Here is a 53,110-nt window from a genome sequence, read left to right as displayed (position 1 = left end):
AACGTCATCGATGCACTTATTGATGAAGCCAGTGACTGACGTGGTGAACTCCTCAATGCCATTGGAAAGAATCCTGGAACATATTCCAGTCTGTGCTAGCAAAACAGTCCTGTAGCTTAGCATCTGCTCCATCTGCTTGTAAGTAGGAATCAGGTCAGATTTGCCAAAAGGAGGGCGAGGGAGTGCTTTGTACACATCTCTGTGTGTGGAGTAAAGGTGGTCTAGAGTTTTTTTCCCCCTCTCGTTGCACATACAGTGCCTTGCGAAAGTATTCGGCCCCCTTGAACTTTGCGACCTTTTGCCACATTTCAGGCTTCAAACATAAAGATATAAAACTGTATTTTTTTGTGAAGAATCAACAACAAGTGGGACACAATCATGAAGTGGAACGACATATATTGGATATTTCAAACTTTTTTAACAAATCAAAAACTGAAAAATTGGGCGTGCAAAATTATTCAGCCCCTTTACTTTCAGTGCAGTAAACTCTCTCCAGAAGTTCAGTGAGGATCTCTGAATGATCCAATGTTGACCTAAATGACTAATGATGATAAATGCAATCCACCTGTGTGTAATCAAGTCTCTGTATAAATGCACCTGCACTGTGATAGTCTCAGAGGTCCGTTAAAAGCGCAGAGAGCATCATGAAGAACAAGGAACACACCAGGCAGGTCCGAGATACTGTTGTGAAGAAGTTTAAAGCCGGATTTGGATACAAAAAGATTTCCCAAGCTTTATACATCCCAAGGAGCACTGTGCAAGCGATAATATTGAAATGGAAGGAGTATCAGACCACTGCAAATCTACCAAGACCTGGCCGTCCCTCTAAACTTTCAGCTCATACAAGGAGAAGACTGATCAGAGATGCAGCCAAGAGGCCCATGATCACTCTGGATGAACTGCAGAGATCTACAGCTGAGGTGGGAGACTCTGTCCATAGGACAACAATCAGTCGTATATTGCACAAATCTGGCCTTTATGGAAGAGTTGCAAGAAGAAAGCCATTTCTTAAAGATATCCACAAAAAGTGTCGGTTAAAGTTTGCCACAAGCCACCTGGGAGACACACCAAACATGTGGAAGAAGGTGCTCTGGTCAGATGAAACCAAAATTTAACTTTTTGGCAACAATGCAAAACGTTATGTTTGGCGTAAAAGCAACACCCTGAACACACCATCCCCACTGTCAAACATGGTGGTGGCAGCATCATGGTTTGGGCCTGCTTTTCTTCAGCAGGGACAGGGAAGATGGTTAAAATTGATGGGACGATGGATGGAGCCAAATACAGGACCATTCTGGAAGAAAACCTGATGGAGTCTGCAAAAGACCTGAGACTGGGACGGAGATTTGTCTTCCAACAAGACAATGATCCAAAACATAAAGCAAAATCTACAATGGAATGGTTCAAAAATAAACATATCCAGGTGTTAGAATGGCCAAGTCAAAGTCCAGACCTGAATCCAATCGAGAATCTGTGGAAAGAACTGAAAACTGCTGTTCACAAATGCTCTCCATTCAACCTCACTGAGCTCGAGCTGTTTTGCAAGGAGGAATGGGAAAAAATGTCAGTCTCTCGATGTGCAAAACTGATAGAGACATACCCCATGCGACTTACAGCTGTAATCGCAGCAAAAGGTGGCGCTACAAAGTATTAACTTAAGGGGGCTGAATAATTTTGCACGCCCAATTTTTCAGTTTTTGATTTGTTAAAAAAGTTTGAAATATCCAATAAATGTCGTTCCACTTCATGATTGTGTCCCACTTGTTGTTGATTCTTCACAAAAAAATACAGTTTTATATCTTTATGTTTGAAGCCTGAAATGTGGCAAAAGGTCGCAAAGTTCAAGGGGGCCGAATACTTTCGCAAGGCACTGTATAACATGCTGGTAGAAATGATGTAAAACGGATTTAAGTTTCCATGCATTAAAGTCCCCGGGCATTAGGAGCGCCGCCTCTAGATGAGCGTTTTCCTGTTTGCGTACGGCCGCATACAGCTCATTGAGTGCAGTCTTCGTGCCAGCATCAGTTTGTGGTGGTAAATGGACAGCTATGAAAAATATAGATGACAACTTTTGGTAAATAGTGTGGTCTAAAGCTTATCTTGAGATACTCTACCTCAGGCGAGCAAAACCTTGAGACTTCCCTAGATTTCGTGCACCCGCTGTTGTTTACAAATATACATAGGCAGTCACCCCTTGTCCTACCAGAGGCCGCTGTTCTATGCTGCCGAAAAAGCTTAAAACCCTTCAGCTATATGTTATTCATGTCGTCGTTCAGCCACGACTTGGTGAAACATACGATTTTACCGTTTTTAATGTCCCGTTGGTAGGATATATGTGCTCGTAGCTCGTCTAATTCATTATCCAATGATTTAGCCAATGTACATAGGACCGATAGTAAAGACAGATTAACCACTTGTCGTCGGATCCTTACAAGGAACCCAGACCTTCGTCCCTGATATCTCCGTCTTTCTCTTGCGAATGACAGGGATGATAGCCTTGTCGGGCGTCTGAAGTAAATCCTTCCCATCTGACTCGTAAAGAAAAGGTATTCCTCCAGTACAGGGCGAGTAATCGCTGTCCTGATATCCAGAAGCTCTTTTCGGTCATAAGACACAGTGAGCAATCCGTGGCTCAGGTTGCTGAGGTCCTTGATGATGTTTGTAGCCTTCCTGTGACACTGGGTAATGTAGTTGTCCTGGAGGGCAGACAGAGTGCCAGCCCGACAGAATGATCGATGGTGTATCTGTAGAAGTTTGTGAGGGTAAGGATCTTTTAACCCTGTCCACTGCCGCCCATCTATGTGGATGGGGGTGTGCTCTCTCTGCTGTCTTCTGTAGTTCACGATCAGCTCCCTTGTTTTGTTGATGCTCAGGGAGAGGATATTTTCCTGGCACCACCCTGGCATTCTCGTTGTTGTTAGAAATCAGGCCTACCACTGTTGTGTCAGCAGCAAACTTGACGACTGAGTTGCAGAAGTGTGTGGCCCCAAAGTCATGGGGGAACAGAAAGTACAGGAGGGGGCCGAGCACACACCCCTGTGTGATCCTCAACACTGGGGCCTGAGTGGCGGAAGGGTTGCTTCCTACCTTCACAACCTGGAGTCGGCCCGTCCGGAAATCCAGGACGCAGTTGCACAGGGTGGGGTTCTGTTGGGGATGTATGCAAATTGTAGTGGGTCTAGGGTGTCGGTTAAGGTGATATGATCCTAAATTAGATGACAGAAGTGAGTGCTACGAGGCAATAACCATTTAGTTCAGTTACCTTTGCTTTCTTGGGTACAGGAACAAGTGGGGACAACAGACTAGGATATGGAGAGATTGAATATGAAGCAGGCAAAGGGGTTTCCCTTTATAATCTGTGACTGTCTGAAGTCCCTGCCACATACGTTGTGTCTAAGCCGTTGAATTGCGACTCCACTTTGTCCCTGTACTGTCGTTTTGCCTCTGATATCCTTATGGAGGACATAGGTGGTCTGCTAGTACACATCCATGTTCCCAGTTACCTTGCAGTGGTTAAATGCAGCAGTTTGCACATTCTGTTTTGCACGAATGCTGCCATCTATCCACGTTTTTAGGTTTGGGTCAATTCTAAACATCACAATGGGAACAACATCCTCTATGCACTTCTTGATGAAGAGTCAGTTGATACTCTTCTCAGAGGCAACACGGAACATTTCCCAGTCCATGTGATCAAAACAATCTTGAAGCATAGATTCCAATTATTCTGATGCACAACCAACTTTCGAAATTCCACCTTGTGTATTCTACTATTCTAATTCTCAACAGTAAGTTGAGACACCGACTGACTTCCTACTATATCAAAATCTCTCTCTCTCTCTACACCACTTGTAAAGTATTCAGACCACTTCACTTGTTACTTTATAGCCTTACTCTAAAGTGTTTAAATCATTTCCCCCCTCAATCAATGGGGTCTGAATACTGTCAGAATGCACTCTCTCTCCCTCTGAGTGAGTGAGTGAGTATATATACACACACGACAGCCCGCTTGGGATATTGCCAAAAGGAACCTCAGACCATGAGAAACAAGATTCTCTGGTCTGATGAAACAAAGATTGAACTATTTGGCCTGAATGACAAGCGTCACGTCTGGAGGAAACCTGGCACCATCCCTACGGTGAAGCATGGTGGTGGCAGCATCATGCTGTGGGGAAGTATTTCAGCGGCAGTGACTGGGAGACTACTCAGGATCGAGGGAAAGGAGTGGAGCAAAGTACAGAGAGATCCTTGATAAAAACCTGCTCCAGAGCACTCAGGACCTCAGACTGGGGCGAAGGTTCACCTTCCAACATGACAACGACCCTAAACACATAGCCACTCCTTTGTTGTCTTGGCTTCGGACAAGTCTCTGAATGTCAGTGGCCCAGAATGGGAGAAACTCTCCCAAATATAGGTGTGTCAAGGTGTTTGAATACTTTCTTCTGAAACTCATCAGTCTATTCTTGTTCTGAGAAATGAAGGCTATTCCATGCAAGAAATTGCCAAGAAACTGAAGATCTCTACTCCCTTCACAGAACATCGCAAACTGGCCCTGACCAGAATGGAAAGAGTGGGAGGCCCCGGTACATTAGAGTGTCTAGTTTGAGAAATAAATGCCTCACAAGTCCTCTCTCAACGTCAACAGTGAAGAGGCGACTCCGGGATGCTGGCCTTCACAATGTAGAAAAAACATATTTTTTAATCTTTAAAAAACTAGGTGTTCTAAAACTTTTGACCGGTAGAGTTTGTGTGTATGCATGTATGCTTGTATAAATACACACACACAAAATATATATATATAAATGCATCATGTAAAGTGTTGGTCCCATGAGCTGAAATAAAAGATCCCAGAAATTGTCCAGCTTATTTCTCTCAAATTTTGTGCACAAATTTCTTTCCATTCCTGTTAAAAAGCATTTCTCCTTTGCCAAGATAATCCATCCACCTGACATGTGGAATATCAAGAAGCTGATTAAACAGCATGATCATTACACAGGTGCACCTTGTGCTAGAGACAAAATACAACTCTAAAATGTGCAGTTTTGTAACAATGCCACATGTCTCAAGTTGAGGGAGCGTGCAATTAGCATGCTGACTGCAGGAATGTCCAACAGAACTGTTGCCAGAGAATTTAATGTTAATTTCTATACCATAAGCCACCTCCAACATCGGAAAAACTCATTCCGATTGGCTTTGCCTGGCTCCCAATGTCTCCACTAGAGGTCGACCGATTAAATCGGAATGGCCGATTAATTAGGGCCGATTTCATAACAATCGGAAATCGGTATTTTGGGCGCCGATTTTTATTATTCTTTTTTTTTTTATATATACCTTTATTTAACTAGGCAAGTCAGTTAAGAACACATTCTTATTTTCAATGACGGCCTAGGAACGGTGGGTTAACTACCTCGTTCAGGGGCAAAACGACAGATTTTCACCTTGTCAGCTCGGGGGATCCAATCTTGCAACCTTATAGTTAACTAGTCCAACGCAATAACGACCTGCCTCTCTCTCGTTGCACTCCACAAGGAGACTGCCTGTTACGCGAATGCAGTAAGCCAAGGTAAGTTGCTAGCTAGCATTAAACTTATCTTATAAAAAACAATCAATCATAATCACTAGTTAACTACACATGGTTGATGATATTACTAGATATTATCTAGCGTGTCCTGCGTTGGATATAATCTGACTGAGCATACAAGTATCTGACTGAGCGGTGGTAGGCAGAAGCAGGGGCGTAAACATTAATTCAAACAGCACTTTCGTGTGTTTTGCCAGCAGCTCTTCGTTGTGCTTCCAAGCATTGCGCTGTTTATGATTTCAAGCCTATCAACTGCCGAGATGAGGCTGGTGTAACCGAAGTGAAATGGCTAGCTAGTTAGCGCTAGCTAGTTAGCGCACTCTAATAGCGTTTCAAACGTCACTTGCTCTGAGCCTTCTAGTAGTTGTTCCCCTTGCTCTGCATGGGTAATGCTGCTTCGATGGTGGCTGATGTGTTGCTGGTTCGAGCCCAGGGAGAAGTGAGGAGAGGGACGGAAGCTATACTGTTACACTGGCAATACTAAAAAGTGCCTATAAGAACATCCAATAGTCAAAGGTTAATGAAATACAAATGGTATAGAGGGAAATAGTCCTATAATAACTACAACCTAAAACTTCTTACCTGGGAATATTGAAGACTCATGTTAAAAAGAACCACCAGCTTTCATATGTTCTCATGTTCTGAGCAAGGAATTGAAACGTTAGCTTTCTTACATAGCACATATTGCACTTTTACTTTCTTCTCCAACACTTTGTTTTTGCATTATTTAAACCAAATTGAACATGTTTCATTATTTATTTGAGGCAATATTGATTTTATTGATGTATTATATTAAGTTAAAATAAGTGTTCATTCAGTATTGTAATTGTCATTATTACAAATTTAAATTAAAAAAATAAAATAAAATAAATTGGCCGATTAATCGGTATCGGCTTTTTTGGTCCTCCAATAATCGGTATCGGTGTTGAAAAATCAAAATCGGTCGACCTCTAGTCTTCACCCATCAGTGCAATCCTGCCCAGTCATGTGAAATCCATAGATTACGGACAAATTCATTTATTTAATTTATTCCTTATATGAATCGCAACTCAGATAAAAACGTTGCATATATATATACACACAAATAAATAATTACACACACAATTATTAATTTTTAAATGGTCAGGAACCCCTACCGGCCACATGGCCATAAGCAGTCGCTTATGCCTAGAGTCGACCCAAGGTTCTCCCCACTCTCTTTACACCATGTGGGGTGTGTGTTATAATTTTAAGCTGTGAAGTCTAGAACTTGAGCCTTTTGGACTGTTCCTGGCACCATCTTATCAGATAGTTCAGGTGGCTTTTGCATCTGGTTAAAGGGAATGCCATTTTCTACACCCCTCTTCCCACTGCCAGTGGCAAAACCAAAGGTGGGATAAGATAAAGACTAGTGAAAATCACTACAAAAAAATAGGTAAATTATACTTCTGTATTCAACTTTATTAGGCCTTTAACAACAGCTGTCTGAGCAGCTTACCGATCACTGTACACAGCCAATCTGTAAATGGCACACCCAACTACCTCATCCCCATATTATTACTTACCCTCTTGCTCTTTTGCACCCTAGTACCTCTACTTGCACATCATCATCTGCACATCATTTCAGTATTAATGCTAAATTGTAATTATTTTTCACCTCTAGGGCCTATTTATTGCCTACCTCCCTACATTTGCACACAGTGTACATAGATTTTTCTATTTTTATTTTCTTATTGACTGTACGTTTGTTTATGTGTAAGTCTGTGTTGTTTTTGTCTATTTTACTATATCTTGGCCAGGTCGGAGTTGTAAATGAGAACTTGTTCTCAACTGGCCTACCTGGTGAAATAAAGGTTAAATAAAATGTAAAGAATGTATCAGGACAGCAAACATGAACACATCAGTGGGATACATGGTTGCAGTAACTGTCAAGCTGAGAACATACGCAAAAGCTAGTACAAAAAAAGAACATGGAATATCTGAACATGAAGCTTTAGGATAAAGATGATTCCTTACAGAGGGGAAAAATGTGTACCCTTGTAATAGGAGATGGTAAAGGGTTAACATTAGATAATGTCAAACTAAGTCCTAATTCATATTAATTTATATTTAACTGTCTAACTACTTATTAACCATTTACACATTTAAAGGGAACCTTAATGTAAATTATTACCAAAACATAAGACATGGAAAAAAATGTATTGTCATTTAGCAGATGTTAAGTGCCTTGCTCAAGGGCACAGATTTTTCGCCTAGTTTCCTCAGGGATTCAAACCAGCAACCTTTCGGTTACTTGTCCAACACTTAACCACTAGGCTACCTTGACCAACTTAAGGTTGGGTACACACAGTTGTCTGTGTTGAGGAACAAAATGGTAACTAAATGAATGGACGAGTGTGGTAGAGAAAGACTATGGGAGAATCTCAATAGCATACTCCTCGCCTCTTTCTCAAAACCCATTGGATGAGAAAGCCAGATGTACCTTTCCTCCAACATTCTCCTCTAAAGGGTTTTGAGAAGGAGGAGAGAGAGCGGAAGAGGATATGCAATTGAGATTCTCCCTATGCCAGGTCTCTTACCAGTCAGTACCGATGTTAATCTTAAAATATAATTTTAAAGAATAATCATATCAGGAAGATTTTAAAGGATTACAAAAGAACATATCATCGTCCAAATTACACTAACATTGATATTTCCATTATTTTGCTCCTGTAACTAAAATCTCCCAATATAATTGTGAGTCAATCCAAAAATCTAAAATGTGAGCTCTTGCCAGTCTTTACTGTGGTTCAAACCCTTACAAAAATCATTGCTGACGTGTCGAGGACTTCACTATCACAATCAAGTCCAGTCTGCACAGGCATTTTTTTTATTACCAAAAAATGTTTTTATTGGCTTCTCTAAATCGTTTTATAAATTCAATAACAGGTACAGCCCTGGAAATCATATCACAAGGGTCTTGAAAAAAAAAAAAAAAGCCAGGGATGGGGAGGCATCTGCTACAAAATTTGGTGTTCTGGTGATAAGAAAAAAAGCCATAAAAACATATCATGCATATCGGTAGAAACAAAAACAAAAAAATTAACATACATTTTTAGTGTTTTTGTACATTTTTGTAAACAATATCCTTCTAGAGATCATATCAACACATTTATGGCGAGTAACAAAAATAAGGGATATAACATGAGAAATTAAAGTTTCTATGAGGCATCTAGAATGCAACACTGCTTGGCGTGAAGGCTTTAGACAAAACAAATACATTTTGCAATTCAACGAGTCAATTGCTCTTCTATAATTGTAAACACAGGCATTGTTACATGATTATACAAATGTTTAACCTATACTACAAGTATTTCCACTACATACATGAAACGTGTCCCTGTTTTCTGACACTTCAGTGATATGAGGTACATTGATCTCTGAAAGACACACTTGACAAAAATGAGCAAAAATTGCTGTATAAAATAATTCCAATACTGAGCTATATTGCATGCTGGGGAAAATACAATATTGAATACTAATACAATTGCTCAGAGAACGAAGGTGGGGGTCAAAATTATTGATACCTCTGTTTTCAATACCTCACCTTCAGAGGATAATGGCACTGAAGCATAATCTAATATATTTCCCCCATTTGTTTGAGAATACAATATAGATCAGTATTTTACAGTCACTTTTATTGATCTTTATCAAGGTTGTCAATTTTGGACCCCACTGTATATTTAGGTCAATCCTATTTTTTATTTCCTCATCCGTCTCTCGCTCTCCCTCTTTTCTTTAAAAGCATAGTGTGTGTTTTGGAGTGAAGTGGCCAGTCAGTCATTCTTTTGTTCCCTGTGATCTGAGCAGCTTTAAAGTCTATCAGCTGTGGTGGGGGTGGGGAGGGGGGCACACAGGAAATTAACTAAATATCAACCCTGACTGCCAGGAGAGAATGGCTTGAGCTGCGGAAGACAAAGAAGGCCATTGTTTATTCTTGCAAAGTTTGAAGGACTGCCTTTTTTGGGGATATATATATATATACCATAACGTTGAGCCTGTATGAGTGAGGTAATTTTTATGTATCAGGCCTGATTTCATAAGGTACAGACAGATTGATGTACAATGAGCACTTGCTCTTCAAAAACGCCCTGCAAAAATAAAAACTCTTGCTAGGTTACAAATAAATAAAGGGAAAATAGTTAGATTTTTGCATCCAGTAGAGTCTTAGTACATCAGTGGGAAGTGTTGCAGCATATTATCTGCCCCCTCTCGAAACAACTTACACCGAACAAAAATATAAAACGCAACATGTAAAGTGTTGGTCCCACGTTTCATGACCTGAAATAATAAACCCCAGAAATGTTCCATACACACAAAAAGCTTAATTCTTTCATTTGCGCTGAGCAGTATTTTGGATTGTAATGTAATATTATTTATTTAACCTTTAACTAGGCAAGTCAGTTAAGAACAAATTCTTATTTAAAATGACGGCCTACCCTGGATGACGCTGGGCCAATTGCGCGCCGCCCTATGAGACTCCCAATCACCAGGTACTGCAGTGACACCTCTTGCACTGAGATGCAATGTCTTAGACCACTGCGCCACTCGGGAACCAAAAATAATAAAGCCCTTCTGTGGGGGAAAAAAACTCATTCTGATTGGCTGGGCCTGGTTCCCCAGTAGGTGGGCCTATGCCCACCCATAACTGTACCCCTGCCCAGTCATGTGAAATCTATAGATTAGGGCCTAATGAATACATTTCAATTGACTTATTTCCTTATATGAACTGTAACTCAGTCAAATCTTTTAAATTGTTGCATGTTGTTTATATTTTTGTTCGGTATCAATACAGAGATCTTCTCAGAACATTGGGTTACATACAGTAATGGCAAATCATTTGTACAACCCTTCCCCTTGACCAAACTGTCAAAAAAACACAAACAAAAATACATCTATTCAACCCCAGTCTAACCCTCCCTACAGAACAACAAACCACCCTATCCCACCCACCCCCATTCACAGTTCTCTCCTCTAATAAAATAAAAAATAATAATCACTTGGTTTTGTACATCCTTAATTGAGTTGGGATGTTTTCAGTTTTCAATGACAATTTTGTTTTTCAAAGTGCTTGTTTGATTTCCACTGACAAAAAAAAAAAGAAGTTAAGCCAGGAGTGGAGTGGAACCCAGTAAAAATGAGCGACAACAGTTGTTGAAACGTCGCCAACGGGGCCAGCACATTTCCTTGTCACGGGCCACTGAAGGGGCCATCCAAAAGGTGCATGGCCTAGACAAACATCACTTGACACTGTTTATAAACAAAAAAGGTCTGCGGATTGAAACCTCTTTCCGTTGAGCCTGGACTGTGTGCACTACGAGTTCTTGAGTGTATAAAATATCAGCGTCGGCGTGTGTTTTACATGTGGCCCTTTACGGGGAGGAAATGGGAACGGTCATTTTCACATTGACACAGAAGTACCGTAATCTCTACACAGCTACACGTAGAGGAAAGGGTTGTTCAATGGCGAAGAAAACTGAACAGGAAGATCCGCTGAATTTGTTTTGTCTTTTTGTTCCCCCGCTCCTCGAGGGATAAATAGTAAAAAAGCTTTGTAGTCTCAAAGCACACTTCAAATAAGTGTGCTAATTGCATCTCATAATACAAAGTTTTTATTATTATTATTACACAATTTTTGCCTTAATACCTGAGTAATACGATTCTAGTAACAGACAATATAGAACTTTTTTTGCCATTTGAATTCTGGGCCTTTCCCTGCCACAAACGTAATATTATTGAAATTATTAACATCATTCATCATTACTTTACAACTGTATGATGATTGGTAAAAACAAGAGTTCAAAGAAAAATCATCAAGCTTAGCTAACCCCTAATTTTTCAGTTTAAATTACATTAAAATCTACGTTTACGTTCATATCATACCAACTACGCTAACAAAATAAAGACAAAATACAGATTTTAAAAAAAAGGAATATAAAAAATTGCATTTGAGGCCTTGAAGACCTTCCCCTGGTAGAGTTCTCGTTATCAACATTTAATGGCAGTGTTTAAAAAATAAATTGACCTCGCTACAAGAACAAAATGTAGAAGGGTATAGGGACACAAAGAAAAACACAAGACCCGCAACTAGGTTCACCTCGTTTTAACCCTTACCTGAAACTTTGGCTTGTTGGGGTTTTCGATCCTGTACTTACTGGCTCGCTGACGTCAGCTAACAAACTGGTATACCCTGAGAATTCTGACACGGGAGTTCGTATTCGGTGGTCGACCTCGGCCCCAGTGCCGTAGCCCAGCGGGGTGCGGCGGCCCGACTTAAATTGGGAACCAAAGGCCTGGGCGAAGTTCTCGATCTGGTAGGTGGCCCGCAGGTCCATTTCCTTGGGCGTGTCCAGGTCGGAGTAGCTGCCGTTTCTCCCGTTGCCCTTGGCCCCCTGCTCCTTGGGGGCTCCACCGGCGGCCGTCAGCTCTTGGGGCGTGAGCTGGAACGCAGGGGAGTGGTGCTGCTTCTCCAGCTGCTCTGTGAGCTCCTGAGAGGGGATGAGCTGCTGGTGGCCAGCCGCCTCCAGGCCACTGAGGTGGAAGGCCGGCTGGGAGGGGGAGCCCACCACCATGCTGTAGTGGGACTTAGAGGAAGACAAGGAGGAGGAAGAAGAAGAGATGGAGGGGATGGGCAGGGGCGAGGAGTCGGCGGGCGGGTAGCCGCACTCCAGCGGAGATGTAGTGTAGACATGCTTATCGGAGAAGAGGGGCCCCGTAGGGCTGGAGAGCAAAGGGAAGGGCCCGCTGGGTCCCAGTGTGGAGAAGGGCCCACTGTGGCTGGTGCGCTCCAGGGCCTGCAGAAGGAACTTGGAGTACTCACTCATGACCACCTGCTTGTCGCCGCCGCTGGGCGAGTCGTCATCCAGCTCTGGGGTGACAGGGGCCGCTGGCTGCAGGGTCACGTGGTGCGGGACGCTGTGGTCCGAGAGGTCAAAGGTCACGTCGTGGTGGTGCGTGCCATCCGACTTGTGGCTGTAGTGGTCCAGCAGGCTCTGGAGCACTTCGTCCGGGATGACCGACTTGTCGTGGTGCTTGAGGTCCAGGGGCGAAGTGTCCAGCATGGTGAGGGTGGGCTCGTTGTGGTGTCCCAGCGAGCCTTGGATCACGCTGCTGGCATGGGTCTGGCCCATGTGGAGGGAGGGCGCCGCATAGTCGTTGCTGGCCACGTGTTGGAGGTAGCGCCGCTTCTTCACAAACTGCATGGCGTCATCGTAGTTGTTGCTTGTGGCTGATGGGCCTTGTTTTGCCCCTCCGCTGGAGGAGCCCTGGAGGAGGACCATGGCATCTAGCCCTGAGCCCCCCGCCAGCTCCATGGAGCCCTGCTTCTGAGACAGCAGCTTTTGCCCCCCTTCCTCCATGGGGACGAGGCCCTTCTTAGTCTTCTTGAACAACAGCTTGGGTGTGCGGCCCTGCAGGCTGGGGTCAGAACACTCCATTCCGTAGTCCTGCAGGCCCACGGACGACGCGGTGGTGGCAGCAGCCTTCTTACGCTTACGATCACCGCCCTCGCCTGCGTTTTTGGACTTGCCCCTCTTGCATGCAGAGGTGACGGTAGCGTTTCCCTGAGTGAGTGAGTAGTTGCCCTGGCCCATGTCCCCGTGGGCAAGCTCCAACATGCTGGGGTCCGGGCCCTTCTTTATGGCTTCTCCACAGGTCCGCTTGTGCTTCAGTAACCGGTCTGTCCTCGAGAAAAACTACAGGGAAACGGGGGGGGGGGGAGAGATGCAGAGTATTTGAAAACTTTCTAGCCACTGGATTGAGCAAATGGCTCAACAGCGGCAAGATGCATCGGCCCACTGTTAGATGCACCCAAAGTGCTTTATGTAATACATGTATCACTAGCCACTTTAAACTACGCCACTTTATGTTTATATACACTACATTACTCATCTCATATGTACAGTGCCTTGCGAAAGTATTTGGCCCCCTTGAACTTTGCAACCTTCTGCCACATTTCAGGCTTCAAACATAAAGATATAAAACTGTATTTTTTTGTGAAGAATCAACAACAAGTGGGACACAATCATGAAGTGGAACGACATTTATTGGATATTTCAAACTTTTTTAACAAATCAAAAACTGAAAAATTGGGCGTGCAAAATTATTCAGCCCCTTTACTTTCAGTGCAGCAAACTCTCTCCAGAAGTTCAGTGAGGATCTCTGAATGATCCAATGCTGACCTAAATGACTAATGATGATAAATACAATCCACCTGTGTGTAATCAAGTCTCTGTATAAATGCACCTGCACTGTGATAGTCTCAGAGGTCCGTTAAAAGCGCAGAGAGCATCATGAAGAACAAGGAATACACCAGGCAGGTCCGAGATACTGTTGTGAAGAAGTTTAAAGCCGGATTTGGATACAAAAAGATTTCCCAAGCTTTAAACATCCCAAGGAGCACTGTGCAAGCGATAATATTGAAATGGAAGGAGTATCAGACCACTGCAAATCTACCAAGACCTGGCCGTCCCTCTAAACGTTCAGCTCATACAAGGAGAAGACTGATCAGAGATGCAGCCAAGAGGCCCATGATCACTCTGGATGAACTGCAGAGATCTACAGCTGAGGTGGGAGACTGTCCATAGGACAACAATCAGCCGTATATTGCACAAATCTGGCCTTTATGGAAGAGTGGCAAGAAGAAAGCCATTTCTTAAAGATATCCATAAAAAGTGTTGTTTAAAGTTTGCCACAAGCCACCTGGGAGACACACCAAACATGTGGAAGAAGGTGCTCTGGTCAGATGAAACCAAAATGTAACTTTTTGGCAACAATGCAAAACGTTATGTTTGGCGTAAAAGCAACACAGTTGAACACACCATCCCCACTGTCAAACATGGTGGTGGCAACATCATGGTTTGGGCCTGCTTTTCTTCAGCAGGGACAGGGAAGATGGTTAAAATTGATGGGAAGATGGATGGAGCCAAATACAGGACCATTCTGGAAGAAAACCTGATGGAGTCTGCAAAAGACCTGAGACTGGAAAGGAGATTTGTCTTCCAACAAGACAATGATCCAAAACATAAAGCAAAATCTACAATGGAATGGTTCAAAAATAAACATATCCAGGTGTTAGAATGGCCAAGTCAAAGTCCAGACCTGAATCCAATCGAGAATCTGTGGAAAGAACTGAAAACTGCTGTTCACAAATGCTCTCCATTCAACCTCACTGAGCTCGAGCTGTTTTGCAAGTAGGAATGGGAAAAAATGTCAGTCTCTCGATGTGCAAAACTGATAGAGACATACCCCATGCGACTTACAGCTGTAATCGCAGCAAAAGGTGGCGCTACAAAGTATTAACTTAAGGGGGCTGAATAATTTTGCACGCCCAATTTTTCAGTTTTTGATTTGTTAAAAAAGTTTGAAATATCCAATAAATGTCGTTCCACTTCATGATTGTGTCCCACTTGTTGTTGATTCTTCACAAAAAAATACAGTTTTATATCTTTATGTTTGAAGCCTGAAATGTGGCAAAAGGTCGCAAAGTTCAAGGGGGCCGAATACTTTCGCAAGGCACTGTATATACTGTACTCTATACCATCTACTGCATCTTGCCTATGCCGTTCTGTACCATCACTCATTCATATATCTTTATGTACATATTCTTTATCCCTTTACACTTGTGTGTACAAGGTAGTAGTTGTGGAATTGTTAGGTTAGATTACTCATGGGTTATTACTGCATTGTCGGAACTAGAAGCACAAGCATTTCGCTACACTCCCATTAACATCTGCATGTGACAAATAAAATTTGATTTGGCTCTTGACCAAATGTTATGGTTTGAAACGTCTGATGACAGAGAACATAGCAAGTGTCCAACAGTGTGGAACACCCATGATATTTTGAGCAAACACATGCTAGATTGAGAAACTGCAAACTGCAAACATCAAGAACTGACATCAATAACTATTGTCAATCGGACCTGGGTTCAAATAAATGCGTATTCAAGTATGTTACTAAAATACATAGAACGTGTATTTTTAAGTATTTTCAAATAATGTGGACAAATCAGCTACTTCTATTTGACATATTATGTAGTATTTTCAAATAAATTCCTATAAATGGACAAAACTATTTTCAAATACTTACTTCCAAATACATTATATCAAATACACCTAGGACCAAGCAGACCTTGGTTCAAGTGCATTTAGTACTTAAACCTTTCCACTTACGGGATAGGGCACAATGTTTTTACCGGAAGAAATATGCGAATAGAAACATTAACAGAAGAAATATGAGAAGCATATGTATAATCATGGTAGCAAATGAAAGAGAACACTTTGGAAATCCACAACAGTTCACCTTACTGGACTTAAAGACTGAATCCAAACATTACACTTGATTTTATGTGCATTTTACATTTACTGTACTTTTTGCAGCATTTGTCAATGAAAGAAATCTGAAATAACACTGGTTACATTCAGTAACATAGTAAGAATATTCATGAGACTTGGGGTTAGGTGCATCAAACAAAAAAATGACAAGGGTTTGTGTGAGAGGTCTAACTAGTGTCTCCATGTAGCCACACACAAATGGACTGGTTGACTGAAGTAAGGAAATGTGTTCCAACAATGAGCTGCATTTTTTGGAATAATTGAAAATGTCACTAGTTACCACAGCCACAAAGTCAAAAACGGCCTATTTAAATAACACAGAAACTTGCGTCTTTCAACCCGTTTCAAATTAACTCTGAGAATAACTGTTCCAGACACGAGATGCGCGTCACTTCGCACTATTCCGTTCTATTTTATTCTGTTATATTACATAATGTTTTTTATACTATAAAACAGATGCGTCTTGACTGCAATATGGGCTCGGGAAATAAGAGGGTATTGTCTACTAAATTAACAAAACAAGACTATGCCATTGCACAGCCATAGGCTTCTACAAGCAAGCGCCACTGAGGGTACTACCTTTGTGAAGATCGTGTTGCATAATATAACCAGTTGATATTACGGTTTCAATAAGGGAATCTTAAATGGCACTTTTCTTTTCTTGGCTGTACAAAACATTAGGAACACCTTTATATAGAGGTGCACCCCCCTTTAACCTCAATTCATTGGGGCATGACTACATGGTGTCGAAAGCATTCCACGGGGATTTTGGCCCATGTTGACTCCAATGTTACCCACAGTTGTGTCAAGTTGGCTGGATGTTCTTTGGGTGGTGGACCATTCTTGATACACACAGGAAACTGTTGAGCGTGAAAAACCCGGGACTGTTGTGGTTCTTAAAACTCTCAAACCGGTGTGATTGGCACCTACTACCATACCCATTCACAGGCAAAAAAAATATTTTGTCTTGCCTATTCACCCTCAATGGCACACATACACAATCCATGTCTCAATTGTCTCAAGGATTAAAAATCCTTATTTAACATCTCCTCCCCTTCATGTACACTGATTGACGTGGATTGAATTAAGTACATCAATAAGGGATCATACCTGGTCAGTCTGTCATGGAAAGAGCAGGTGTTCCTAATGCTTTGTACACTCAGTACAAAGTCTGAGTCTGAGGCAATTTAGCAATTAGGATTCGTTATCTGTAATGGTAATAAATGAGGCATTGTTGCGCACTGTTGGCATATAGATAATTAGACCATTTCCCCCCCAGTGTGGGCCATTTTCTAAAAAATAAAAAAAAGTACTTGAGTACTTGACTACCCCAACATAAAAATGTCAAATGCCCATCGCTACTAGCAAAGTTATAAAATATGATCGTACAGTGCTAGACTTTCACAAAGAACTTCAGAGACGCATCGTATTTCTGTTGGGCATAGAATAGAGTCATGAGTGCATTTGGGTGCTGGTTCTCATGATCATTCTCTTTACAATATGACCAACACAGGCTCATTCTGTTCAGAAGAACCCAGGGTATGACGCCATGTCATCATCGTAACTGTACATCAAACAAAGCGATCATAAACGTTGATATACAAATGACAAGTTTTATCATATGGAAATGTGAAATGCACATTTGGACTCACGGATGTGTGGTTTGCTTTCATGACGTCAAAGCGGTATTTTTTTTTACAATTCTCAACGTCTCAGAACACATTGATTTACAGCATTGCCCTCATTCAGACAAAACATTTGTAAAAGGAGCCCAATTAGCGGGACGGTTGGGGGCATAGTCGGTTGGGGGCATTGTTGCGAGTAGTGCTCAGGTTTAGAAAGGCTGTCAGTTGAATCCCATACAGAGCTGAAAAGGCGGCGACCCTAAACTCTGACTTAATGTACAGCTTACTGTACAGCTACTGCGTTCCATTTTAGGAGCTCATCAGTAACCAAATTTGTTGTGAGTGTTAAAGGCTACATATTTGTACTTGAAAAAACTTAAATAAAATACACGCCAATACTTTCCAAATACATTCAACTACATTTACAAAAATACTTACCTCGAAATGTGTTTGAAAGTAATTGAAATACTAAATTTGAACACAGGTCGGTTGCCAATCAAAAATCTGTTCTGCTTTGAGAGTAAAACCGAGTTACCCTTGTGACTGACTGACAGACTGACCTGTTGGCAGGTGTCACATCTGTATGGCTTCTCTCCGCTGTGGGTCCTCTTGTGTCGCTCCATGTGGTACTTCTGGATGAAGCACATGTTACACTGGTCACAGCTGAAGGGCTTCTCTCCTAAGGAAAGAATGGGACAACATTGACACAGGACCAAATTGTTGTTTCTCTTTGCTTATTTGAGCTGTTCTTGCCATAATATGGACTTGGGATTTTACCAAATAGGGCTATCTTCTGTATACCACCCCTACCTTGTCCCAACACAACTGACTAGCTCAAAAGCATTAAGGAAAGAAAGAAATTCCACAAATTAGCAAGGCACACTTATTAATTGAAATGCATTGAAGGTGACTAACTCATGAAGCTGGTTGAAAGAATGCCAAGAGTGTGCAAAGCTGTCATCAAGGCAACGGGTGGCTACTTTGAAGAATATCAAATATATTTTTATTTGTTTAAAACTTTTGGTTACTACATGATTCCATGTGTATTATTTCATAGTTTTTGAAGTCTTCACCAGTATTCTACAATGTAGAAAATAGCAAAAATAAAAGAAAACACTTGAATGAGTAGTTGTCCAAACTTTTGTGCGTGCGTGCGTGTGCGTGCACACACACACACACACACACCACTATTCGGACCCCTTGACTTCCCACATTTTGTAATGTTACAGCCTTATTCTAAAATGGATGAAATGCATTTTTCCTCAATGTACACACAATACCCCATACTGACAAAGCAAAAACAGGGTATATTTGGGAAATGTATACACACTGCTCAAAAAAATAAAGGGAACACTAAAATAACACATCCTAAATATGAATGAATGAAATATAGTTAGTTGAATGTGCTGACAACAAAATCACACAAAAATTATCAATGGAAATCAAATTTATCAACCCATGGAGGTCTGGACTTGGTGATACTTAAAACTAAAGTGGAAAACCACGCTACAGGCTGATCCAACTTTGATGTAATGTCCTTAAAACAAGTCAAAATTAGGCTCAGTAGTGTGTGTGGCCTCCACGTGCCTGTATGACCTCCCTACAACGCCTGGACATGCTCCTGATGAGGTGGCGGATGGTCTCCCGAGGGATCTCCTCCCAGACCTGGACTAAAGCATCCGCCAACTCCTGGACAGTCTGGGCAGTCAGGCTACCTCTGGCGAGCACATGGAGGGCTGTGCGGCCCCCCAAAGAAATGCCACCCCACACCATGACTGACCAACCGCCAAACCGGTCATGCTGGAGGATGTTGCAGGCAGCAGAACGTTCTCCACGGCGTCTCCAGACTCTGTCACATCTGTCACATGTGCTCAGTGTGAACCTGCTTTCATCTGTGAAGAGCACAGGGCGCCAGTGGCGAAATTGCCAATCTTGGCAAATGCCAAACGTCCTGCACGGTGTTGGGCTGTAAGCACAACCCCCACCTGTGGACGTCGGGCCCTCATACCACCCTCATGGAGTCTGTTTCTGACCGTTTGAGCAGACACATGCACATTTGTGGCCTGCTGGAGGTCATTTTGCAGGGCTCTGGCAGTGCTCCTCCTGCTCCTCCTTGCACAAAGGCGGAGGTAGCGGTCCTGCTGCTGGGTTGTTGCCCTCCTACAGCCTCCTCCACGTCTCCTGATGTACTGGCCTGTCTCCTGGTAGCACCTCCATGCTCTGGACACTACGCTGACAGACACAGCAAACCTTCTTGCCACAGCTCGCATTGATGTGCCATCCTGGATGAACTGCACTACCTGAGCCACTTGTGTGGGTTGTAGACTCCGTCTCATGCTACCACTAGAGTGAAAGCACCGCCAGCATTCAAAAGTGACCAAAACATCAGCCAGAAGCATAGGAACTGAGAAGTGGTCTGTGGTCACCACCTGCAGAACCACTCCTTTATTGGGGGCGTCTTGCTAATTGCCTATAATTTCCACCTGTTGTCTATTCCATTTGCACAACAGCATGTGAAATTGATTGTCAATCAGTGTTGCTTCCTAAGTGGACAGTTTGATTTCACAGAAGTGTGATTGACTTGGAGTTACATTGTGTTGTTTAATAACTTGTTGGCGATAGGCGGCAGTATTTTCACTTTGGATGAATTGCGTGCCCATAGTGAACTGCATCCTACTCTGTCCTAGATTGCTAATATATGCATATTATTATTACTATTGGATAGAAAACACTCTGAAGTTTCTAAAACTGTTTGAATTATGTCTGTGAGTATAACAGAACTCATAGGGCAGGCAATCTTCCAAACAGGAAGTGAACTTCTGAATGCGTGTCTAATTTTAAGTCATCGCCTCTTCCCTTCCAAATAAGATATGGACCTGTTAGCACTTCCTACGCCTTCCACTACATGTCCTCATTCAGTAGAACGTGGAATGGAGCCTCTGGTGTGAACTTTGACCGAATGGGAGGGGAAATAGTCACTGTCCTGGCAGAATGCAATTTCCCTGTGGCGCATTTCATTCAGCTGAAAAGGTGGCGTGGGGAATTCAAAAATATTCTTTAGAAATATTTAACTTTCACACATTAAAGTGGCATTATTAAAATGATTGAGTCTATGTAGGCAGCAGCCTCTCTGTGTTAGTGATGGCTGTTTAACAGTCTGATGGCCTTGAGATAGAAGCTGTTTTTCAGTCTCCCGGTCCCAGCTTTGATGCACCTGTACTGACCTCGCCTTCTGGATGGTAGAAGGGTGAACAGGCAGTGGCTCGGGTGGTTGTTGTCCATGATGATCTTTTTGGCCTTCCTGTGAGTCGGTGCTGTAGGTGTCCTGGAGGGCAGGTATTTTGCCCTCGGTGATGCATTGTGCAGACTGCAACCCTCTGGAGAGCCCTGTGGTTGATGGCGGTGCAGTTGCCTTACCAGGCGGTGATACAGCCCGATAGGATGCTCTCAGTTGTGCATCTGTAAAAGTGTGTGAGGTTTTAGGTGCCAAGTAAAATTTCTTCAGCCTCCTGAGGTTGTTGCACCTCCTTCACCACAATGTCTGCGTGGGCGGACCATTTCAGTTTGTCCGTGATGTGTACGCTGAGGAACTTGAAGCTTTCCACCTTCACTACTGTTCCGTCGATGTGGATAGGGGGGGTGCTCCCTCTGCGGTTTCCTGAAGTTCACAATCATCTCCTTTGTTTTGTTGAGGTTGAGTGAGAGGTTTTCCTGACACCACACTCTGAGTACCCTCACCTCCTCCCTGTAGGCTGTCTCGACTCAATGTTTCCTACCTTCACCACCTGGGGGCGGCCCGTCAGAAAGTCCAGGACCCAATTGCACAAGGCAGGGTACAGACCCAGGGACTTAAGCTTAATGATGAGCTTGGAGGGTACTATAGTGATGTGGTGTCCTTGGAGTCCACATGTGGTAAATTCAATTGGACATGATTTGGAAAAGCACACCTGTCTATATAAAAGGTCCCACAATTGACAGTCATGTCAGAGTAAAAACCAAGCCATGAGGTCGAAGGAATTGTCCGTAGAGCTCCGAGACAGGATTGTGTCGAGGCACAGATCTGGGGAAGGGTACCAAAACATTTGAAGGTTTCCAAGAACAGAGTGGCCTCCATCATTCTTAAATGGAAGTTTGAAATCAACATGTCAGAAGCCACTCCTCAGTAAAAGGCACAGCCCGCTTGGAGTTTGCCAAAGGGCACCGAAAGGACTCAGACCATGAGAAACAAGTTTCTCTGGTCTGATGAAACCAAGATTGAACTCTTTGGCCTGAATTCCAAGTGTCACGCCTGGAAGAAACCAGGCACCATCCCTAAGGTGAAGCATGATGGTGGCAGCATCATGCGGTGGGGATTTTTTTACAGGGGCAGGGACAGGGAGACTAGTCGGGATTAAGGGAAAGATGAAAGGAGCAAAGTACAGAGAGAGATCTTTGATAATAACCTGCTCCAGGACCTCAGAATGGGGCGAAGGTTCAGCTTCCAAAAGGACAATGAACGTAAGCACACAGCCAAGACAACGCAAGTCTCAATGTCCTTGAGAGGCACAGCCAGAGTTTGGACTTGAAACTGATCCAACATCTCTGGAGAGACGTGAAAATAGCTGTGCTGCATTCCCCAACCAAGCTTACAGAGCTTGAGAGGATCGGCAGACAAGAACAGGAGAAACTCTCCAAATACAAGTGTGCCAAGCCTGTAGCGTCATACCCAAGAAGACTAGATGTAATCACTGCCAAAGTAAGGCGTAAAGGGTTTGAATACTAACGTAAATGTGATTTCAGTTGTTTATTTTTAATACATTTGCTAAATATTATTTGTCATTATGGGACAATTGTGTGTCAATTGATGCGTGGGAAAAAAATTAATTAATCAATTTTAGAATAAGGCTGTAACATAACAAAATAAGGAAAAAGTTAAGAGGTCTGAATACTTTCCAAATGCACTGCGTGTGTGTATGTAGATACACACACACTACCAGTCAAGTTTGGATGCACCTACTCATTCAAGGGATTTTCTTAAATTTGTACCATTTTCTACATTGTAGAATAATAGTGAAGACATCAAAACTATGAAATAATTTCATATATGTTATGTAGTAACCAAAAAGGTGTTAAACAAATCAAAATATATTTTGAGATTCTTCAAAGTAGCCACCCTTTGCCTTGATTAGAGCTATGCACACTCTTGGCATTCGCTCAACCAGCTTCATGAGGTTGTCACCTTGAATGCATTTCAATTAACAGGTGTGCCTTGTTAAAAGGTCATTTGTGGAATTTCTTTCCTTCTTAACGCGTTTGAGCCAATCAGTTGTGTTGTGACATGGTAGGGTTGGTATACAGAAGATTGCCTTATTTGGTAAAATACCATAGTATGGCAAGAACAGCTCAAATAAGCAAAGAGAAACAGTCCATTAGTTTAAGATATGAAGATCAGATAATCCGGAAAATATTTTAAGCCATCATAAAAACCATCAAGCACTATGATGAAACTGGCTCTCATGAGGACCGCCACAGGAAAGAAAGATCCAGAGTTACCTCTGCTGCAGAGGATAAGTTCATTAGAGTTACCAGCCTCAGATTGCAGCCCAAATAAATGCTTCACAGAGTTCAAGTAACAGACACATCTCAACATCAACTGTTCAGAGGAGACTGCATGAATCAGGCCTTCATGGTCAAATTTCTGCAGAGAAACCACTATTAAAGGACACCAATAAGAAGAAGAGCCTTGCTTGGGCCAAGAAATATGGGCAATGGTCATTAGACCGGTGGAAATCTGTTCTTTGGTCTGATTAGTTAAATTTGAGATTTTTGCTTCCAACCACGGTGCCTTTGTGAGACGCAGAGTAGGTGAACGGATGATTTTCACATGTGTGGTTCGCACCATGAAGCATGGAGGTGGTGTGATGGTGTGGGGTGCTTTGCCGGTGACACGGTCAGTGATTTATTTAGAATTAAAAGGACACTTAACCAGCATGGCTACCACAGCATTCTGCAGCGATACGCCATCCAATCTGGTTTGGGCCTAGTGGGACTATTATTTGTTTATCAATCAACAGGACAATGACCCAAAACACACCTCCAGGCTGTGTAAGGGCTATTTGACCAAGGATAGTGATGAAGTCCTGCATCAGATGAGCTGGCCTCCACAATCACCCGACCGCAACCCAATTGAGATGGTTTGGGATGAGATGGACTGCAGAGTGAAGGAAAAGCAGCCATCAAGTGCTCAGCATGTGGGAACTCCTTCAAGACAGTTGGAAAAACATTCCTTATGAAGCTGAGAGAATGCCAATAGTGTGCAAAGCTGTCATCAAGGCAAAGGGTGGCTACTTTGAAGAATATAAAATATATTTTGATTTGTTTAACACTTTTTTTGGTTAATACATGATTCCATATGTGATATGTCATAGTTGTGATGTCTTCATTATTATTCTATAACGTAGGAAATATAAAAATAAAGAAAACCCCTTGAATGAGTAGGTGTCCAAACTTTTGGCTGGTACTGTACATACATACCAAAAAAATGGCATTCAGGCATGAGGGTTGGGTTAATTTCCAGTCAGGAAGTAAATTGAATTTCAAATTCAAAATGTCTCTTTGAATTTCCATTTACTTCCTGTATTGACTAAATTGAAATGGAATTGACCCCAGCGCTGGCTGTCATAGGTCAAGACTCACCACTGTGGATCTTTTCGTGCCGCTGCAGCAGGTACTTCTGGATAAAGCTCATGTTACACTGACTGCACCGGAAAGGCCTCTCACCTGTGCGATCAAAAATACAATCACCCACTCTCCACATTAATTGACTATCAGTGGGGGAAAGCAGAAGTTGGCTTTATTCAAGTCTCAGTTCATTAAATTAAACTTTTTGGATAAACACTGCAGATGAAGCAAACACGCTAGGGTAAGTTACAGAGGGAAAACCTAAAGGGGATAGTTCAGCCAAATAACACATTTATATTTGTTCCCTTACCTTGAAAGCAATCTCTGGACAGAATCAGCAATAAAACACTTTGCGGGAAGGAACAGTGTCTTGTTTACCAAAACCAATGTGGATCGCATTCTCTCCTTGTCCATAGACTACTTTCAAGGTAAAGAAATGTATATACACACACACAGACATTTGTAATTTGGCTGAACATTCGCTTGAAAGAAACAGAATAAAACAGAATTCCTCACCGCGGCGACAATGAGTCAAACCTGCAAGAAATGTTTGTCATTTAGATTACCTCAACATTTACAGGACATTTGTAGCATCAAACAAATGTCACCCATGCTACTCATGTCAGTGATATTGGGTGTATTCGTTTTAGCTCACCCTGTGTTTTGGGTGGGTGAGGATTTCACTTTAGGATCAATAGAATGACCTAAGACAAAGTGCACACCCCAAAATAATTCCCATGCAGAAAGCACTGAAAGCCTCTCACCTGTGTGGATGAGCACGTGTCTGCGGAGGTGGTAGGAGCTGCGGAAGGCAGCGTTGCAGTGCTCGCAGATGTGCGGTTTGGAGTTGGGAGAGAGGCCGGTCCCCTCGCCGTCCAACATCATGGCCTGTGCGGGGCGCGGGACAGAATGAAAGGTCAGTATAACCCGAATGCAACTTTGCGTCAAAGTGTAAACATGTTGTTTGAGGGGACAAACTGCTGTTAACATGACCTGACCACAGAAAAACTGATCTGCTGTGTGACTTTTTGGTAGCTTTGATTCTAAAAATGCTTATTAATGAAAATGCTAGAGATGTGCTCTACCTTGGGTTCTCCACGTTTTCTTCTGGCTTTCCCCTCCCCATCACTGTTGCTCTTCCGTCTTCTTCCCGACGTCTCTTTCGGCCCTTTCTCTGGTCTTCCAGACATCTGTGGACAAAGCAGAGGAGGTTGGCCATGTAGACAGATACGTGCTTACACACAGTGTGAATATTCTCAAAGGAGCGATAGGTGCTATACTGATAACTCACTTTGAGCTTCACAGAGAGAGTACAGTACCAAAGACAAAAATATCAAAGCACACATGATAACTCTACAGAAAATATCTATTGAGTGAGGCCCCCTTTCAGCCACTAAAACTACAACGCTACAAATAAACATGGGTCCCTCACCGGCTCTCCCATTCGGACATTGCCGAGGCTGAGGTCGTGCAGAAGCATGTTCTGATGGTTGTGGTGGTGGCCTCCACCAAACTGCATCTCCAGCATCTCGTTGCCCTTCCCCACGCCCCCTCCGCCACAGCTGCCACCCAGCCCTCCTCCTCCCCCGCCAGCTCCGCTATAAAGGGGCATGCGGTAGTCCAGCTCGCTCATCCGCTCTTGCTTGATGCCCATGCCATGGAGGAAGCCGTGGGCGTCGGGTGGCGAGTCGCGCTCCTTCTTCAGGATCATCTCTTGTGGCAGGTCGCCCCCCATGACCGACTGCGAGGCCAGGCGGGTGAAGCTGGTGACGGGCGGCAGGTGGCTGAACATGAGCATGCCGGGGGCAAAGTTTGGGTCCATGCCCCCATTGCCTCGCAGAAACTCGTTGCCTAGCTTGTCTTGGATAATACTCATGGTTGGTCAGCACGTGTAGAAAGGGGAAACACTAAATGGGGCCAGGTGGGGATGTCCTGGAAGAGAAGGGAGGAGAAGAGGCTAAGTATAGAACCACATTATCAGTTTTACAGTTTACAATTGTTATTTAGTAGACACTCTTATACAGAGCAACTTAACTTTTTAGGGATAGGGGGCAGCATTTTCACTTTTGATGAATAGCGTGCCCAGAGTGAATTGCCTCCTACTCTGTCCCAGATGCAAATATATGCATATTATTATTACTATTGGATAGAAAACACTGAAGTTTCTAAAACTGTTTGAATTATGTCTGTGAGTATAACAGAACTCATATGGCAGGCGAATACCTGAGAAAAATCCAACCAGGAAGTGGGATATCGGAGGTTGGTCGATATCTGAGGTTCAACTCATCGCCTATTGAAATCCCAGCGGGATATGGATCTGTTTGCACTTCCTACAGCTTCCACTAGATGTCAACAGTCTATAGAACCTTGAATGAAGCTTCTACTCTGATGTGGGGCCGGATGAGAGGCGAATGAGTTAGTGGTCTGGCACAAAGCCAGGTCCTGGTCAGGCGCATTCCAAATGATATCAACTTGCGGTTCCATTACTTCTATAGACACAATGGAATTCTCCGGTTGGAACGTTATTGAATATTTATGATAACAACATCCTAAAGATTGATTCTACACTTAGTTTGACAAGTTTATTCGACCTGTAATATAACTTTTTGAAGTTTTCGTCCGACGTTCGCCTGGACCTGCACGAGTGTTTGGTTATGTGTACTAAACGTGCTAACAAAAGTAGCTACTTGGACATAAAATAATGGACATTATCGAACAACACAACAATGGAACAAAGATTCCCGGGAGTGCATTCTGATGAAGATCATCAAAGGTAAGGGAATATTTATAATGTAATTTCTGTTGGCTCCAACATGGCGGAGAAATTTAGTTTCTATCTGAGCGCCGTCTCAGATTATTGCCTGGTTTGCTTTTTCCGTAAAGTTTTTTTGAAATCTGACACAGCGGTTGCATTAAGAACAAGTGTATCTTTAATTCTATGTAAAACATGTATCTTTCATCAAAGTTTATGATGAGTATTTATGTTATTTGATGTGGCTCTCTGCAATATTTGAGGAATTTCTGAACATGGCACCAATGTAAAAGGATTTTTGGATATAAATATGCACATTATCGAACAAAACATACATGTATTGTGTAACATGATGTCCTATTAGTGTCATCTGATGAAGACCAAAGATTAGTGATTCATTTAATCTCCATTTCTGTTTTTTGTGACTGGGAAAATGGCAGTGTGTTTTTTGGACTTGGCGGTGATCTAACATAATCATAATATGTTGCGTTTTCGCTGTAAAGCATTTTTTATTTATTTTTTTATTTTATTAAATCGGACACGATGGGTAGATTAACAAGATGTTTATCTTTCATTTGCTGTATTGGACTTGTTAATGTGTGAAAGTTACATATTTCTAAAAATATATTTTAGAATTTTGCGTGCTGCCTTTTCAGCGGAATGTTGTCAAGAGGGTTTGTCCTAGAAAGGTTAAAGGATTAATTAGGGTTAAAGGGACATTTCACAATTGTTCAACTTCATATTCATCATCTCCAGCAGGGATGTTTCCAATGACATCATTGACTTTAACCAATGAGTAGGCATTTCCTACTAATTGGTCGGCGTCATTGGAAACCCTTCTCTTCTATCTTTTTGACTACAAAAATTAGAAATGTACTATTAGCACATGTTGATGTTGGGGTGGTGCTGGTGAAATTTCCCTTTAACTGCCTTGCTTGAAGGCACGTTGACAGATTTTTCTATATCTTGAGTTGAGAGAATATAGTAGAAAAGTTGTTTTCTCCTGTGGCTTTTTTGCACGAGAGAAAAAAAACTGGACAGTTATTCCGAGGAAAATATAGGCTGCAAGCCTGCAATCTTGTAAAGTAATCTTGTAACCCTGACCTCAGGGCTAGACTGGTCCCAGGTGGAGTCAGCGTGTCCTCCATTTCCCCAGTCATCCATTAATTACTTGATTGGATTTATTGGGCTTTGCCTATCTGGAACAGGATGCATATGAGCAATTCTATTTCTATGGAGTGAGGCTATGATATAGTGGCTGGGTTATGGTTATCAAGCAAACCTTCTGAGGCTCCTTTGAAGACCTTTTAAACATCTGCCTCTTGTTCACTTGAAGCAATGTAATGGTCTAATGTTCGATGTAGGATAGCTCACATTTCCAAATGCCAGGCGGCAATGGCTAAATCAAATGGCCATGATTAAATAGGGCAAAATAACTATGCTGTTAAAGCAGGGACTAATTTGCCTAGTCCAGTGCTATCATGCAAAGCACTAGCGAAGCGACATGCGTTATATCAATGTCACATAAGGTTCACAGCACCGCAGCAAAATCAAGGCCATTACTAACCATGCTAAGTCTCTCTCACCGGGTCAACAAAGATTAAAGAAATGACTTAAGCTAAAGCAAAGCTTAACCCCTTGACTGCAGGCAGCATACACCCAACAATGGACCAAGGCCAGCAGCATTTGCTAGCTAGCTAGCCAGCCAATAGAGAGCACTGTGGGTTTTGTAGTCAACTTGAGCTGCAACAGATTTCCACAACAAATTTTCATGTTGCTTCCAACCTTAACAAAATGAAACATTTCACAAAAAAATATTGTTCTCACATATTAGTGTAACACTAAGTTATAGGAATTAGTGGTTTCGGAGGATTCTTTAAGTTGTCTGCATGCTCCCATCCAAAAGATTTTGTCTATTTATTATGACAACATTTTGGTCTTTGGCAAGGATTTTGAGCAAAAACATTTTTCTCGAGGCAAGCCCAAGTTCGGGAGCTGAAGTCTACGGCCTTTTGTTGGTTCATTGGTCAACAGTAGGCATTCTTCAATTAAGTGTTTGTCATTCAACGATACTCATTTTCATGCAAATGTGTCCACTTCAGAAAAACTGCATCATAGATGTAAAATTGTGCGAATAAGATCTCCTCTGCAAAAAACATAAAAAGTAATGACAGATTTCTTGAGTTATCTTAGATTAATTTAGGCTATTTTGAGGAAGTGTATACTGGCACTGGTGTCTCAAGAGAGATAAACTGTCCTATTGTGGGTTTTTTCAAGTTTTTCAAGCGAAGGTCTTTAAAGGGAGTATGCGACTTGGGCTGACGCCATTCGAGTAAACAGGTCGATTATATGCACGCAGCTCTTTCTCCTACACCCTCCTTTTTCTTTAACTAATTGTTATTACAATTATTATGATCATCGTAATAAGTCCTGTCATTTGTATGCTTCTTATACACTGCTCAAAATAAAGGGAACACTTAAACAAGTCAATCACACTTCTGTGAAATCAAACTGTCTACTTAGGAAGCAACACTGATTGACAATACATTTCACATGCTGTTGTGCAAATGGAATAGACAACAGGTGGAAATTATAGGCAATTAGCAAGACACCCCCAATAAAAGGAGTGGTTCTGCAGGTGGGGACCACAGACCACTTCTCAGTTCCTATGCTTCCTGGCTGATGTTTTGGTCACTTTTGAATGCTGCCGGTGCTTCACTGTAGTGGTAGCATGAGACGGAGTCTACAACCCACACAAGTGGCTCAGGTAGAGCAGCTCATCCAGGATGGCACATCAATGCGAGCTGTGGCAAGAAGGTTTGCTGTGTCTGTCAGCGTAGTGTCCAGAGCATGGAGGCGCTACCAGGAGGCAGGCCAGTATATCAGGAGACGTGGAGGAGGCCGTAGGAGGGCAACAACCCTGCAGCAGGACCGCTACCTCCGCCTTTGTGCAAGGAGGAGCACTGCCAGAGCCCTGCAAAATGACCTCCAGCAGGCCACAAATGTGCATGTGTCTGCTCAAACGGTCAGAAACAGACTCCATGAGGGTGGTATGAGGGCCCGACGTCCACAGGTGGGGGTTGTGCTTACAGCCCAACACCGTGCAGGACGTTTGGCATTTGCCAGAGAACACCAAGATTGGCAAATTCGCCACTGGTGCCCTGTGCTCTTCACAGATGAAAGCAGGTTCACACTGAGCATGTGACAGAGTCTGGAGACGCCGTGGAGAACGTTCTGCTGCCTGCAACATCCTCCAGCATGACCGGTTTGGTAGTGGGTCATTCATGGTGTGGGGTGGCATTTCTTTGGGGGGCCGCACAGCCCTCCATGTGCTCGCCAGAGGTAGCCTGACTGCCATTAGGTACCAAGATGAGATCCTCAGACCCCTTGTGAGACCATATGCTGGTGCGGTTGGCCCTGGGTTCCTCCTAATGCAAGACAATGCTAGACCTCATGTGTCTGGAGTGTGTCAGCAGTTCCTGCAAGAGGAAGGCATTGATGCTATGGACTGGCCCGCCCGTTCCCCAGAACTGAATCCAATTGAGCACATCTGGGACATCATGTCTCGCTCCATCCACCAACGCCACGTTGCACCACAGACTGTCCAGGAGTTGGCGGATGCTTTAGTCCAGGTCTGGGAGGAGATCGCTCAGGAGACCATGCGCCACCTCATCAGGAGCATGCCCAGGCGTTGTAGGGAGGTCATACAGGCACGTGGAGGGCACACACACTACTGAGCCTCATTTTGACTTGTTTTAAGGACATTACATCAAAGTTGGATCAGCCTGTAGTGTGGTTTTCCACTTTAATTTTGAATGTGACTCCAAATCCAGACCTCCATGGGTTGATAAATTTGATTTCCATTGATAATTTCTGCGTGATTTTGTTGTCAGCACATTCAACTATGTAATGAAAAAAGTATTCAATAAGATTATTTCATTCATTCAAATCTAGGATGTGCTATTTTAGGGTTCCCTTTATTTTTTTGAGCAGTGTACATTGCATTCGGGAAGTATTTAGACCCCTTGACTTTCTCTACATTTTGTTACAGCCTTATTGTAAAATTGATTAAATTGTTTTCCCCTACATCAATCTACACACAATACCCTATAATGACAAGGCAAAAACAGGACTGTAGAAATTTGTACAGCTATTTTCAGGTCTCTCCAGAGATGTTGGATTGGGTTCAAGTCCGGGCTCTAGCTCAAGGACATTCCGTGTGCTTAAGGTCGTTGTCCCGTTGGAAGGTGAATCTCCGCCCCAGTCTGAGGTCCTGAGTGCTCTGGAGCAGGTTTAAAATCAAGGATGTACTTTGCTCTGTTCATCTGTCCCTTTAACGTGAATAGTCTCCCAGTCCGTTGCTGAAAAACATCCCCACAGCATGACGCTGTCACGACCAGGCTTCACCGTAAGGATGCTATCGGCCAGTTGATGAGCGCTGCCTGGTTTCCTCCAGACGTGACGCTTAGCATTCATTTCAAAGAGTTTTATCTTGGTTTCATCAGACCAGAGAATCTTGTTTCTCATGGTCTGAGAGTCCTTTAGGTTCCTTTTGGCGAACTCCAAGCGGGATTTCACGTGCCTTTTACCGAGGGAGGAGTGGCTTCCATTTGAGCGTTGGGCCAGTAACCGAAAGGTTGCTGGATCGAATCCCTGAGCTGACTAGGTAAAAATTTGTCGTTCTGCCCGAGCAAAGCAGTTAAGCCACTATTCCCTGGGTGCAGAAGACTTGGATGTCGATTAAGGCAGCCCCCCAAACCTCTCCGATTCAGAGGGGTTGGGTTAAATGCGGAAGACACATTTCAGTTGAAAGCATTCAGTTGTACAACTGACTAGGTATCCGCCTTTCCCTTTCCTCTGTCTACTACCATAAAGGCCTGATTGGTGGAGTGTTGCAGAGATGGCTGTTCTTCTGGAAGGTTCTCCCATCTCCACAGAGGAACTCTGGAGTGTTGTCAGAGTGACCATTGGGTTCTTGGTCACCTCCCTGACCAAGGCCCTTCTCCCCTGATTGTTCAGTTTGGTTGGGCAGCCAGCTCCAGGAAGAGTCATGTTGGTTCCAAACGTCTTCCATTTAAGAATGATGGAGGCCTCTGTGTTCTTGGGGACCGGCAATGCTGCAGAATTTGGTACCCTTCCCCAGATCTGTGTCTCGACACAATCCGGTCTCGGAGCTCCACAGACAATTCCTTCAACCTTATGGCTTGGTTTTTGCTCTGACGAGCACGGTCAACTGTGGGACCTTAGGTGTTTGGACATGATTTGGAAAGGTGCCTATCAATTTAATTTACCACAGGTGGACTCCAATCAAGTTGTAGAAACATCAAGGATGATCAATGGAAACAGGATGCACCTGAGCTAAATTTCAAGTCTCATAGCAAAGGGTCTGAATACTTATGTAAATAAGGTGGGGGAGGGGGGTTGTAATAAAATGTTGTATTTGATCCATTTTAGCATAAGGCTGTAACGTAACAAAATGCGTAAAAAGTGAAGGGGTCTGAATGATTTACAAAAGGCACTGTACACGGCAAAAAAAATTGACCAATCGATTGGTCGAAAGATTAATAGGCTACACTGATAACTCATGCTTGACTGCCAAACGTATACATGTCCCCATAATATTTAAATTAAGGAACTGTGATAACCATTATTTTAGCAATTCATGGTATATGCCCCTCCCGAATAAAAATGCTTCCCATCCTGCTGATTTGAGCTGCTGAACAGTATTTGCACATGAGCCGCATTTATGGATGAGAAAGTGAAATTGCGCTTTTCAATAAATTTTGCACAGCGGGGAATCGGGGATGCTCTGCGTTGCGATCTATTGCCTAGGACATCAACAGCCAGGAATTAATTCAAGAAGATATGTAGGCACAGCACTTTTTGCCCATTTTGGCCTAATTAAATTGACGCATTTGACGATGATGAACTTCAATTCCACTTGAGCATTGTAGAATAGCTTAGCCATACTCATTAATAGCATAATCTATACTTAATATACTCTTGGTGAATTTACATGGCATTGCAAAATAAGACATTGCGAGATACAAATTAAAGATATAGTCTATGCGCACAGTTACGACTGACTGTCTCCCCCTTGCCTGCTCTTTATCTTAGCTATGAAAGATGCAAGTGTGTGTTCAGTCGTTGGTCTGTTGCGTCTAGAATACCTTAGCCTACTCATTGATAACCCCTACTTTTGTGAACTTGAGACATTTCAAGTCAAGAAATTGACAGATACAGCATTGCAAGATACAGCATTTGAATACCGACGCATGGTTAGGACTGTCTGCCTGGTTGTCGACTTGCTTATCTATGCCCCCCCACCCAGCTCCTTATTTGCTGTGAAAGACGCAAAAAAGTTTGTGCTCGGAAGTAGCCAACGTCAACTACGATGGGTAAGGAGTCGAGGAATTGAGTCATTTGGCGTCGACTCTCAACGACTACTTGTTTATCCATGGTCTACGCAAATGTTACAAATGTTTATACCACAGCATTGTAGAATACTCATTTCTGATTGGTTAGAAGGGCATTCTGAAATGGACATTAAAACCAGGTAACGGGACACTTGTAAAAGATATCGGGACACCTTGCAATCCTGACGCAATATGCACCTACACATACAGACCATACTAAATACAAAGTTACAGAAAGCTAAACCAACAACCACACTACATTGTAAATGCAGATCCATTGAGGAAAAACTTAGCTAGCTAGTAATCACACTGTGATTTCTGGTATAAGCGGTTTAGTACACAAGTGGGCGCCAAAAAACACGAAAAAGCCCATTTGGCATCTATATATAGCAAAGCTGCATGGGGGCTGCTAGCTAAATATGCTAACGAGCGCAAACAATATGCAAAGACGGGTAATCAAGCTCATAAAGTTCTACATATCTAGGTAGGAGCTACCGAATGTCATTTTTGTTGAGTTTGGACATTACAAGCGAATGTGAATGAGACATTGTGCAAAGTAACAAAGTTTTGACGAATTGCAGCACTGGCGCTCCAGCAGCATGTCTACAAGATGTGTGGAGTCTGGAGTCGCTAGGGTAACTGGCCTGCCTGCTCTAAGATGAGGGGGGAGGAGCAGACGGGCTGAGAACAGAGAAGAGAAAAATACAAGGAAATCAAGATAGCAATGGCAGCTGTACAAATAACTGATCCAAAAGGGCTTACCTTCTCAAACACGGCAGAAAGCTAACACAATATGATTCTCCGTCACCTTATTAATTCAGCCACTTTTAGATAGCAAAAAAACAGGAGTCGTGTTTACGCATAATTCAGTGTTTTTCAAACATTAGAAATGTGATGACCATGCATAGTTTTATTTATTTATTGTAAGCTCATTTACTTGTGTGGCTGCCAGCCAAATAGTGTTGTCATCTGATGAAAATGGAAGCCATTTTATGTCGAATGTGTTGCACTAATGTATTTTCTGTGATGGAAAACGATAGTTGCACGTCCCTGATTACCCCAGTGAAGCAATAAAACAGTACTTTCAATATAAATCTTGACCCCCCCCCCTGTCAATACACAGCTGGACTCATCTGCTCCCGCTTTCTCCTGTTGTGCTATTTAAGTGATAATGCCGAGAAGCCGGGGTTTGGAGGATATATTGGCACGGGTGTTAGGCCCGAGACGAAGCTGAGGGCTGGCAAACTGTGCCAATTTATCTTCCAAACGTCGGCATCAATGGCATTATTACTTTTATTCAACGGGTTAACATATTCAAATAATGATTAACATATTTTCACAAAAACGTTATGTTGAGGAATTTATCCATACTAGTTCATCCTTCCGCAAGATACAGTCTAATGAGGCGCGATTATACCTGGCATAGAAAATGTGTTCTCTCATCAGAAAACCGGTGTTCAGAGGAGCTAGCCTACAACACAGCTAACACAATCACCTCAAACTGAAGCTGGAATGACTGCAAACTAGCTGCACTTCATTTAGTTTTATCTTTTTCCAATTTACATTTCTTTGTATATATATCCATAAAAATTACACCAGCTGATTCATGGTTTTGAGTGTCTGACAATGTTACAATGTTACAAATGTCAGACACAGACAGCAAGGTTTATAAAAATCTTAGCAGCTGAAAACTAAATGTTAGTCTAAAAGAAATGCGAGATAATGTCTAGATGCTTTTTATAGTGGAGATGAAGTTTATAAAATGTCTGGCTGGGCTGATGAGAGTGGATTGCACAGTCAGATGGAACACAGTAAATAGGCATTTTAACATTATAGATTTAGCCGGTAGTAAGTTGTGAAATAGACATCGGCTGAAATGCGGTTTTAACTAATCAACATTAGACCCAACACGTAGTGCTTAGATACAGCCCTTAGCCGTGGTATATTGGCCATTTACCACAAACCCCTGATGTGCCTTATTGCTATTATAAACTGGTTACCAACGTAATAAGAGCCGCATTCAGGGCTCGAACCACCCAGCTCATAATTACAAACAAACATGTGGCTCAACTGTGCTTGGGAACTAAGTAAGTAACTAAGTAATTCAAAATGTAAAATAACGTGACAGGTGAAATAAGAACGCAATCGGCTTCATCTAACGCATTGCACAAGTTGCCTGCAGGTATTTACTTAAAGTAGCGACAAATATTATAATTTCCTTTAAACTTCACAGTATTGATGTTATTGAAAACCCATCCTGTGGCTATTTCCAAACACTATGAGGTACACCTCCTAAGCCTATTTCTGATTGGCTGGAAGGGCTTTTATAGAGCATGCATTAAGGTATATCCTCACAGTAGAATTCAAAGGCTATAGTTCATGCTTACTTGTTCTATGTTTGACCTGCTTTTGATAGCAACAGTCGAATTAAAAACATTACTGGCATTGCTGAATTGGATTTTCATAATAGCAAGCTGATGGTTTGGTTAGCTAAAAGAGTGAGTCTGTTTGGTTACCCAGGCAACTACTATTGCTATCTTGTAAACTTGCTAACTACTTGAGTGGATGTTGAACACATTTCTACAGGCAAATGAAGAATTATACCATTGGTATAAAAGGGATTATAAACTGGGTGGTTCGAGCCCTGAATGCTGATTGGCTGAAAACAGGTTTAACAAAACATTAATTCTTACTGCTCTAATTACGTTGGTAACCAGTTTATAATAGCAATAAGGCATCTAGGAGGGTTGTGGTATATGGTTAATATAACACACCCCCTCGTGCATTATTGCTTAATAATCAGCTCAGGGCTCTATGTGTTCTATAGAAAATAATGAACGTCATGGAAGTTGTTTTCCTTCGATGCGCTAGCAGCCCCTTGTTGATTATCTCTTCCTTATTGTGGTCCTAAATGCATCATAATAAAATGTTGCCCAAGATTCTAACCCTCTCAAATGACCTTGTGCTCGCCCAATGCCAATTAGACATCACCATAACATTAGGTCCGTGAAGAACAGTGTAGCCAGCCATCACCAATCAAATGTAGGCTAGCTACTTCTGAAACATTATCCAAATCACGTGTTACGTGCGACATTTTGTATATCACATGCAGCCAAACAAAAATCGTTGCTGCAATGCAAAAATGTGCACTTTTATGTTCTCCATTTCAAATTACACCGTCTGGTTGACAATCGATTAAAATGTATTACCCGGGATGTGAACACCTTGAATTTGCTGCCCGTGACAATTTATAAGAAGAACCACAGGCTTCAGTCACTACCTGTGATAAACACATCAAATTACACGGTCCACTAGTCTAAAACAAACGATATTTCACCTTGAATTTAGTAACAATGTAGTATAACGTTAAAACTACTCTTTGGCTGACTATTCCAGCTGGATCCTGAACGGCTCAGGCGCAATTGTATTGTTTAGTCTAGCCTACCATTTGTCTACGCGACATCGAATTATACGGAAAGCGGATGGGCTTTTGTGATGCATAGCTAGCTAGCTGGCTACAATGAAACGAATTACGTTAGCTACCTACCTAGATGTCCTCGCCAGCTTTGCCGATACAAAACACACGTCTGTCACATAAATGCAATACTATTAAAACACAATAACACAGGACAACAAATCGAATCATACATTATGAAAATAGAACCTAGATGGCGACGGCTCAATAATAGTGGTTAACGTTCGCTAGTTGTGCTAGCTAAATCCAAGTAACGTTAATCTCAAACTGACAAAACATTACATTACCCTGGGATTCAATGGCTTTACAGGTCGACCTTAATAAAAACTCAAATACTGACATTAGCTCACGTTTTTATTAACCCATTTATGAAAAACGATTGGTTTGCTGTCCTTGGTTGGGAGCAGGCTCGAGAAATACATTCTGGTCATCTCTGGCGTTCGAGTAATATTTATCAGACTACTACTTAACTAGTTAGTTATAACTGTAGCTAATTATAGCTAGCAATTACCGCTGCATTTAGTAATACATGATGTACTGTTTGGGATCTAAAGTTAAATTGCACCGCATTCTGCAAATAGTAACTACGGACGCTATGAGCCAAATGAGTGCATACCAGCTTGCTAAAGCTAACGAGCTAGCCGCTCCAACTGAAACCCCGCATTACTATGATCCATGCAACAGAGAAACAATGATGCTCGGCTTTGAGTGAATCTCTCGCTGGTTGAAACAATTTGCGTTTGACATTTCCACGTAACTCGACAAATTTCAACAAATACTCAAAATTAAATGGAAATGTATATTTACCTACACATGACCGCTATTTGCATTAAACGTTCGTATTCTCTTCCCTTTCTCGTTCTTTTTAGGTTTTATAGCCAAAACATTGTTGTCTTGGGGCCCCTGCTTTCTTCCATCTTGTCTTGGCGCGGGGAATTATGGGTCTAGCGAGCGGACGGGTCCTGAGAGGGGAGGAGACAGGGGTTTCCCCTAGAGTCAGCGCTATCTGGGGTCCTTGGGACGTCCATACCGTGAATCAAAAACCCTAACCTTAACCCTTACCTTTAACAATTTTACATTTAAACTTAAATGAGGTAGGGATTTCTCACCGAACCCGAAAAGCAATGAGTTTTCCACTAGCTTTGATAGCCACAAAGTCAGATTCCACAGCCGCAAAGCCCAAATTCGCAAATAAACAAAACTTAATTTAAGGTTTAGGTTAGGAATAAGGTTAGCAGTGTGGTTAGATATAAGGTTAGGGTTAGGTTTAAAATGACATTTTAGGAAGATATATTGTATGAATATGCTGGGTTTATGCCTTTGTGGCTATAGAAGCTAGTGACGACTGGAGACAGGCAAGAGAGTTACTGCAGACCTGCAGTACCCTAGAGATGGCTAGTGTGACCTAAGGTCACAACATCCTTTTCCACTGTCAGGTCGATATTGTTGACTGGAATATTATCCACCATATTTTGTTTTATTTTATTGTGGTTCAATTGTAATTCTGTAAGGTAAATCATCATTGCACTGTAGATTAAACAAATGCAGATGTGCTTCTGATGATAGAAGTCACAACATTCTGAATATTGAGTTAATGTGGTCTTTTGCAGTGGTCTTTTGCATCATTATTTGAAACAAATGTGGTCGTCTAGGTCTCTGCCCATCTCTCTCTCTCTCACACACACACACACACACACACACACACACACACACACACACACACACACACACACACACACACACACACACACACACACACACACACACACACGTTTACATTTTCTGGTCAATCACGTACTCTAAGTGTTCATTTCATTCAAAAAGTAAAGAGGTAGTTCTTTATCAATATTGCAATGTTTCCAGATGTTTTCAATGTTAAAATGTTTCAGTTAAGCAAGTTAAGAAAGTTACAAGGATTGGGGTCCCTCCTTTGGGTTCAAGTTCCAGCTGTGTTGGGGACAGATTTCTGTGTAGCACCTTTAGTCTGGTGAGCTTGAAGCACAGCCACTTCCTCATCCACATTGGACCACAGGGATTCTTGGAACTTCAGCATGTGGAGCAACTCAGAGTTTTGTAACTCCAGCAGCATGTCTGTGATCTTCTTAGACTGGCAGGGGTGCATGTTCTGTATGAGGGTGAAGAGATTCTCACCCAGCATTTGCTTCTGTTCCTGAGGAGGAAGAGCAGCAGCCAGCACAGAGGCCATCTGAGGCTCCTGGACTTGAATATGGAAAGCTGTGGGTATTGGGTTGCTTTGTAATGTTGTACTCCTGGATGGGGGAAGATATGAGAAATGATTCCCAAGGACACCAAAGCTTGCTTCAGTTACATTTGTAATGAACGAGAAGCTTGCTGTGCGCTCCTTCTATAGGAATTTCTTGACATCTGTAACGGCTCTCGTTGGTAGAAGGAGAACCAAGGCGCAGCATGGTAGGTGTGCATCGTAACTTTATTGATGACACCAAACAAAATAACAAGGTCAAAAAACGAAAGCGCACAGTTCTGTCAGGCTACAGAAACTAAACAGAAAACAAGATCCCACAACCTAATGGTGGGGAAAGGGCTGCCTAAGTACGATCCACAATCAGATACAACAATAGACAGCTGCCTCTGATTGGGAACCACACTCGGTCAAAAACAAAAAAACAGAAGACATAGAATTTCCCACCCGAGTCACACCCCGACCTAACCAAACATAGAGAATAAGAAGGATCTCTAAGGTCAGGGCGTGACAACATCAAAAGAGCTAGGGATTCTTCTGCCATTGAAATCCTTGGGCGGGCTGTTTCCGGTTGCCAAGTCCAGAGAGTGTAATATTTTTTTTTTTTTAAATATATATAACTTTTTTTCCCCAGTAAAATTTCAGAATGAAAAAACGCTTTCAGTGTAAACATAAACTAGTAAAACCAGATATATATAGAATGTAGAAAAGATAATGGACCTATATATTTCTAAATAATTTAATCTCTGAGAACTAACAACTAAGTAAAAGCTAGAGAGTTTTTCACAGCTCCATGGCAAAATGTGTAGAATTGCAGGAAATGTATTTTAAAATGGAACAATTGTTTCTCAGTTCCAAGGAGAAATTAGTAGAATTGAAGGACATTGGCTTAAAAATGCCAAAATTACTCTAAACCGCCAAGGGCGGGATCTCTAAAATTGTATCCACATTTTGTCCATGCAGACTGTCCAACCGTGCCCCCTGCCACGCCCACCATCCAAGCCATTTTTTTATAAAAAAAACCCCCTGAGAGGACACATGTATTATCACACTCAGATGAATGATTATCATATTGCTTAATTGTACACTTAATTCTGTATGAATACATTTATGTATTAATTTAATTCAAAAGTAAAGAAGTGCTTCTATATCAATATTGCAATGTTTCCAGATGTTTTTCAACGTAAAAATGTTTTCTGACATTTTTACTGGTGTCTTATTTTTTCAAGGAAGTTTCAATGATCCCTTCCTTGGGTTCAAGCTCCAGCTGTGTTGTGGACAGATTTCTGTGTAGCAGCTTTAGCCTGGCGAGCTTGAAGCACAGCCACTGCCTCATCCACCTTGCTGTGCTCTACCTCTATAGGAATTGACATCTTGACATCAAAAGAGCCAGGGATATTTCTGCCATTGAAATCCCTGGGTGGGCCGTTTCAGGTCACCGAGTCCAAACAGTGTAAAAAAAAATAATTCCAGCTTTTTTCCCCAATGACATTTCTGAATAAAAACTTAAAACGAGTAAAAACCAGACATAAAGTATGTAGAAAAGATAACGGACCTATTTATATTTAAATAATGTCATCTATAAGAAATAACAATCAGCTAAACATCACTTTATGCTGTACAAACACATTTATGTAGCCCCTTCCTGCAGTCAAATGACCAAATCGCCCTCCAGTGGACACATGGGTGGAATGTTATTAATATTTAATATAATCCAGTGTTTTCTCAAACGGTTATGTTATAGTTCAGTCTTCTGTGATGTATACAACATGTAATACTGGGATACAAACTCCAAATTGAATACATTTCAAGTCTATATCTGACATGATACTGGTGTCTTATTTTTTTAAGACCATAACCATGTGTGTGAGGTGTATACTTTTGTTTCAAAGTAGACTTGTTTAAGACTACCAAGGAACACTCTGTGTGGCCCTGATGTAGCCCATTGCAGTAAAAGGTTAACAAGGCACATTTCATTCTATCATACATACAGTGCATTCGGGAAAGGATTCAGACCCCTTCACTTTTTCCACATTTTTTCCCCACATGTTACTTTACAGTCTTATTCTAAAATGGATTAAATAAACAATGTTCCTCATCAATCTACACACAACACCCCATAATGACAAAGCGAAAACAGGTTTTTATGAATGTTTGCTATTTTATTAAAGAAATATATACAGAAACACCTTATTTATGTAAGTAATTAGACCCATTGCTATGAGAATCGAAATTGAGCTCAGGTGCATCCTGTTCAAATTGATATGTTTTTTTAGATATTTCTACAACTTGATTGGAGTCCACCTGTGATAAATTCAATTGATTGAACATGATTTGGAAAAGCACACACCTGTCTATATAAGGTCCCACAGTTGACAGTGCATGTCAGAGCAAAAACATAGCCATAGGGTCAAAATAATTGTCCATAGAGCTCCGAGATAAGATAGTGTCAAGGCACAGATCTGGCGATGTTTACCAAAACATTTCTACAGCATTGAAGGTCCCCAAGAACACAGTGGCCTCCATCATTCTTAAATGGAAGAATTCTGGAAAAACCATGACGCTTCCTGGAGCTGGCCGCCTGGCCAAACTGAGCAAATGAGGAAGAAGGGCCTTGGTCAGGGAGGTAACCAAGAACCCGATGGTCACTCTGGCATAGCTCCAGAGTTCCTCTGTGGAGATGGGAGAACCTTCTAGAAGGACAACAATCTCTGCAGCACTCCACCAATCAGGTCTTTATGGTAGAGTGGCTAGGTGGAAGCCACTCCTCAGGAAAAAGCACATGACAACTCGCTTTGCCTAAAGGCACCTAAAGGACTCTCAGACCATAAGAAACAAGATTCTCTGGTCTGATGAAACCAAGATTGATCCCTTTGTCCTGAATGCCAAGCGGCACGTATGGAGGAAACCAGGCACCGCTTATCACCTGGCCAACACCATCCCTACTGAGAAAGCATGGTGATGGCAGCATCATGCTGTGGGGATGTTTTTCAGCGGCAGGGACTGGGAGACTAGTCAGGATCAAGGGAAAGATGAACGGAGCAAAATACAGAGAGATCCTTGATGCAAACCTGCTCCAGAGAGCTCAGGACCTCTGACTGGGGCTAAGGTTCACTTTCCAACAGGACAACGACCCTAAGCACACAGCCAAGACAAAGCAGGAGTGGCTTTGGGATGAGTCTCTGAATGTCTTTGAGTTGCCCAGCCAGAGCCTAGACTTGAACCCGATCTATGCTAGGCAAGAAGCATGGGGAAACAATGTTTTGATGCTTTTCTCCACGGGTGAGGAGTTTATGAATGCCTGTCTGTGCAGCGATGCTCCCCATCCAACCTGACAGAGCTTGAGAGGATCTGCAGAGAAGAATGTGAGAAACCCCCCAAATACAGGTGTGCCACGCTTGTAGCATCATACCCTAGAAGACTCGAGGGTGTAATCACTGCCAAAGGTTCTTCAACAAAGTACTGAGTAAAGGATCTGAATACTTATGTAAATGTCATATTTCAGTTTTTTTTTATTATACATTTGCAAGAAATTCGAAACAGTTTCTGGTTTGTCATTATTGGGCATTGTGTTTAGATTGATGAGTAAAACAAACAATTGAATCAATTTTAGAATAAGGCTGTAACATAACAAAATGTGGAAAAAGTGAAGGGTTCTGAATACTTTCCAAATGCACTGTACGTAGCCTACTTCTACTGAGGCTTGCTCATGGTTGTCAGTGTGTCTGCTCTGGCTCTGGGCTGGGGCCATGTATGGTGGCCTGGTGCCCACGATGCGGCCGTTCATCTCCGCCACTGCCTTGGTTGCTAAGGAAGCCAAAAAAAGCCCCAAAGTGGCATCCAAATACTGCTGTGGACTGGATTCATATGGCCTGTGTTACTGCCATTCTAGGAGAGATTCATTTATTTCATAGTAGGAATATTTCAACTGAGACTGTAAATCACTCCATCAGTAAGGCTAGTCCTAAAATAGATAGATGGTTGGGGAGGCCAACAGCAGATTCCATACTGTGCAAAGAGTCCCAACTGCAAGAGTTCTCTGAGTCCAGTGTGTTAACCAAGGGGAGGAGGTTGGGAGAGGGCCCCAAATCAAATTCCAAATAGCTTGCACTGCCCCTGGGGAGACCTGGTCCATTTTAAAGCCAAGAAGAACACACTGAAGAAAGACATGGTGACGCAACTCTACTTAAATAATATTGTAATGATGTTTCAGCAGAAATGGTTTTTGCTCACACTGAAACATCAAGCCGACAATGAATGGTAACTCAAGACATCTTGGCTGAAGGATATTATCAGGATATTATCAGGGAATGCACACTTCAGACTTCTAAGGCTGGTCATCCTCTCTGACATTGAGTTGTCTCTGGAGGTCTGCAGGATTGTTGTCATAATCTTACTTGATGCTGCAGACCTTTATAACTTCAGGAAAGATGTCCAGCCCAAATGACCCAAACAAGTTGCTGACATGCCAGGACAAAAGAGGGGAACTGAAGTTCAGGGAGGAGCACCAGTACTCTTTTGATGAAGAGTGCAAGTGTGCTTACCCTTTCAATGTCCTGAGTAGATTATATTAATTTCTCCATTATTTATTAATGGATCATTATAGATGAAGAAATATGGTAAATGATTGCCTAGCACAGGGAAAATGTATCAAATGCTTGCTGAAATCCTTGCTCCATAGGGCTCCTGAGAGGCGCAGCAGTCTAAGTCAGTGTAAGATGTGTCACTGTAGTCCCTGGTTCGAATCCAGGCTGCATCATGTCCGGCTGTCATTGGGAGTCCTGTAGGGCGGTGCACAGTTGGCCAGGGTAGGCTGTCATTGTAAATAAGAATTTGTTCTTAACTGACTTGCCAAGTTAAATATAAAGGAGTTCCTTTTTCAGGACCCTGTCTTTCAAAGATAATTCGTTAAAATCCAAATAACTTCACAGATCTTCATTGTAAAGAGTTTAACACTGTTTCCCATGCTTGTTCAATGAACCATAAACCATAAACCATAAACCATAAATTAATGAACATGCACCTGTTGAACGGTCGTTAAGACACTAACAGCTTAGGCAATTAAGGTCACGGTTATGAAAACTTAGGACACTAAAGAGGCCTTTCTACTCACTCTGAAAACACCAAAAGAAAGATGCCCATGGTACCTGCTCATCTGCGTGAACATGCCTGAGGCATGAGGACTGTAGATGTGGCCAGGGCAATAAATTGCAATGTCCATACTGTGAGATGCCTAAGACAGCGCTACAGAACGGACAGCTGATCGTCCTCGCAGTGGCAGACCATGTGTAACAACACCTGCACAGGATCGGTACATCCAAACATCACACCTGTAGGACAGGTACAGGATGGCAACAACAACTGCCCGAATTACACCAGGAATGCACAATCCCTCCATCAGTGCTCAGACTGTCCGCAATAGGCTGAGAGAGGCTGGATTGAGGGCTTGTAGGCCTGTTGTAAGACAGGTCCTCACCAGACATCACCGGCAACAATGTCGCCTATGAGCACAAATCCACCGTCGCTGGACCAGACAGGACTGGCTAAAAGTGCTCTTCACTGACGAGTCGCGGTTTTGTCTCACCAGGGGTGATTTGCATTATCGTCGAAGGAATGGGTGTTACACCGAGGCCTGTACTCTGGAGCGGGATCGATTTGGAGGTGGAAGGTCCATCATGGTCTGGGGCGGTGTGTCACAGCATCATCGGACTGAGCTTGTTGTCATTGTCGTCAATCTCAATGTTACAGGGAAGACATCCTCCTCCCTCATGTGGTACCCTTCCTGCAGGCTCATCCTGACATGACCCTCCAGCATGACAATGCCACCAGCCATACTGCTCGTTCTGTGTGTGTTTTCCTGCAAGACAGGAATGTCAGTGTTCTGCCATGGCCAGCGAAGAGCCTGGATCTCAATCTCATTGAGCATGTTTCTGACCTGTTGGAATGTAAGGTTAGGGCTAGGGCCATTCCCTCCAGAAATGTCCTTGGTGGATGAGTGGGGTAACATCTCACAGCATCTTTCTTTTGGTGTTTTTCAGAGTGAGTAGAAAGGCCTCTTTAGTGTCCTAAGTTTTCATAACTGTGACCTTAATTGCCTACCGTCTGTAAGCTGTTGGTGTCTTAACGACCGTTCCACGACCGTTTTTTTCTGAGTTTATTATTTTTTTAAAGTATATTTTTCTGCACATCGAAGCATACCTCTTGAGTTTTCTGTATCCTCCTGACTGGTGGTTCTTTTTTAAAAGAAACTAAATATGCTTGTCCGCATCTTTGCTCAAATCTGGATAAAAGATTGAAGGGAATGTGTGTCTTATTCAGTGCATTTAGTTATTGATTGTTTTACTAAAGTCTACTAACTTTGCCAGCAGGCAAGCCAGCTACGATAGTTAGACAAGCTAGCTACTTTAACTTGATTCATAGCCTGAAATGGCTTCTTGGTACCTAGTTATGAGGTTGGGAAATGGGGAACCTATCCGGGCTAGCTAAAGCCAGCTTCATAAAATTACTAAGTGGTTATTAGTATTGCAGAGAAAACAATTCTTTTTTCTTTTTTAAACAGGACAAATCTGAGGAGGCACGCGACCCAGTGCCCTCTAAAGATGGGTTAGCTAACAATGTCACGGAAACGATGTGTGCGCGTCCATGGGGCAGAGGTCAGAGTGTTGTGGTGATTCTGAATGGACAGATTGTTAGCAAGGATGACAAGAAAGTGCCATGTGGGGAATCGTAAGTGGGTCATTTCATCTTGTTATTGAAACCATATCTTGTTTTGAGGTGTTTTGACTGATTTAATGTCAATGGTAATATGGCTAAAATTCTCTAGCGTGCTAACTTACAACTGTAGCAATGTATTGGAGAGATAACAAGTGCTCATTGCTCATATTTATGTTTTCAATAAACATTGAAGGCTAAATATAGCTTACATGTTGTTAACAATCTAAGTCAAACCCATCTGTTTTGCCCCATAGTGGCGCACACCTCGGTTTGTTGCTAAACAATCAACCCGTCTATCAGCATGACACCATTGTAATGGAAGGTCACAATGTTGGAGAGGATGACTTAGGAGTAAACCAAAGTCACTTAGAAGTAACCCAACTTCATTCTCTGCATCTCCGCGTGTCTGCAATATTGTAAAACAACAACAACAACAACATAAAAATAAGAGTCCCCATTGTCCCCATCTTTCCCTATATTGTACATGGTTTGACACTGATGGGGTGATTTACAATGTTGTGCAATAGTATTGACTGATTGCTGGAAACGGTGAACACACTTTAACAGAGACAGATCTAGTCTCTCTCTAGTCAGCAGGAAGCAGATTGTGCAGTCAACCTTTCTACCTGTTTTTGATTATGGTGATACTATTTATCAAAGTGCAGCTGCTTCTACTCTTAAACCCTTCAATGTCGTCTTTCATTGTGCCCTTCGTTTTATCACAGGAGACAGTTGTATTATTCATCGCTCTATTCTTTACCAAAAGGTTGGCTGGACCTCTTGCAAATCCCGTAGATCAAATCGTTGTGTTATTTTTGTTTACGAAGCCCTGCTCCATAAACTTCTGGCTTACCTACCATCACTGTTAAAGATTTAAAAAAAAAGTTTTTTAAAGTTATCAAACCTGTTCACAGGGTTGGTTAACTCTGAACACTCCTTTGGTGTCTAGAGAGTCAGGCAAATCAGCCTTTCATTTCCTTGCACCTTATGTGTGGAATGATCTAGAATACACATTCAAATGTGAGGAATTGGTGCATGTAGAGCATTTCAAACGGTTGTTAGGGGACCTTTTTATTGCGTCTGTTTTTTATGATTGTGTTTTGCTCTTAGTTAATTATTGCGTATACTAAGGTGTATTTTATTGTGTTTATGAATGTGTAGTTTAATGTGTTTATTGTATTGTGGTGGTATACAGGGCTCATCTGGAAAAGAGACCGTGGTCGCAACATTGACTCCCTGTCAAAATAAAGGTTAAATTAAGAAAATGGCATACATTTCTCTTCTGATGAAAACAGCTACTATTCTGTGAACAAAACACTTAAAAGTGAATTTTGTATCACGTGAAGGAAGCTCAAAGTGGATTTCTATTGATTATTCCATCCAGAGGGAGCGGGTGCTTCGCGTCACTCGCCTAGGGACAAGACCTGTGAATTGTTTTGCTCTCAGGAGCAGGGTGCCATTGAAAGTGACACACGCCGTTTGGTGCGACGCATGCCCAGTGGCGAGCGTGGTGAAACTGACAAGACATTGTCTGTCCTTTTGCGTTTTGAAGTCTTTACCTGATAAAGTCTTGTTAGGATAGGTCAGTTATCCCGTGAGAGCTTTTGTGCCAAACCCACTAAGGGATTTCAGATGCCACGTTTATGGTCATGTACGTGTAGCAGCAGAGTGTAGGGTGAGAGATTCTGAGATGTGAGAAGTGTGCAGGAGGGCATGGGACAAAGGAATGTGTAGTATTAGTGGGAAAAAACTGTGTGTGTCAATTGTGGGGGTGCCCATGTTGCTGGGGATCACAATTGTCCGGTGCGAGAGAGACAGGTTGGGGTGGTGAGGGTCAGAGTGGAACAGAGGGGGTCATATGCTGAGACAGTGAAGAGAGTAGAGGATGATGGGTCAATGGTGAGTAGTAGGCTCAGGCCAATACAGAGTGATATGCTTCAGTTAGATTGGCTTCTTAGAATTCATTCATTGCCATTGTTATCAAATGTACCGCAGCAATGGAACGTAAATCACAGAGAATGTTGTGGTGGCAGCTGCAGAGAAGTACTTGGGTGTACATGGTTTTACTGCAGGAGAGTTACAAGGTGTGTTGAATCAAAGAGTCCCGTCCTCCCAGGCCGTCTGCCTGGTGTAGGGTCAGTTAGGGTCAAAGTAGTGGAATGGGGTGGTGATATTTTTATTTGATGAAATATTGGTGGTGGTGCTTTTCTATTTTTGCATGACAGAATGTAACGTGATCGACCACACACTACCACACAGTAGGTAGCGGCATGCAGAAACAATGTGCAAAGCCATGACACTGTGAAGGAAATTTTATCATGTGAAGAGACAACCTTGAAAATGTTAATCTTGTCTTTCATGTAATAAATAATCCTTGGTTCCTGCCTGTTCTTGGTAAAGATATGGGGGGGGGGGGGTGACATGACCCACTCCTTAGGACCATCTGGCAGAACGCCATGAATATGTTCTATAAGTTAAGATAGGAGACGGTGCCAGTCACATGTCGGAACCAACCCTATGAGCTATGCCTATGTAATTTGTCTGTAACCAGTATGTAAGAGATCTAACGGGACTGCCCCAGGAGAGCTCCCGACAGACACGGACTATACTTTTTTGGTTACTACATGATTCCTTATGTGTTATTTAATAGTTTTGATGTCTTCACTATTATTCTACAATGTAGAAAATAGTTTAAAAAAAGTAAAAACCTTGAATGAGTACTTACGATTCAGTACTACACAAATTGGTTTAATTATTTATTTACTAGCTAACTAAATGATAACACAGGATAAACATACACACTTAATATGTTAGAAGCAGGTCCCTAGCGGATTGACACAATTTGGCGGCTTGTTACAAAAGACAAGGAGAGGGCGAGAGAGACAGAGACATAATACTTTGATACATTTAGAAACAGTAATCATATACTTGGCACTCAAACCGCCGCCCATTTGGAATAAGAAATCGTGAATGTATTTACGTGTAAATGTCTTGGTTCTTCGTGGATTTCAGTCGGAACCAGGCTTTCTTGGAAAGGTTGTTAGGCCAGTTTGCGGCATGCTTGTAAAGGCTCTGATTGTCCAAAAGGGCTCCCGACTTGTCTCGTACTGTTGCTCTCCTCTGCCGTCGCCCGGCATCCTGTCGTGTAGTCCTGAACAGAACTACAGAGCTCACCTACCTCCACTCTCTCTGGAAGACGTTCATTTGAAGATAGGCTAGCCACTGGTTCTCAGTGGTGACAAGAGTAGAAGAATACAATCGTTTGAATAGAGTAGTAGAATTGTGCCACTTAAATGAGCTTTTCTAGATACTTTATTTAGGACAGCTAATCAACCGTACCAGTGATTGTCCGGAAGGTGACTTCATCGTCTCTACCTCTACCTTATTCCAAATGTATTAAATTCAGTGTTTTCCTCATCTATCTACAAACAATAACCCATAATGATAAAGTGAAAACAGGTTTTTAGAAATGTTTGCAAATGTATTACAATAAAAAACAGAAATACCTTATTTACATACGTTTTCAGACCTTTTTCTATGAGACTCAAATTTAAGCTCAGGTGCATCCTGTTTCCATTGATCATCCTTGAGATGTTTCTACAACTTGACTGGGGTCCACCTGTTGTCAATTCAATTGATTGGAAATTACTTGGAAAGGCACACACCTGTCTATATAAGGTCCCACAGTTGACAGTGCATGTCAAAGCAAAAACCAAGCCATGAGGTTGAAAGCTCTGAGACAGGATTATGTCGAGGCACAGATCTGGGGAAGGGTACCAAAACATTTCTGCGGCATTGAAGGTCCACAAGAACACTGTAGCATCCATCATTTTTAAATGCAAGAAGTTTGGAAACAACAAGACTCTTCCTAGAGCTGGCTGCCCTCCCAAACTGAGCAATAGGGGGAGAAGGGCCTTGGTCAGGGAGGTGACCAAGTACCCAATGGTCACTTTGACAGAGCTCCAGAGTTCCTCTGTGGAGATGGGAGAACCTCCCAGAAGGACAACCATTTCTGCAGCACTACACCAATCAGGCCTTTATGGTAGAGTGGCCAGGCGGAAGCCACTCCTCAGTAAAAGGTACATGACAGCCCACTTGGAGTTTGCCAGAAGGCACCTAAAATACTCTCAGACCATGAGATACAAGATTCTCTGTTCTAAAAAAACCAAGATTGAACTTTTTGGCCTTAATGCCAGTGTCATGTCTAGAGGAAACCTTGAGTGGCCCAGACAGAGCCCTGTCTTGAACCCGATCGAACATCTCTGGAGAGAACTGAAAATAGCTGTGCAGCGACACTACCCATCCAACCTGACAGAGCTTGAGAGGACATTCAAATCAGCATTGAAAAAAGGCGCAAGTTTAAGTTTGTTCCACCTGAGCGAGTCTGACCACAAGTCAACTATGATGACACACCAAATATATTTGATGTATTGCCGGAAAAGATCAAGAATAGGCTTTTTAGGCTACAGTCCAAGCTATGTCTTCCAATGGTGGAACTGCTGTCGGCATCCAAAGATTATTCAACTTTAATAAACGCTTAGAGGTAAGGATGGCAGCAGTGGTGATGTCTACGGCGATACGGATATCACTTATTATTAATATCTACATAGCGCAATAATGTGAATCACGCTGCTGCTTTCTCATTTAGATATTTGTGACGTACGGATTGTGGTTGTTGTGGATAGATGTTCACAAATCTAAATGTGTATTTGAACCCAATAATGGATGAATTCAAGAAGTTTAAGCTGCCTATCAATCATTATTTTTGAAACCAGTGGACAGCCAGTGAAAAATGCTCTCTTGCAACAGCTGCATAGTGCGGATCAAAGCCTATGGAAAAAAGGGGGGGGTTTAATTGCACAATCTAATTCATGCTGATAAAAAAATCCATAGGCCTAATGGACACACGTGCAAACATGCACACTTTTGATAGACTTAAAAGGTGAATCTGTAGTTGCTACATCCATTTTTAGACTTGTAAATTGCATATACAGTACCATTCAAAAGTTTGGACACACCTACTCATTCCAGGGATGTTCTTTATTTTTCTATTTTCTACATTGTAGAATAAAAGTGAAGACTGGGCTACAAGACCATCGCCAAGCAGCTTGGTGAGAAGGTGACAACAGTTGGTGCGATTATTCGCAAATGGAAGAAACACAAAAGAACTGTCAATCTCCCTCTGCCTGGGGCTCCATGCAAGATCTCACCTCGTGGAGCTGCAATGATCATGAGAACAGTGAGGAATCAGCCCAGAACTACACGGGGGGATCTTGTCAATGATCTCAAGGCAGCTGGGACCATCGTCACCAAGAAAAAAATTGGTAACACACTACGCCGTGAAGGACTGAAATCCTGCAGCGCCCCCAAGGTCCCCCTGTTCAAGAAAGCACATATACATGCCCGTCTGAAGTTTGCCAATGAACATCTGAAAGATTCAGAGGACAACTGGTTGAAAGTGTTGTGGTCAGATGAGACCAAATTCGAGATATTTGCCATCAACTCAACTTGCCGTGTTTGGAGGAGGAGGAATGCTGCCTATGACCCCAAGAACACCATCCCCACCGTCAAACATGGAGGTGGAAACATTATGCTTTGGGGGTGTTTTTCTGCTAAGGGGACAGGACAACTTCACTGCATCAAAGGGACGATGGACGGGGCCATGTACAGCCAAATCTTGGGTGAGAACTTCCTTCCCTCAGCCAGGGCATTGAAAATGGGTCGTGGATGGGTATTCCAGCATGACAATGACCCAAAACACACGGCCAAGGCAACAAATGAGTGGCTCAAGAAGAAGCACATTAAGGTCCTGGAGTGGCCTTGCCAGTCTCCAGACCTTAATCCCATAGAAAATCTGTGGAGGGAGCTGAAAGTTCGAGTTGCCAAACGTCAGCCTCGAAACCTTAATGACTTGGAGAAGATCTGCAAAGAGGAGTGGGACAAAATCCCTCCTGAGATGTGTACAAACCTGGTGGCCAACTACAAGAAACATCTGACCTCTGTGATTGCCAACAAGGGTTTTGCTAACAAGTACTAAGTCATGTTTTGCAGAGGGGTCAAATACTTATTTCCCTCATTAAAATGCAAATCAATTTATAACATTTTTGACATGCGTTTTTCTGGATTTTTTTGTTGTTATTCTGTCTCTCACTGTTCAAATAAACCTACCATTATAATTATAGACTGATAATTTCTTTGTCAGTGGGCAAACGTACAAAATCAGCAGGGGATCAAATACTTTTTTTCCCTCACTGTATATTCAGTTGAAGTCGGAAGTTTACATATACTTAGGTTGGAGTTATGAAAACTGTTTTTCAACCACTCCACAAATTTCTTGTTAACAAACTATAGTTTTGACAAGTCGGTTTAGACATCTACATCTGCATGACACAAGTAATTATTCCAACAATTGTTTACAGGCAGATTATTTCACTTATAATTCACTGTATCACAATTCCAATGGGTCAGAAGTTTACTACATGACTGTGCCTATAAACAGCTTGGAAAATTCCAGACAATTATGTCATGGCTTTAGAAGCTCCTGATAGGCTAATTGACATCATTTGAGTCAATTGGAGGTGTACCTGTGGATGTATTTAAAGGCCTACCTTCAAACTCGGTGCCTTTTTGCTTGACATCATGGGAAAATCAAAAGAAATCAGCCAGGACCTATGGTTCCTCCTTGGGAGAAACGCCTGAAGGTACCACGTTCATCTGTACAAACAATAATACGCAAATATAAACATTGTGGGACCACACAGCCGTCATACCGCTCTGGAGATGAACGTACTTTGGTGTGGAAAGTGCAAATCAATCCCAGAACAACAGCAAGGGACCTTGTGGAGATGCTGGTGGAAACAGGTACGGAAGTATCTATATCCACATTAAAACGAGTCCTATATCGACATAACCTGAAAGGCCTCTCAGCAAGGAAGAAGCCACTGCTACAAAACCGCCATAAACAAAGCCAGACTACGGTTTGCAACTGCCCATGGGGACAAAGATCTTACTTTTTGGATAAATGTCCTCTGGTCTGATGAAACAAAAATAGAACTGTTTGGCCATAATGACCATTGTTATGTTTGGAGGAAAAAGGTGGAGGCTTGCAACACCATCTCAACCGTGAAGCACGGGGGTGGCAGCATCATGTTGTGCGGGTGCTTTGCTGCAGGAGGGACTGGTGCACTTCACAAAATGGATAGCATCATGAGGATGGAAAATTATGTTGATATATTGAAGCAACATCTCAAGACGTCAGTCAGGAAGTTAGAGTTTGGTCGCAAATGGGTCTTCCAAATGGACAATGACCCCAAGCAT

The 53,110-nt window shown here is 42.4% G+C and overlaps 1 protein-coding gene across 4 annotated transcripts; it reads right to left on the bottom strand.

The window, feature by feature from the left end:
* Positions 1-8,420: 8,420 nt before the first annotated feature.
* On the bottom strand, positions 8,421-37,784 carry LOC139368247 (zinc finger protein 281b). Of its 4 annotated transcripts, none has more exons than XM_071106956.1 (7): positions 37,670-37,784; positions 25,648-26,147; positions 25,301-25,405; positions 24,981-25,103; positions 24,231-24,324; positions 18,116-18,234; positions 8,421-13,290 (listed from the first exon to the last, which is right to left on the bottom strand). In XM_071106956.1, the coding sequence occupies exons 2-7, from the start codon at positions 26,089-26,091 to the stop codon at positions 11,707-11,709; spliced, it is 2,469 nt and encodes an 822-aa protein (XP_070963057.1). In that variant the 5' UTR covers positions 26,092-26,147; positions 37,670-37,784; the 3' UTR covers positions 8,421-11,706. The 4 variants fall into 4 exon arrangements, with proteins under 4 accessions (XP_070963057.1, XP_070963059.1, XP_070963056.1 ...); XM_071106958.1 differs by having other exon boundaries at positions 24,231-24,314; positions 24,980-25,103; positions 37,666-37,781; XM_071106955.1 differs by having other exon boundaries at positions 37,666-37,781.
* Positions 37,785-53,110: the final 15,326 nt, after the last annotated feature.

Source organism: Oncorhynchus clarkii, chromosome 16 (assembly GCF_045791955.1).
Source record: "Oncorhynchus clarkii lewisi isolate Uvic-CL-2024 chromosome 16, UVic_Ocla_1.0, whole genome shotgun sequence".
Classification (NCBI taxonomy): domain Eukaryota; kingdom Metazoa; phylum Chordata; class Actinopteri; order Salmoniformes; family Salmonidae; genus Oncorhynchus; species Oncorhynchus clarkii.
Note: the sequence above shows the minus strand (reverse complement) of the source record. Positions and strands in the feature narration are given on the sequence as shown.

Excerpts from the sequence above, each read along its gene's own strand:
- LOC139368247 (XM_071106956.1), bottom strand. The coding sequence starts at position 26,091 with ATGAGTATTATCCAAGACAAGCTAGGCAACGAGTTTCTGCGAGGCAAT. Across the intron at positions 25,406-25,647 it reads ATGTCCGAATGGGAGAGCCG|ATGTCTGGAAGACCAGAGAA; the intron begins GTGAGGGACCCA and ends CTTTGTCCACAG. Across the intron at positions 13,291-18,115 it reads GATGTGACACCTGCCAACAG|TTTTTCTCGAGGACAGACCG; the intron begins GTCAGTCTGTCA and ends GTTTCCCTGTAG.